The sequence below is a fragment of the Musca domestica genome, unplaced genomic scaffold (assembly GCF_030504385.1).
Source record: "Musca domestica strain aabys unplaced genomic scaffold, Musca_domestica.polishedcontigs.V.1.1 24, whole genome shotgun sequence".
Lineage (NCBI taxonomy): Eukaryota > Metazoa > Arthropoda > Insecta > Diptera > Muscidae > Musca > Musca domestica.
Window position 1 is genome coordinate 180496 of NW_026712272.1, and position 54427 is coordinate 234922.

Here is a 54427-nt window from a genome sequence, read left to right on the forward strand (position 1 = left end):
AAAGTTTCATAAATACTTCATATTAAATATTTACGGCATAGATGCTAATGTTTGAAGGAAATTTTATAAATGCAAAGTAAGACAGAATTTTATAACGTCGTTGATTTATAAAAGAAGAAATTCTGTTAAAAAGCTGTCTCATACCATTCAAAAGTCAAAACTAGAATTTAATTTCGAAAATTTCAGAAACTATTTCTTTCAATTCCATCTTTCGCTTTCAATAATTACAGGAAAAATACAGTAGATCATAAAAGTAGATCTAAGAATTGAAAACACGTGTATCGGCGCATCCTCAAAAACAGACATTAATTCAGGGAAGCATTCTAGCGCTTTGAAATTGTGTTTAGACAATAGTATTGCCCCTAGTATGTTTAGTATTAACAAGTAAAAAAAAACATTAAGTTCGGCCGGGCCAAACTTTTAATACCCTCCACCTTAGGGTAAAGGAAACATTAAAATGCCGAATATCGGGAGGTACCGTTATATGGGGGCTTACCAAATCGTGGACCTAGACATGCAAGGTTCCGCCAACGGAGCTAGAACCCATTATGACCTACACATACCAATTTTTGGACAAATACGTAAAAAAAATGTGGCAAAAATCATCAAAATACCGAATATTGGTATGGGGACTATACCAAAACGTGGACCTATACATACAATGTTTCGCCACACGAACTAGGACCCATTATGACTCAAAATACCAATTTTTAGACAAATCATTGAAAAAATGTGGCAAAAATAATCAAAATATCGAATATCGGGAGGTACCATTATATGGGGGCTATACCAAAACGTGGACCTATACATACAATGTTTTGCCACAGTACCGGGACCCGTTATGGCCTACAAATACCAATTTTCACACAAATCCGTTAAAAAAATGTGGCAAAAATAATCAAAATATCGAATATCGGGAGGTACCATTATATGGGGGCTATACCAGAACGTGGACCGATATATCTCATTTTCAATACCAACCATCCTAGACACAAACCAATTGCTCTGCTAAATTTTAGCGCTCTACGTCAAATAATGTGGGCTGTATCGTGATTTCAACAGACAGACGGACAGACAGACAGACGGACATCGTTAAATCGACTTAGAATTTTATGCTGATTAGGAATATATATACTTTATGGGGTCTACGACGAATATTTAAGGATGTTACAAACGGAATGTCAAAGTTAATATACCCTCCTTTCCAAGGTGGAGGGTATAAAAATGGGACATATCGGTCCACTTGTCAGTATGGCCCCCAATTTCAAATCCAATCATGAGTAACTAGACATTTTGAGTTCTGAGCTGATAGAATCTGTCCCTGTAAAAATTTGTGAAGATAGGTCCACTATTGACTGATATAAAACGGCAGTTCTAAATTGTGGGTTTTGTTAGAGTTTCAGACAGAGTTTTATATGCAAACTATTTTGTTTTTTTTTTTCTCAGTGAATTAAAAATTGCAAAAATTGCCAATATAGGACTTTCTGTAGAGTCTAATGGGGTTAATCCCCAAAAACAGAGATAAATACAAAGGAAGCATTGGCTACCAAATTTTCCTTCATACCTAAAAAAGACCAAAACCTTATCTCAGGAGATTTAAAAATAAGGATATGTAGGAATATATATTTTTCAATTAATTTCCTTTTTTGTGCCCTCTCTGTGCGTCGTTTTGAAAGTTTACATCGAAAACTAACCTTCTTACTACATTTTTTTTGAAAATTTCCGATTAATATTCTCTGGAATTCTTACATTTTAAGTATATAGGGACTTATAACACTTTTAACCTTCCCGGCCTTTTTTGGAAATATTGGTTAAATTATTTAGCTCTTCTCTTCGATTTTTCGTACAGTAAAACATACTTTTTCGAAAAAAATTTAAAATTTTTGAATTAATTTTAAAATATAAAAAAAAAAAAAAATTATAAATGAAAAAGGTAATGATGAGGAATTATTGTCAATATCTTTAACCGTTACCCTAAATATAAAAATCATGTCTTGCATGCACAAACGTGACTTTACATATATGTAAACTTGACTGTTCAAAATTTGGAAAAATCGGAAAAAAATTTTGAACACAATTTTGGCATCAGTGGGCCGAAATTTCTCCAATTTTTATACCCAACAACACTATGTGTTGGGGGTATTATAAGTTTGATTGGGCCAAAAATTATGTAACACCACGAAATATTGGTTTCCCACATAGGAAAGTATATATGGATCTTCCTATCTCGCCGAGCTGAGTCGATCTAGCTATGTATGTCCGTCCGTCCGTCTGTCCGTCAGACCATGTTAATTTGTAATCACTCTACAGGTCGCAATTATGGCCCGATCCTCACAAAATTGAAAATGGTGGTGGGGTCAGAATAGAACCCTATTTCTTTTGGAGATGATCGCGTAATATTTAGGGGTTGAAAAGGACCAAAAACTGAAAAATTTCCTGATTTTGCAGTTGCTCTACATGCACAGGTCACAATTATAGACCAATCGACGCGAAGTTAGCATGAAGCTAGAGCTTTGGGCTGGGCAGAAGCCTACCAATTTTGGTGGTCATCGGGTAATATTTAGTGGGTGAAATAGACCATAATATTTGTGTTAAATAATAGTCAAATTTTCCATTAAACCGCCAATATTTTTAATCCCGGCGAAATCACAAATAGATGAAAAGGTCAATTTTGACCGTTACGTAGATGCCGATAGTGATTATATCGGATATATATAGCGAAATATATACAATATAGATATACAAAGGAAGGGGATGTTAACTAGAATGCTTATATCTCAAAAATGGCTAGACCGATTTTAACAAATTTTGTCAATTCAGAATGCCCTCTTGGCATAAAAGTATGAAATCTAAAAAAAATTGCATAAAAAGATGCGAATAATGATGCTAACATACATTTTGTAGTATTTTGTGACATTTTTTTTTATTTTTTCATATTTTTTATCGCATGCGATTTTTTCAATTTGACTTAAAATATTGAAGTCTATATTTTGTAATATTTTTTCACCTTGCAACACAGTTAAAGGTTATTATACAAAGATTGGAATTGTCGCCCGATCCCCAAGAAAATGTTCATAAGGGTAAGATTAGGCTCAGAAGGACTAGGGCTTTTGTTTTCAAAGATGTCCGCAATATATTTAGGGATTGAAATGGACTCAAAATGTAAATGGACCAAAAATAAAAACATTTTCCTGATTTTGCAGTCCAGCTACATAAGTAGAGAGTTAGGGACAGGGAAGAAATCGAACATTTTGGGTGGTCATTGAATTATATTTAGCTGTAAAATGGACCACGGCCTTAGTGATTTTTTTTTCGAATACATAACAAGACAGCGGAATGCGTAAATAAGGGCAACATTTGGGTAGGGCTCTATGACATTATTTCAAAATCGAAACCCTCCAAAATGAATTGGGGCGTGAGGGGGCTTCCAACATATTGTAGTGTTGTAGGGTATCACATGGTCGGCTCCGCACGACTATAGCCTTTGCTTACTTGTTTTTAAATAATAATAACGAACATAAATCTCGGAACGAAATGAGTTAAACGGGATTCAAAATATTCTGCAAAATCTTGAGATCAAACTTGGAAAATGATACATATTGGTATTATGTGAATAAATAGAGCTAAAAACTTGAAATTTGGTGTACCAACTGTACTAAATGGTACTAAATTTGGAACAGCTTGGTTTTGAGGAACGAATGAAGCTTTAATTTTAAATTTTATATTGTGTTCGCTGTTGGTGTTGGGATTGTGATAAACAGGTTGTTTTGGAAATGTGTACTACAAGTGCACGAAAAGTACTAAATAGTACTATATTCGTTACAATTTGGTATTAGGGTCGCTGTTCACGTGTAGCCTAGACATATGGAGGTGGTTTTTGAAACATGTAGACAAATTTTACAAAAAGTACTGAGTGGTACCATTATTTGTATTGTGTGATGGGATATATATAGAAAATTCTGAAATTTAATATTTGGATAAATAATGGTATCTGGAATTAAGAAATGGAGGTGATTTCGGAAATGTGTTCGATAAATGTACGAAAAGTAAATTTGGTATTAGGTAGGGCTAGAATCCTCTAATTTGATTTTAATTTCCCTCTTGGTAACAAAATAAAGATATGGAGGTCGTTTTGGAAATATGTACTCTAATTATTCGAAAAGTACTAAATAGTACTAAATCTGGTATTGCCTGAAGGGATAGAGATAAAATTCTGAAATTTGATGTTTAGATTACTGATGGTATCTGTGTTTGAGATTTGGCGTAATTTGTACGAAAGCTAACAAATTTGGTATTCGGTGACGGTATATTGCTGGAATTCTCCGATTTGATATGAAGTTCTCGTTTGGTATTTGGAATTGAGATATGAAGGTCGTTTCGGAAATATATACTTTTATTGTACGAAAAGTACTAAATAGTTCTATATTTTGTTTTGGGTAAGGGAATTGAGCAAAACTCCTGATATAGATGTCACTGTTGGTATCTGGGATTGAGATATGGAGTTGGTTTTGGAAATGTGTAGTATAATTGTTCGAAAAGTACTAAGTGGTACCAACATGCGAATTGGGTGAAAGAATAGAGATGAAATCCTGAAAATTGGTATTTGGGATTAAGATGTGGACCTGGTTTTTGGTTTAAATTGTACTAAATTTAGTAACGTTGGAAATGAGAGAGCCGAAATCCTAAAGTTTACATACGGAGATGATGCAGCAGTTGTGGACAGAAAAATTGGATGTGGGTACATTGTGCAATAGGTATATTTATATCCTCCTCGGTTTATATGAAAAATGAAAAATTTTGAAGACTTTTTGGGGTAAAAGCTTAATATTTTCCATTACTCTTTCCAAAAATCAAAAACTCATATATTATATAAAACCTAGAAAGACTGAAAATTTAGTACGAGGTATGAAGTTTTGATTAAACAAGTAGCAAAAATCTATTGTTTACCAAAGAAGCTTGAAGATGGCACTTAGAGACGGTAATCCGAGAAGAAGAACGAGCTTCCTTCAATTACTCAGTAAGTCTGATCTAAAACAGCGGTATGCATACTGATTGGCCACTGCAGTTTTAGATATCTCACTTCAATGTGGGATAACATTGTTCCAGACTAATGTAGACTATGTGAAGATTAACAAGTAAACAAGTTAAATCGAATCAGTTGGTATTGCCGAAAGCTACATACCCTCAGCCAAAGATTATTTATTTAAATATATTTAGACTTCTGCTATGATTATTCAAATTGTTGACCCTCTATGGGGTAGGTTCCGAGGGCCAGTATTGTCAATTTCTTGTCGGACCTAAATAAATATGATACGATATTTTATAATCGTTTTGGTTATTCTAAACATTGACCTTTTGTGGGGGAGGTACAAGAAGGAATTCTTCGATCTTTACCATCTACATAATAAATTGAAATTGAATTGATAAATTGATAATATGTTGTGATGTACCAAGTCTGAATGGAATCGAATGTCAATTTCGCTCTATATTAGTTTCATGGATATTAAAAATTCGGATGCAAATAATATGATTTACAAAGTTGGAGCCAAATCGGATTATCCTTTCTCTTTCTGATCAGAATTTTTTTTTTTAATTTCGACCTTTTGTGGCAGTTTACCTGAAGGAGTTCATCGATATAGCCAATTTCCGAAATCAATATAAGTTTGATAGTAATATTACGATGTACCAAGTTTGGGCCGAATCGGGTACTACCTTCCAGAGTTATAGTGCGCACCAGCCAGCAGACAGACAGACGTACAGACGTACATCGCTAAATTGACTTCAAATGTTCTGAAACGGATTTGGTCCAAAGAGACCTAGGGTTTAAAACCGCTATTTTGATGAGGCACGTTTTGGTCGTATCAAATAATATATACTCTCTGAAGCCATGATGAGGGTATACAACTTTTGTAACCTCCACCTCGAAAAGGATGGTATATTTACTTTGTCATTACGTTTGTAACATCCTTCCCATCGTCGACCCCATGAAGTATATATATTCATGATCAGCATAAAATTCTAAGTTGATTTAACGTAGTCTGTCACTATGTTGAAATCGCGATACAGCCCACATTATTTGACGTAGAGCTTCAAAATTTGGCACAATGATTTGTATCGTGTCTTGGATGGTTGGTATTGAGATTGAGATATATCAGTCCACGGATTGGTATAGCCGCCATATAATGGTATCTCTCGATATTCGGTATTTTAATGATTTTCCTCACATTTTTTTACGGATTTGTCTAAAAATTGGTATTTGTAGGTCATAATGGGTTCTAGTTCCGGTGGCAGAACATTGAATATTTAGGTCTACATTTTCCTATAGCGCACATACAAGGATACCCATCGATATTCGGTATTTTGATAATCCCCCATATAATCGCCCCCATATACCGGAATAGCAGAATTATCCAAACGGTCTTGTTGGTATTTGTAGTTTAAAGTGGAGCGCGTTTGAATTCAGATACTTTTATACAGTATTTTTTTGCTTACCTGCACAATCAAAAATTGCACGACATCTTGTGCAGCAATGCCCAAAATGCAGGTAGCTTCATTGCATTTATCTGTACAATGAAGCAGGTATCTTTAATTTTACTTACGTGCACAAAAAGTTCAGGTATCTTTAATTTTCTATTCGTGCACAACAAAGCAGCAATCTTTATTTTACTTACGTACGTAAAATAATAGCCAGCCAAAATCAATGGGGAATCTTTTAAAGTTTATAATACATTTATTAAGTGGTTTAATTATATTAAACACAACAATTTAACATAAAATGAATAATTCATAATTCTCATGAATTGTCTTGGCAAGCAATGCTCGCCATTAGCGTCATCGAAATTTCAAACAAAAGAGTGTTCTCTTTTAGCTCATCAAAAGTAGTTAAGCAATGGATAGACAAACTCAGAGAGACAAATTCACAACATATGTATTGAGCATCAGTGGTGTTTTATCCAGCATAACCATCTTTTAGTGTGGGAGAGGAAGCGAGAATATGTTTTTAATGCATGCTCTTTTCTTGTGTTGTTATTGTTTTTGCGAATACAAAAACAAAAACGAAGTGGAAGTTTTTAATGTCTTCTTTGAGTTTGCAAAAAATTTTCTTGTGCAGATAAATACAACTTTTGTAACCAAATTATAACAAAATTACCAAATTTTCGAGGCAGGAATGTCCAATGTGCAGCTATCGATTGGGCACTTAAATACAATTCAAATAAAGGGATTCAGAAAAAAATGGCATAAAAAAAGTTTTTTGGTCTGCAAAGGCCAATGCGCAGCTAATGTTGATGCAGGTAAATAGAAACCACTGTATAAAAATGTTTCCTTTTCCCAAAGGTGGAGGGTATTAAAAGTTCGGCCCGGTTTAACGTCGCATCTTCAATAAACATAGAAAATAGTGTATTACATCCCATAGTCGAACTTGCACTACTTTATTTATTTCCCTACTTCTTGTTTGTTTTTGTTTCAACATAATTATTTAATTTGTAGTTCAAAAACTATTTTGAAATTTTTTTTTGCATAAACAAAGTTTGTTTTAAATAATTCAAATGATCCTGTTTTCTCTAACTTCATATAATAGTTAGCACGAGACTTGGCGGAAGTTAGGCAGCGACACTTAGAGTTAGCAACAGGACAAGGTTGACACAAAAATTATTTCATGTTGGACAGTAATAAGTTATTACTATTTATTAGTTTTGAAAAATTTTCAGTTTAGTTTGAAAACAATTTTCGTTACAAAAAGTTCTCTTCGCTGCTGAAACGCAACATTTACCCTCATAATGTTCAAGTTAAACAACTTTGAGGAGTTTTTCGTTTATGTGGATTTCATCTATGCCACCATTGGCATTGAATCGTGGGCTAGACGGGAACGCAGGACTCGATGCAAAAAATATCTTAAAACAATAATATTTTACATAAATATAACGAATATGAATGTGGTTATGTTGGCTGAAATATTAAATCTGTTTTTATCGACAACGGATACTGTGGACATTCCCGATTTGCTCATGTCCATGTCCTACATTGGGTTTGTAATCAACTCGAGTTGGAAAATCTATATGATATGGAAAAAGAGACCGCTAATAGAATCTCTCATTTGTGATTTTCATGACATATTTCCGACGAAATTGATACTACAACAGGACTATGGTGTCCAGGCGTACCTACGCAAGTGTCATCGAAAGTCAAAATTCATGTCACTTTTATTTGTTTTTGCCATTTGGTTTTTCAATCTGCTGGCCATATTGGAGTTCGGGATTTCGTCAAGAAATGCTCATCACTCGCGATCGCAACAGGAACTTCCCTATTTCATGTACATCCCCTGGAATTGGCAAAATCATTGGTCGTACTATCTGCTCTATATCATGGCTAGTATGGCTGGTCATACCACCGCCATGGGTAACGTTTCCAATGATTTGCTACTATATTCGCTGATTTCCCAACTTATAATGCATTTCGATTTTGTGGCAAATACGATGGAAAGCTATGAGATAGGGAGTGGTAGTAAGGGCGTTGCAAAAATGGAAGGAAGGGAGAATGGAAACGATTTGGAATTTTTGAAGATTTTCATAGAATATCACAGTCATTTGTTAGGGTAAGTATTGAATACTAATTAATCGATGCATAGTTAAAGCGAAAGGGGGTATATTTTTTATATCCTCTACCATAGATAGTATGGAGGCTATATTAAGTTCGTCATTCCGTTTGTAACTCATTCTAAAATTCTAAACGATTTAGCCCTCAAAAGGATTTAAGAAAGGAAGCTAATATTTTTCTCTGGTCAGTCTTTTGTCTCCAGGAGGGCCAAGTTCGAAGATGGGCTATATTGGTCCACAATATCATATTGCCCTCCGATATCCGGTATTTTGACTATTGTAGCCACATTTTTCAATGGAATTGTCTGAAAATCCACACAAGGAGATCCTTCTGAGTACTTTACCCCTGGAAAAGAATTGTCTCTATCGGTCCACGATATCATATATGCCCCATATAATGGTACCCCCATATTTGGTATTTTAATGATTTTAGGGACATTATTAACCGGAAGTGTTTCAAATTTCGTATTTAGAGTTCCTAATGTGTACTACAGCCTATGACAGTTGTCTATGCAGGTCCATGTTTATATATAGGATGAGATGAAAAAACTGCAACCGATTTCAGACTGCTGCCATATCTAAGCCACTCGTCCGACAGCTGTTAAAATTATTCCAGTGACAGCTCATTACTTTCTTTACAAGCGTACAAAAGCATTTTGTTGAGAATTTTCCAGAAAAAAAGTTATTCGTGATTGAATTCAAGCGTGATAGTGTGTTTTCTTATATTTGGCTGGAAAGTCACAAGTGGCTATCGTTAGAGTACTCCAGCATTTAAATGTGAATAAATCGTTTGTGTCTCGTACCATCGCTCGTTACCGTGATCGCATCGCTCGTAGCGCTGGTCGATTTCAAGGAAGTGGACGGAAGAAAACAGCAACATCAGCAGAAACGGTTCGAAAAATAAAGAAGCGACTTGATCAAAACACGCATCGCAGTGGCCGAAAGATGGCTCGTGAGCTGAACATATCGCAATATTCCATTCGGCAAATATTGAAAGATGACCTCAGGGTACAGCCATTGAAATTCCAAAAAGTGCAAGAACTTACACCCCAAGGAAGAAAATAGACTCAAAAGACCTAAAGAGTTGCTTCGCTTGGCCGAATGTGGTGAACTGCCGAATTTGGTTTTTTCCGATGAGAAAGCATTCGTTGTCCAGCTGTTTGTAAACAAACAAAATTATCGTGTTGACTTGCCAAAGAGGTCAGCTGAAAATGTGCACCTTCGGTTGGCCACCAGAACTCAAGCGCCGCCCATGGTGATGGTATGGGCCTCCACAACAGCCGATGGTCGCTCTTCGCTCGTATCGTATCGACCGTGGCATCTGAATAAATTCCGAATATTATCGCGAAAATATTCTGGAGGGTGTATCAAAGCAAGGTTGGCAATAAAAAAAAAAAAAAAAAATACCAAAATGTCGATCACCTCAAACAAGCGCTTCGCCGGGAATGGGCCAAAATACCGCCGAGAAGCGTGTGATTGGTCGTTTGAAGTCCATAATTCATGCCAAAGTTGACCAATTCGAACTAATCTAAACTTATTCTAAAATTTGATGCTATTTCCGACAGTTTTTGCTTTCATTCATAAAATTAAAATTATGGCGTTTGACTTTGTTGCAGTTTTTTAATCTCACCCCATACTACAGGCGCACGAAAGGTACTAAGTAGTACGTTGTTTAGTACATTTTGGCTTTGGGTGAACATATAGTGTTTGGAATCTGAAATTTGGCGTTAGGGTCGCTGTTCATGTATAGCCTGGACAAATGGAGGTAGTCTCGGAAATGTGTACTACAATTGTATGAAAAGTATTGAATAGTACTGTATATAGAATTGAGTGAAGGGATAGAGATAAAATTCAGAAATTTTATGTTTAGATTACTGATGGTATTTGTATTTGAGATTTGGCGTTGGTTTGGGAATGCATTCTATATTTGTACGAAAAGTACTAAATTTGGTATTGGTTGAAAGAATTGTGCTGGAATCCCGAAATTTGATATAAAGGTCTCGATTGGTATATGGGATTGAGAAATGGGAGTATATGCTACCATTGTACGAAAAGTACTAAATAGTACTATATTTGGTAAAATTTGGTAGAAGATGAATAGATGAAATCTGAAATTTAGTATTAGGATCGCAGTTCATATGTAGCCTGGTTATGTGGAAGTTCTGTTTTAAATGTGTACCACAATTGTACAAAAAGTAATGAATGGTTCTATTCATGGTAGTGATGAAGGTGTAGAGATAAAATTCAGAAAATTGATTTTTAGGTTACTGTTAGTGTCTGTATTTGGGATTTGGCGGTCGTTTGGATATGCGTCCTATATTTGTGTGAAAAGTACTAAATGGTTCTAAGTTTGGCATTGAGTTATAGGATATGGCTCTAATTTCATATATATTTCTTTAAATTGTTACCTTCCTCTTAAAAATAATACAAAACTACCATTCGATCGAATGTAAACCACCATAGGTCCTAAGGTATATTTCTGTCGCCCAACCGTCTGATTTTTCCACTTAGTATTATTTCCACTTATTATTATTTCCCCTTATATTTACAGCCTATCCGATCGCTTGAACGATATATTTGGACTACTGCTGTTCGTGCATTTTGCCTCGGCAACATTTGTGATTTGCTTGCTGGGATTTCTGATGACAATTGGAACTTCGTTTCTCAGTCTCTTCAAATTATCTTTATTTTTGTTTACCATGCTAATACAATCGGCAGAGATATGTTCCTATGGTCAAATGTTGATGGATTCGGTAAGTTAAATAACATTCCATAATAGAAATTATTAGAAACAACTTAAAAAAGAAGTAAGTTCGATCGGTCAGAATTTTGAATACCTCTACCATTTACAAGGAATTTGCAAATTAAAAAAAAAAAACAGTAAGGAAATGTCAAAAGTCCAACACCCCTATGTATATTTAGTTGAGCTCCCGAAACAAAAGAATTTATTTGGAGTAGATCATACCAACTATCAACACTTGGCTTTAGAGCAGTTATTTCAGAAGAAACAAATATATGAGAGGCATATCGAATTTTGAATCGATTTTCACTAAATTTGATCTTGTATACCAAATACAATACTATAGAATGCATGATATCACTTCGAGAAGGATTATATTAAAAATATATATATCGGAGCCGAGTTCCTCCAAATGAAAATGTATGTCCCGAAATTCATGCCATTTGGGCTGATATTAGGCATTATTTGCACAATAAACCTGAAATCAGATTAAGGATATATATGGGAACTATATCCAAATCTTAGCCGATCTCGATAAAACTTGGCAAATGTATTTTCGAGGTCTATAAGATATCTGGTACAAAATATATTACATGTGGAGTGCATATTACGAATGTGAAGGGGCTTAAACTCCCAAATCGGATGATACATATAAATGGGAGCTATAGCTATACCTGAACCGATTTTCACTAAATTTACTGTACTTGCTTCTAGACTGAATTCGGTCGGATATGCTAAAATTCAGGTCATTTAGACTGATATTGGCTATTTTGTGCACAACTAACCCGAAATTGGTTGAGGATACATATGGGAGCTATATCCAAATCTGAACCGATCTTGACAAAATTTAATACACTTATTTCAGAGCTGTATCTGATATCTGGCACCAAAAATAATTTTTGTGGAACGCATATTACACTTGTGAGGGACTTTAAACGCCAAATCGGATAAAACATATGTATGGGAGCAATAGCTTTATCTGAACCGATCTCGAAAAAAATTGATAGAGGTATTTTCGAGCAGTATTTGATGACCGGTAAAAAATATCATTTTTCTGGAGTGCATATTACGAATGTGAGGGGTTTAATCCCCCAAATAGGATGAAACATATATATGAGAGCTAAAGCTATATCTGAACCGATTTTCATCAAATTTGATGCACTTGCTTCTAGACTGAATTTGGTCGGATATACCAAGATTCAATCCATTTGGACTGATATTAACCATCTGGTGCACAATAAACATGAAAATGGTCGAAAATGTATGGGAGCTACAGCTATATCTGAACCGATTCAAAGAATCGAAAATATTCAGGTCATTTGGTGTAACATTAACCCGAAATCGGTTGAAGATATATATGGGAGCTATATCCAAATCTGAACCGACCTTGATACAATTTGGTAGAGGTATTTCTGGGCTGCATCTGATATCTGTTACCAAATATCATTCTTGTGGGGAGCATATTCCGAATGTGATGGAGTAAAACACTAAATCGGATAAAGCATTTTTGTTTGGAAAATTGCATCTCAATTATTTATGCATGGACAGATTGACTGACTTGCATATATCGTCTCAGAAAGTGATTCTATGAAGATCCTCAAACGTAACTATGGGTCTATCTCGCTTCCTTCTCCATGCTACAAACAAATGCACAAAGACATAATTAAAATTGACAGATCCTGTTGAAATCATAGAAATAGCGAATATAGGGGGTTACCACGAAAAAGTGGAACTGGATAGACAATTTTCGATCACTGGCTGTAGTACCCGTTACGAAGTTCAAATACGAAATTTGATAAAATATCGTTAAAATCATCAGAGCTCCAACTATAGGGAGCCTATACGAAGACGTGGACCTGCATATGCAATTTTCAGTCAAAGACTGTAGTACCATTGGAACTTCAAATTTCAAATTTGAAAAAATTCCGGGTGACACAATTCGTCAAAATACCGAATATCTGGAGGTACAGATATATGGGGACTATACCAACACTTAGAGCTATATTGACAGGTCTATGTAAGGATGTTTCATACATAATGGAAACTCATGCTGCCAATTTTCAGCAAATTTAAATTGTGACTAAAACACACAACAAACATAAATCTGTCGGTACAATTCTGTAGGAGGTAAGGCATAAGGTAGACCTATATCGCCCATGTTCAATCCCAAAATTTATGCAGACCTAACACACATCTGAGCAAAATGTTATTAACCTAATTAATTTCGTTTGGAAGCTAAAGTGATTTCCACAGACGAAACAGACAGATAGACGGTTATCTCTAAATCGACACCGAATTTTATTTGGGGTTTAAAATATAAATTTCGAGATATTACAAAACGGAATGACAAACTTAATATACCCTCAATACTATGGTGGAGGGTATAAAAATTAAAATAAAAATTTATATATTTTAATTATTGTTGAATAAATAATTTTTTCCTCTCCCTGTCTCTCCCTCTCTCTTTCATGTCCATAGAGTCTAAGAGTATCAACAGCAGTTTTAACTACCCAATGGCTAAAGACTGAGGTAAGATGTCAAAAAATGTTGATTCTAATGTCTAAACGTGCCCAGAGACCGGCTCAACTGAAGGCCACATATTTCATATGGATCTCTCAGGGGACAATGAATGAGGTACATCTTTTTATTAGAATTTTTATTCAATCTTTAATGAAATCTTTTATACAGCTTCTACATTTGTCCTATAAATTCTTTACATTACTAAGAACAATGTATGTTAAGAAGTAAAATTGTATAATTTTTGACATTTATATAAACAAATAAATTAAATTAAAAAAAATTAAATTAAAAATAATTAAATTAAAAATAATTAAACTAACAAATATTTATATAAACAAATAATTAGAAAGTATCTGCGGAATTTTGTAAAAAAAAAATTATGCATTTAAAAACAAATTTTATTCAAAAATGGAGAGAATACGTATAAATCTAATTTATGAAATTAATCTTATGTCTAAGTATTTGTTTTATATTTGTCAGCAGAGCAAATTAGTTTTAAAATATCGGGTCTAGTTTTCAAGTAGGAATGGAGCTGATTACATTGTTTGTTGATGTTGGTCTTAGTAATTAAAATAGCTTTTAAAACTTAACTGCGTTTTTTCACTTGTCCATATTTTATTCATTAGGGAAAAAACTCTTTCGACAGGTGCGTTACTTCCAGGCATACATAAAACATACTCAATAATTGTGCGAAAGTTTGTGCAGTTGAGAAGTGTTTAAACAGCTCCACCCAACGGTCTTCAGTAGCAACATTCTCATCGTTCCAGCTTTTGATTTTTTCAACTGTGACGTAACTGGAAATAAGCGAAAACTCATCGAACACCTCCGTATCTTGGCTACTGCTAAGAAATCTTTGTGTGATCAGCAAATCCGACACATTCTGTACGTCTTCCCAAGTAGGGACTTTTCTCAAATTTGACCATTCAAATACTGCTAGTTGTGCATTGAACTGGCACCACTGTTCCAAGTATTCTTTACTTGTCCGCTGCCGCAGTTTTCACATTCTGCTCATCAACAGCAACGTCAGTTTTTTGTAATTTTACCAGTAGATTGCGGACGGAATGAGGAAGGAAAATCGAAGACGATTAATTTCATTCGCAGACTCTATTGCGGACACGTTTTGTCCCTCGATTTTCAACATGGCTTGATGAAAAATCGCTGTCTGTGCGTGCAAAAAATATAACCACAATTCAGAGCTGGGATTTTCGAAAAACGTTTTTAAAATAGTAGGGCATTTATCTATGCGTTTTTAAAATAGTAGGGCATTTATCTATGCTCAGAAAATTGGTTTTCAAAGGCTGAAACATTTTTAAAATTCTCTCAAGCGCCGGCATTAAAGCAAGCCACCTTGTTTTACTGTAGCCCAACAGTTTCTGATACTCTGTGTCGGTGGAATCACAGAACTCTTTCAGAACTTCTACCCGAATGCTGTAGATGTAGAAGAATGAATAAATTTTCACAATGATGCATTCGAAGTCAACAGGGAGACAATCTGCGGCTGTTTTGATTTTGAGCTTGTGATTTTGTACGGGCACATCTAAATTTTTGCTCAAAACATGTTTGTATTAGATTTGAAGCACAGTCATTCGAACGAAAACTGTGGTTTTCTTGCACTGTGTGGTACGCCCACGCACCCTCCGCTGCAGCTATATCCAAGTCTTTGGAAGTCGCCGAATTTGTTCTTTTAAAAAAAGAAAGCATTGACGAGCTTGAAGCGGCAGCTTGATCAGAAAGCTTGTGTTTTTCCGATTTTAAATGCTTCTCAATATCACTGGCACCACCATGTCCAACACTAAAATCAGTACGACATTTTTCACACGTAACGTCTGATTCACCACTTCTTTGTTTTATAAATGGATACTAATTTTGCAAAGAAATGTTAAAAGTACACTTGCGTTTAGGCATGATTGTAATGTTACAATCACTAACATTGAAAATAAATTGTTTGACTTTGCTCGCCTTCTCCGACTCCGCGATGAAAAGATACCAGAACAATTTAGAGCGTCTATGCTTAGGGTACTGACAGAGTGACAGAAACTTTTTCTGTTTTTATAAGCATTTTTAATTTGGTGATTTCCCTTGTTATGCTGGAGTTAATGTCAACGCCGTCGACTACGCCGAAAAAGTTGAAACAGATTGAACATTTTCGGCGTCGAATTTCTTACGGCGTTAAGATTAACTGCTCTCATAAAATTTCATACGATTCAATTTTTTTGACATTTGACGTCGTCGACGACGTCGACATTAACTCCAGCATTAGCATTACAAAATCTTTCGAGTTAATTTTAATGTTAATGTTGCTTGAAAAAAGCTATGCAAATAAATTATATGTTCACGGGGAAAAAAATAACTCATGTATTTTTCATCAATATCAATATCCAGTATTTTCGAAAGCGGGACATTTTTGCTCTCGCTGGGGACAGCGGGACAGATAACCTCAAAGCGGGACGTGTGGTCACGTTATGTATACCCTCAGCCACTGTTCGTTTATATGTAAATTTATTTTAACTTGCGTTATGATTTTTCAAGCTGTTGAATCTTTATGGGGAAGGTTCCAAAGAAGTTGGCCAATGTTGTCTGTTTCGGATCTGACCTAGTCTTATGTAAATGTGCCAGATTTGGGCTATATCAACACCTTCATTCTCCTCTACATGAGAAATGTTGGAAAATTAAGAAATGTGATTGCGGTACCATATTTAGGTGACGGAAGTATTCCACTTCAACTAATACTGAAAAACATATTGGTTTGAGCATCTAAAATTTATTTTCGAATTTATTCGAATAATTATTGCAAATTTAAACCTTTTGTGGGGGAAGTACCAGAAGAAGTTGAACGATATATTCTATCCTCACACATGAATTATGTGTAGATAGAAATATTTGGATGTATGAATTTAGGGAAAATTGGATGCTTATTTCGCAAATTTTTGCAGATATAATTATGCAAAAAGTTGACCCCTTTGTGATCGCCAGATCATTGTTGATAGAAATATTGGGATGTGTGAAATTTGAAGGCATTCGGATGCTTACTTGGCAAATTATTAGAGATTTAACTATTCAAAGTGGACCAATATACCCCATTTTCACATCTGATTATATGTAGTTATAAATATTGGGATGTGTGAAATTTGAAGATAATCGGATTCTCAGTTCGCGTTTTATGAGCTACATAGATATCCGAAATACTGACCCTTTGTGGGAAAGTTACCGGTGGGGAAGGAGTGGACCGATATATCCCATCTGCACAGCAGATTTTGTGTTAGTAGAAATAATGGGATGTTTGAAATATAAGGAGAACCGCATGCTTATTTCGGATTATATAATCGTTTTGGTTATTAAAAACTTTGACCCTTTTTGGGGGAGGTACTACAAGGAATTGTTTGATCTCTACCATCTTTATAACAGATCATGTCTTGATAGAAATATTTAGATGTGCCAGAACTGAATGGCAGCAGATGTGTAATTTCGCGTTTTATAAGCTTCATGGATATTGAAAATGTTGACCCTTTTGTGGGGGTGGTACCCGGAGGAGTGTGCAGATATGTACCATCTTCATCCTTGGGTTAATACAATTATTGGTATGTGTTAAATTTAAAGACAATCCGACTCTTACATCACATTTTATAAGAGTTATAATTAAGCAAATGTTTGACCCTTTGTGGGGGAGGTACTTGATGGAATGCCAGGATGTTGTCCGTTTGGCACCTAGCACTGAAGCCAATATTAGGATTTGCAAAGTTGGAGCCAAATCGGATTATCTTTTCTCTTTCTGTGCAGTAAAATATTTTTTTTTTTTTAAAATTTCGACCTTTTGTGGGGGAGGTACCAGAAGGAGTGGGCCGGTATTGCCCATCTCTGAATTGGATACCTCCTTCGAGAGTTATCATGCGTAATAGCCAGCCAGACAAACAGACAGGCGGATGGACGGATGGACAGATCGACTTCAAATGTCCCGGAACGGATTTGACCTAGGGTCTAAAACAGTTATTTCGATGAGGCTTGTTTTGGCCGTATCGGTACCTATATGGCTGAGGGTATAAAACACACTGGAACCGATTTTAATATTTTTAATACCCTCCACCATAGTATGGAGGGTATATTAGGTTTGTCATTCCGTTTGTAACACCTATACATATAAATTTTAGACCCCACAAAGTATATATATTCTTGATCAGCCTAAAATTCTATGTCGATTTAGCAATGTCCGTCTGTCTGTCCGCCTGTGAAAATTACTCTATCTTCCGAACAAAATGAAGTAGGTTGATAAAATTTTACTCAAATGTGTATTATGTCTGCAGGACTTTTGGTATTAAAAATGGGCCACGTTTTGGTACAGCGCCCATATAATTGTACCTCCCTATTTTCGGTATTTTGGTGATTTAAGCGACATTATTCACCGGAAATGCTTCAAATTTGGCATTTGAAGCTCGCAATGGATACTACAGCCTATGACGGAAAATTGTCTGTGCAAGTCCACGTCTTCGTGTAGCCCCCATATAAGGGTACCTCCCGATATTCGGTATTTTTATGATTTTAGCTACAATATTTACCGGAATTATTTCAAATTTGGTATTTGAAGTTCGTAATGGATACTACAGCCTATGACAGAAAATTGTCTGTGCAGGTCTACGTCTTCGGGTAGCCCCCATATAATGGTACCTCCCGATATTCGGTATTTTGATGACTTTAGCAACATCATTCACCGAAATTGTTTTAAATTTGGTATTTGAAGTTCGTAATGGATACTACAGCCTATGACAGGAGATTGTCTGTGCATGTCTACGTCTTCGTATAGCCCCATATAACGGTACCTCCCGATATTCGGTATTTTGATGACTTTAGCAACATTATTCACTGTTTTTTTAAGTTTCGCATTAGAATATTGTAATGGCTTATGATAAAAGTTGCCGATGCAGGTCCACGCCGCCGTATAGCCCCTTATAGAACGGATAAAATTGCAAAACTCGTTCCAAATGGTAGAGGGTATTTAAAGTTCGGCCCGGTCGAACTTACAGCTATTTTACTTGTTTTAAATGTAACCGTTTCCAGCAGAGAAATTAATACATCACATATTAATGATGGTGTCCTAATGTTAATTCCCTCCCCCAAAAAATACTTAGTTAATCTTAGGTCCGACACACATTATGCCCACCATTCATTATGGAAATTATATCTTTCGACATTTTCATAACAAATCCCATTCATAAATAACGAAATTTGCTGCACAAGCATTCAGAATTTCAATACAATATCAAATATGCCAATACATTTGCATTTACACACACACACATATCAGACGAAGTGTGTTTGTCATTTGTAATGATTCGAACATAGTTTTGACATGTTTGACAATTAAATCTGTTGATGAATGCTGAATGCAAGACCAAATGAACCTTGTCCCAAGTTTGTGTAGGTATGAGTGAGTGTATGTGTGTGTGTGCATAGGTCTGATTGTTTGGACAATCAGACAATTGTTATAAGCATGTTTGGAACATATATCATGAACCATCGTCACTCTCTTCCTTTGCATCCGTATGTATTTCCTATACGTGTGGGTGTTATGTCAAGGACATAGGAAACATCCTTGGAAGATTATGAGAGGGATTTTGGCATTATTAGTTGGGTGTTGACTATGGCTTAATATGTTAATGATAGATGTTTGTTGCTTCTATTTGGTGTCAATACCGATTCATAACTCGAGATACAGAATTGACAACCTGAAGTGCTCGAGATAAAAGATATAATTTTGTGAAGTTGTATTTAATGAGGTGACGGTAGATAATTTGATCAATTGAAATTGAGAGAATTTCAGTGGGGATACGACGTTAGGGTTGTGGTGAATGGAATATAAATGTGTTCCCAGAAGCTGTGTGCACCTGTCGAACTTCAAACTATTATTATTTTTAAATAGTTCATAAAAAAACGTGGCTTAAGTCATCAAAAAACTGAACAATATCGTTAGATGCGTTTTGGATGCTCATGTTATTACGACTGGCGTAAATATGATCAGGCGGATATGGGTAGGACAACTATGAATTTTACCCTGATCAAGAATATATACATAAATTGTTATGTCTAAAATGATTATAACGATGGCAAAATTAATATGGCCCCACGTTATATAGAAGCTTATGACAAGTAAAAAAGCTGTAAGTTCGGCCGGGACGAACTCTGAATACCCTCCACCATTTGTTACAAATTTGGCAATTTTCAAAAAAAAAAAAAAAAAAAAAAATCCGTTAAAAATTCTGTTAAAATCTTAAAAATACCGAATGTAGCCGTATATTAGGGTCTGTACGTCGACGTGAACCTGCATAGGTAAAATTCCGAATATAGGGAGGAACCATAGGAGTAGTAAAACGTGGACCTGTACAGACAATTTTTTGTCATAGGCTGTAGCATCCATTACGAACTTCAAATGCGAAATGTGAAACAATTCCGGTAAATAATGTCGCCAAAATCATCAGAATACCGAATATCGGGAGGTACCGTTATATGGGGGCTACACTAAGAAGTGGAGGGGTACCGTTATATTGGGCTATATGAAGAAGTGGACCTGCATGACCCATTTTCTGTTTTATGCAGCAGTGTCTATTACGAACTTCAAATGCCAAATTTGAAACAATTCAGGTAAATGATGTCGCTAAACTCATCAGAATACCGAATATCGGGGGGTACCGTTATATGGGGGCTATACGAAGACGTGGACCTGCATGGCCCATTTTTTTGATGTAGTATCTATTACGAACTACAAATACCAAATTTGAAACAATTCCGGTAAATAATGTCGCTAAAATCACCAGAATACCGAATATCGGGGGGTACCGTTATATTGGGCTGTATGAAGAAGTGGACCTGCATGGTCCATTTTCTATTTTATGCTGCAGTGTCTATTACGAACTTCAAATACCAAATTTGAAACAATTCCGGTAAATAATGTCGCTAAAATCATCAGAATTCCGAATATCGGAGGTACCGTTATATGGGGAGTATACGAAGAGGTGGACCCACATGGACCATTTTCTGTTTTATGCTGCAGTATCTATGACGAACTTCAAATACAAAATTTGAAACAAGGCCGGTAAATAATGTCGCTAAAATCATCAAAATACTGAATATCGGGGGGTACCGTTAGAAGGGGGCTATACGAAGACGTGGCCTACATGGCCCATTTTCAATACCAAAAGTCCTGCAAACATAATACAGATTTGAGTAAAATTTTATCAACCTACTTCATTTTGTTCGGAAGCTAGAGTGATTTCCACAGCCGGACAGACGGACGGACTTTGATAAATTGACATAGAATTTAATGCTGATCAAGAATACATATACTTTGTGGAGTCTAAAATGTATATTTCGAGGTGTTACAAACGGAATGACAAACTTAATATACCCTCCATACTATGGTGGAGGGTATAAAACAGAGGGTGCGTATGAGCATACATACATAGCTCATACGCTATCCACATTCTTTGAGGAGAAGGTCGATATTCTTGATCTCAACTGAATTATAATCTAATAAATTTAAAAGTATCGGACGGTTTTGTCGACAAATGTGTACCCTCAACCTATGCCCCTTTTATGGAGGAGATACCGAAAGAATGGATCAATATTATACACTTCTCATCTGAATTAACTCTCATATATATTTTACAACGTGCCCGACTTGGTCTATATCGAAGACTTCCTTTACGAGATATGTGATATTTTTTTGGAAAATGTTGAGATATGCATGAGGTATCAGATATATTGGACCAAAAGCAGACATCTATAACCAATTTGTTGGGAATAGTTTGGTGTTTCGCACATTTTGAGAGATATAAGTATTACAAACCGTGAGCCTTTGTGGGAGAGGTACCAGAAGTGGTGGACTTATATCTAACATTTTCAATCCGGAAATTTTGTGGGTAAGAATATTGGGATACAGGAAATTTGAAGAGAATCTGATGTTTATTTTGCATTTCCTTGTGGTGGGGGTAGGAGTGGTCCTACGTATTTCATCTTCACACGTATTTTGTGTTGTTAGAAATATTGGGATATGTAAATTTTGAAGAGATTCTGATGCCCATTTCGTATTTTATAAGAGATATAATTATTCAAAATTTGAACCCACTGTGGGGAAGATGTGGGATAGGCCGATATCAAATATTTTCATGGCAGAACTTGCGTTGATAAAAATATTGAGATACAGGAAATTTGAAGAGAATTTGATGCTTATTTCACATTTTATGACAAATATAATTATTTAAAATTTTTAACTTTTGTGAGAGAGGTGTTTGATGGAGTGGTCCGACATATTTCATCTTTACAACTGGTTTTGAGTTGTTAGAAAAATAGGGATATGTGAAATTTGAAGAGAATCTGAAGCCTATTTCGTATTTTATGAGAGATATAATTATTCAATTTAATTTTAACCCGTTGTGGGGGAGGTACAAGAAGAAATACACCGATATGTCCTACATTCACACCAGATTTTGTGTTAATAAAAATATTTGGATCTGTTAAATTTGAAGAGAATCGGACTCTTATTTCACATTTTATAAAAGTTACGACTCTTCTAGATTTTCGCACCAGCAATGATGGAAATATGACGATGAGAGAGATAAGTTATTTTCTTTGAAATTTTCCGAACTCGATCTAAGTTTGACAATAATATTACAATGTACCAAGTTTGGGCCAAATCGGATACTCTGAGAGTTATCGTGCGCACCAACCAGACTAGAGAGACAAACGGGTGGACTCCAAATGTCTTGAAACGGATTTGGTCCAAAGAGGCTTAGGGCCTAAAACCGCTATTTCGATGAGGTGCGCTTTGGCCGTAAGGGCCGTAATTTCGGCTGGGCCAAACTTTGAATACCCTCAAAAAAAAAAAAAAAAAAAAAAAAAAAAATCATTTTAATCCGTTAAATTCCGTTAAATTAAATAATGTCGCTAAAATCATCAAAATACCGAATATAGGGAGGTACTGATATATGGGGCTATACGAACACCTGAACCTGCATAGACAATTTTCTGTCATAGGCTGTAGTATCCATTACGAACTCTGAATACGACAATTGAAAAAGCAATCCGGTGAATAAAGTTCCCAAATTAATTAAAATATTTAGATCTTCAAATAAGACGTTTGAAACAATTCCGGCGAATAATGTTCTTAAAATCATCCATTGAAAAATTTGGCTAAAATCACTAAAATACAGAATATGGGCTATATGATATCGTGGACCGATATAGCCCATCTTCGAGCTTTACCTGCATACAAACAAAAGACTGATCTTTGCAAAATTTTAGCTTCCTATCGTGATTCGTTTTGACTCTAGCGTGATTACAACAGACGGGCAGGCGGTCGACCGTCATAGAAATAAATATATACTTTGCTAGGTCTTAAATTATTATTTCGATAAGTGGCAAATGGAATGACGAACTAAATATAGACTTTGTACAATGTATGGTGGATGGTAAAATAATGATGAAATGATGCTAAAATCGACCACTAACGCCGCTTTCAAATTCGAAATTATCATACATAATATTCCCAACGGAAAATTTAGTTTATCCCGATTTTGCTCTTGCCCGACTTCAAATAACATGTGTAGGCATTTGTGTTCAAAAAATAGCCACAACATGTAATTTATTTTGCCTTGGTTTGCCTTGCATCGGCTGTATGTCTTAGATTTTCTTTTAATTTCATTCGTCGCTTTGTTTTTCTTTTATCGCTTCTGCATTGTTGAATACTGATTGAAATTTTAATTTATTTACCAAAAAAACATCAATTTCTTGTGTTTTTGTTCTGCCACATCAACAAAAAAAAAAAAAAACTGGCAAATACAAATAAGTTGGTTAACGGAATTCAGAGATTAATTCACAGTGGGTTGATATAAAATCATGAGAAAATCAAATTAATTACTTAATTTAATTAAATTATGTTCCCTTAACACCGAAACAGTTTACTGAGACCCGATTATATAAGTATACTAGCAAATGCCTGCTCCTTCGTCAGCGAAAAGTTTACCTTTAAATTTTAGATTTAATCAAAACTTCATACTTCGTACTTAGTTTTCAGACTTTCAAGGTGTTATACAGGGTTGCCCATATTCGCCGGACCTTTGGGCCCATTCCAATCGACGAGGCTTGTCCCCAGGCAACATTCTTTGCGTCAATTGAATTTTGTACGGGAACAAATGCAAATCAATGCGAATAATACGTTGTAAAGTGGACCGAGCCATGCCCAACTGCTGACAACGGCGTTTTTGGGATGTTCTTGGGGACCTCTCAACACTGGCTCGTACGGCAGCGATATTCTGGTCGACTTTTATATGGCCTCTTCGGATCAGAAAGAGCCTTACCAGTCGAAAATTTTTCGTATAAACGCTTAATGGTGTTCTTAGAAGGCGCACTTCTCACATTTTTTAGTGTTTTAAAAGCACATTGAGTTTTCACAATTGACTTATTCTTTTGAATGTAAATTTCAACTATTTCAGAGCGCTCGCGTGGCGTGTATTGGTTCATGGTAAAAATCTGCTTGGACTGACGCTTCAAACGCGGTATGTCATTAAGCGATGCGACATCTCTGTCAAAATTTATGGCATTGCCAGATGGGTCCGTCGAATATGGGCGACCCTGTATAGTGTTTGCTTTCTCAGAAAGAATAATAGGAAAATGTTTACCTTTTCTAAAAAAACTTCAAAATCTTCCATTTTGAACTTCACTGAGGGGGATACTAGTAAAAAGTTTGCACAAGTAGCAGTCCAAAACTATTTCAACATATCTATATGTTAACCCTGGAAACATACCCCAATAAAAATTTTCAGAAATTCAGCTCCGTCTTTTAACCTAATACCAACATAAGGAACATTTGGCTTGCATATCTAAAACAATCTACATCTCTCCGTCCTAGACACCGACAGTAATGCGAAATTAGTACCATTTAGTACTTTTCGAACAATTATAGTGCACATTTGCAAAAAGTCCACAAAATCTCAACAACTGATACAAACATATAACTTTGTATCAAATTTCGGTATTCCAGATGTATCCCTTCACTCATTACCCAATGTAGTAGCAGTTAGTACTTTTCGAACAATTATTGTACGTATTTCAAAACAATCTCCATATATCAACCTCAGATACCAACAGTGACCTTAATATCAAATTTGAGGATTTCAGTTGCATTCCTTTACCCAATACCAAATATATTACAATTCAATCTTGTTCGTACAATTTTAGTACATATTTCCGGAACCATCACTATGTGTCCAGACTACACATGAACAGCAACTCCAATATGGCCAAAATGGGTTTTGTATATAACAATATATTATAATATATTAAAATGTTGCAGGATATCACATGATCGATGGTTACTTGTTTTACACTATATTTTTAGAAACTATCAGAACCTTTTATATGGCCTCTTTGAAATAAAATTTTAGGTCTGTTTGGACGAAATCAGTTTTAGAAAAATTTGATGGCATATTTTTCCAGGGACTATCAGAGTCATTACAATCGGTTCTCTATTGGAAAGGAGGTTATATTAACTTTGTCATTCCGTTTGTAACATCCCTAAATATTCGTCGTAGACCCCATAATGTATATATATTCATAATCTGCATGAAATTCTAAGACGATTTAACTACGTCCTTCTGTCTGTCCGCCTGTCTGTTGAAATCATGATACAGGCCACATTATTTGACGTAGAGCATCAAAATTAAGAAGAATAAATTGTATTGCGTCTAGGATGGTTGGTATTGAAAATGAGATATATCGGTCCACGTTTTGGTATAGTCCCCATAAAACGGTACAACCCGATATTCAGTATTTTGATGATTTTTGCCACACTTTTTCACGGATTTGTCTGAAAATTTGTATTTGTAGGTCAAAATGAGTCCTAGTTCGTGCGGCGAAACATTGTATGTATAGGCCCACGCTTTGGTATAGCCCCCATATAACTGTACCTCTCGATATTCGGTATTTTGATGGTTTTTTTTTACATTTTTTCACGGATTTGTCTAAAAATTGGAATTTGTTGGTCATAATAGGTTCTAGTTTCGTTGGCGAAATATTGTATGTATAGGTCCACGTTTTTGTATAGCCCTATATAGCGGTACCTCCCAATATTCGGTATTTTGATGATTTTTGCCACATTTCCCACGAATATGTCTAAAAATTGGTATTGTGGGTCATAATTGGTTTCCAGTGTTTCCATTACCCTAAGGTGCAGGGTATTAAAAGTTCGGCCCGGCCGAACTTAATGTTTTTTTACTTGTTTGTTATTCCAGGAACTATCAGATCCACAAACATGTATTCTTCAATATTTTTTTAGGACTATCATGGCCGTGGAATTTTCAATACTTTTCAATGATAGTTAAATGGGAACAGTTGATTTTGATGGTGTTTTTCAAGCACTCTCAGATTCATTGCTAGAATTTTTAATATGAATTTAGCAAGGACTCTTTGGGTCACAACTATGGTTTTTTTAATCTCTTTTAGGATTAACAGACAATTTTTTAATGGTAGTTGTATAAATTTGATACGTTTCGTCTCATCTTTCCGTGTCCAGTGAATCCACTGATGCTGATTGACACCACGGGCAACCCCTCGGTAACTTCTCTTCGCGGAGACCGTAGAGTGTAGATGCCAACGGACTAATGTCAAAAAGGACTAATGTCAAAAAAAAAAAAAAAAAAAAAATAAATAAATAAATAAAATAAAAATAAAAAAATCTGCGGTAGATTATTGGTTTTATCTTCAATTATGACTGATGATCAAATTTAAGACATTGAGAGAAATTTAAGAAGGAGCAACATAATGATGATTTTTTATTTGAGATATGAAGGCTAAATTGCCAATAAAAATAAAAATATCTAGTCTTTTTGTCTTTATGTAAAGGGAGGGTTCCCAAAGGATAGATTATTTTTTCCGATTTAACCCAATTTTTTTTATTTTTTATTGACTAAGATATGAAAAATTGTAAATTGGGACGGCAGATACTTACGTTAAAGGGTGGTTCTATATTGGCAAATTTTGCAATTTTTTTTCCATTGAGAAACAAAATACCAAATAATATTTTTAAAAAAGTCTGTCTGAAATCCTAAAAACACCCAAAATTTGGAAGTACGGGCCTATATATAATAGTGGACTTATCTTCTCAAAATTTGACATTGATCAATTCTCAGAATACCTAAATGTGAAAGTACCGTTATGTACGGTCAATACATAATAATGGACATATCTTTATAAAATTTAGCAGCTAGAGAGAGGTGCTGTCAGCTCAGAATTTAAAATGTCAAGTTACTCGTAATTAATTTCGAAACTGTGGTCGAAACCTGTAAAATATTTTGGTCCAAAAACATATAAAGCCATCATCGTGATATTTTGCTTGAATTATATAGCCACAAGAAAGAGTTTCGAATAGGATTTCCAAGGCATTTTAAATATTTTGCAATAATTAAAGGAGTCATGGCCGTAAATTGTTAATGACATTTTTCAAAGATTATCAGAACCATAACTGCTGTGGACTATACGAGCTACAAATGTGGGATTAAAATAGTTTTTTAAGGGCAATTTCAGCAACAACCTTGAATTTACCTATCTTGATTTTCAATATTTTTTGAAAATAAGTTAAAACTGTAACCGTATACAGGGTTAGATAAAACAAACTGCAACAAAATCAAAGGCCATGACTTTTACTTTTTTTTTTTTTGAATGAAAGCAAAAAATTTTAGAATAAGTTTAGATTTTTCGAATTGGTCACCTTTGGCACGAATTATGGCCTTCAAACGGCCAATCAAACAATCACACGCTGCCCGAATGTTGCTCTGCGGTATTTTGGCCCATTCCCGGCGAAGCGCTTGCTTAAGGTGATCGACACTTTTGTATTTTTTAGTGCCACCCTTGCTTTCCAAAATACTCCAGACACAATAGTCCAACAGATTGGTATCCGGAGATTTTGGTGGTAATTGTGCGCTAGAAATGAAGCGAAAAACCATATTTTGTAACCATTCTTAGGTGGCGCGTGCTGAGTGCGATGGTGCTGAGTCCTGTTGAAATGTCCAAAGGCTTTAATACACCCTCCAGAATATTTTCGTGATAATATTCACTACAACGCTTGAATTCCATCACAAATAACTTTTTTCTGGAAAATTCTGACCAAAATGCTTTTGTACGCTTGTTAACAATATAATGAGCTGTCACTTGGATAATTTTAAAAGTTGTCAGACGAGTGGCTTGGAAATGACACCAGTCGGAAGTTGGTTGCGTTTTTTCATCTCACCCTGTATTATTTATAAATTTTCCAACGGCTACAGAAACTAGACATTTTTTTTTAATATTTTCCAATCCCATTGTGCACAATACACCATTCCTATTGACTAGGCTGTTTATTGTCTGAACTCACTTGAAATAATGCCGTATTGATTGTTATTTTGTAGACACACTCTTAAAACTTCTTGGCAACACCAAACAATGAAAAAAAAATCCGAGCAAGAAAAATCGATTTGGTTTTGGTTGTTTCTCCACAATTCTCTATCTCTCTCACACACACACTCTTTATTCAAGTCCTTACAAATGAGTGGTTTTTGGGAAAACATTTGTATTCAAGCCCCATCCCCTGCTGCTCCTCCTCCTCTATTGACTGCCTTTCGGTTGCGGGTGTGGTTAATTTTTATTTGCTATTTTCAATGATAATTATGCGCCACTTTAGCCACAAAAACACCAACACCAACAACCAACCATCGTTCTTCTCCGATTATATTTGAGTTGTTCATTATTCTTTTGGTAATTCTTTGTCGTATTAACTTTTCTTTCTTTGTTTTGTAGACATTTGGTGTGTTTTTCTTTTCGGCTTTTATTATTGACTGATTTTGTTTGCTGATTTTATTGCTGTGGTTGTTGTTGTAGTTTTTTTGTTTGTATGTTTATTGTAATTAAGTCAAATAGAAAAGAAAACAAAATTGATTTTAGGCTGTTATTAAGGAATTACAGATTCGGAGTAAATAAACGACAAGCATTAATGGGATGATTTGAAAATAATCGTCATCCCAAGTTTGTATTCCGGGGGTAAGGGTAGTTGGAGGAGAATAAGTGACGAGTTTACTGGATGATCTCAACGTTTAGTCTGAGAAGATAAAGTTAAGATTCGGAAATCGGACATTAGGGCCATAACTGATAAAAAAAATGTGGAAGGCAAGACCGGTCTTTCAGAGAAAATAATCAAAGGGCTAAATATTTATCGTTTGGTATTCCAAAAGGGCCATCCTTTTTTAACTAAATTTTCGAGGAGAAAGTCCAGACGAAACGGCTCAAGCTAAAATCTTAAAATTTTGAATGAAGGTCACTCTTGGTGCGAAGGTGTCAGATAATGCTGAAATTTTGGAAATTCGTACTAGAATGGTTCGAAAAATATTAAAAGGTACCAAAATTGTACCCTTTTGTAATTGAAGAATCGGTAGAACTAGAACTCTTAAATTTGGAATGAGCGTCACTGCTGGAATGTATGACAGAGGTACCGCAGTGGTTTCGGAAATTTGCACTAAAAGTGTACAAAAAGTACTAAAATGTACTACATTTGGCATAATTTTGAATCATGTGAATGTTTAGAGTTAAACACTTTAAATTTAAAACCAGTAAAGAAAGTCCTAAATCCGGGCGGGGCCGATTTTATGATACCCTACACCACTTTGCTAATTTAGTAGAGCTCCACATAACAATTAAAAGTTTTTATGGGAGAATTGAATCATACACCCTATGATTATAATTGTAATTTAAAGTTCAAAAGACTACATATGCCGAAGCATTTGTATCTTTTAAATTCGGACTTGTATTGCCCATTTGGTGCAAAATTAATGTGAAATCAGATAAAGATATATATGGGAGCTATATTCAAATCGAAACCGATCTTGATAAAATTTGGCAAAAATATTTCTGAGTTCTATTTCATATATTTCCCTGAATATCGTTGTTTCAGAGTGCATATTACGGCTGTGGGTAACAAATATAACAAATCGGATGAACAGTATATATGGGAGCTATAGCTATATCTGAACCGATCTTCAACAAATTTGGCATACTAGCTTCTAGACTCAATTCGGTTGTAAGTGCCAAATTTCATCCCAATTGGACAAATATTATACGTTTGGTGCACAATAAAGGGTAAATCGGACGAAGTTATATATGGGAGCTATATTCAAATCCGAACCGATCTCGATAAAATTTGGCAAAGATATTTCTGAGCTGTATTTGATATATTTCCCCAAAGATTGTTGTTACAGAGTGCATATTACGGTTGCGGCGGACAAAAATAACAAATCGGATGAACAATATATATGGGAGCTATAGTTATATCTGAACCGATTTCGATTAAATTTGGCATACTTATTTACAGATCCAATCTGATCTTACGTGCAAAATTCCATACTATTCGGACGGATATTACACGTTTGGTGCACAATAAAAAGCAAATCGGACGAAGATATATATGGGAGCTATATCTAAATATTTACCGAGTATCTCCAATCTCAATATGGTTCGTCCTTGGGCCAAACAAATAATTTGTACAAAATTTCATCTATGTAGGGCAATAAATGCGAACTGTACTTTGTTTACAAAAATACATGGGCAGACGGACGGACGGACATGCATAAATCGACTCAGAATATGATTCTATGCAGATCATCAAAAGGAACTATGGGTCTATCTCATTTCTTTTTGCCTGTTACAAACAAATGCACATAGACATAATACCCTGACTACCTTGTGGTGTAGGGTATAATGAGGAATTGGGTCGATGTATACGAAAAGTACTAAACGGTACTTAATTTGGTACAATTCGAATTTAGAGAAACGAATGGAGCTGAAATAATGGAATTTGAAATTAACATTACTGGCGGGATATAGGATTGGGACATTGAGGTAGTTTTTGAAATTTGTACTTATGTGCACGAAAAGTACTCAATTTGGTACAATTTCGATTTGGGTGAACCAATAGAGCTGGTATCCTGAGATTACTATTGCATTGTAGAACTGAGGTATGTAGGTAGTTCTGGAAATTCGTACTTAGTTGTACTTAATGGTACTAAATTTATAACAATTTAAATTTTGGCAGAACCAATAGATTTGGAATCCTGAAATTGGGAAATAGGGTTTCTATTGGTGTATATAATGTAGGTATTCGCCAAAATTTATACTTAAGTGTACTAAATGGTACTACATTTGATACAATTTGCATTTGGGGGAACTGGTATCCCCATATTTGGAAATAAGATTACTGTCGGAGTGTAGAAATTGGATAATGGAGGTAGTTTTCGAAATTCGTACTTATGTTCACTAAATGTTACTAATTTTGGTTCAAATTAAGTTATGGAAGAACCAATAGAGTTGGAATCCTGAAATTGGGAAATAGGATTACTATTGGATTGTCTGATAAAGGCAGTTATGGAAATTTGTACTTATGTGTACTGAATTCGGTACAATTTGGATTTAGGTGAACCGAAGAGCTGGAATCCTTAAATTTAGAATTTAGATTACTGTTGGAGAGTAAGATTGGGTTATGCAGGAAATTTTGGAAATTCGTACTTATATGTACTAAAAATTACTAAATTTAATACAAATTGGAATTGTGATGAATCGATGGAGCTGGAATTGTGATATTTGGAATGGAGTCACTAATGGAGTGCAGGATAGATGCACCAAAGGCTTATTGGAAATTCGAACTTTAAATTTAGGAAATGTTACTAAACTTCTAAAATGGTACCATTTGATATCATGTGAACGTATAAAGCTTTAAACTTGACGTTTTTATGAGAATTAGGGTTGGAAAGTAAGTTTGATATATGAAGGTTGTCTTGGAAATGTGTACTAAGTGTACGAACTGTAACAAATGGTACTCAATTTCGATTTAAGATGAACAGATGAAGCTGGAATTATAAAAATTTGTATTTAATTTTGGTGGCAGCTTTTTTTTTTGGAAATGTGTACTACAAGTGCACAAAAAGTACCAACTAGTACTATACTAATTTGGTATTGACTGAAGAGACAGAGCTTGAAATTTAAAAACTAGTATAAGGGTCGCTGTTCATTTTGATATTTGTACTAAAATTGTACGAAAAGTATTGAATAGTACTGCATTTGGTATTTGATGAAGGGATTGAAATAAATTCTGAAATTTGATAATTATATTACAGATGGTATCTATGTTTGAGATTTGGCTGTGGGTTGACTAAATTTGATATTTAATATTGACGTCTCTTTTGGTATTTGGAATAGTGTTATGGAGATGATATTAGAAATAAGTGGTATAATTGACTGGGTATTGGATGAAGGAAAAAGTCCGAAAAGTACAAAATTGTACTCCATTTGGTAATGGGTGAAGGAATAGAGAATAGAGCTGGGATATAGAGGTGTTTTTGGAAATATGTACTATAATTGTACGAAGAGTACTAAATGGTATTCAATTGGGTATTGGGCCAAGGGATAGAGATTGAATCCCGAAATTTTGCTATTGAGGTCTCCATTAGTATCAGGGATTGAGATATGGAGGTAGTTTTGGAAATGTGTACTATAATTAATCGAAGAGTGCTAAGTGGTACTTGGTTTTGGAAATGTGTACTATAATTTTACGAAAAGTACTGAATTTCGTATTGGATGAAAAGTAGTAAATGGTACTAAATTTGTATTGGGGGGGGGGGGGGGGGGGGTAGGTAGGATAGGTTTAGAATCCTCAAATTTGATATTGAGTTTTCTGTTGGTACCTGGAATTGGGATTTGGAGGTGGTTCTGGAAATATGTACCACAATTGTACGAAAAGTTCTAAATAGTACTAATTTTGGATTACTGTTGGTATCTAGGATGGAGCGATGTACATTGTTTTGGATACGAGTACTAAATGTTACTAAATTTGGTATTGGGGATAAAACTGAAATTCTGAAATTTCATATTGAGGTCAATGTTGGTTTCTAAGGTTTACTTATGGAGACGTTGAAATAATTTTTGGACAGAAAAATTGAAAGCCTCCTCGATCACCTTAAACATTTTTTTTTGAAAAATATGAATATTATATGAATAATATATAAACCTTTGAAGGCGTGAAAATTGAGAGCGGTGTATGAATTTTGATTAAAAATGTTGTAGAATTTTGCATTTCGAGTACTAACAAGAAAAAAGCAGTACAGTTCTTTTCATACCCTCCACCATCAAGGGAAAAATATTTTTTTTATATTCTATTTTCCCTAAGATGTCAATTTGAAATGGCAAATTTGAAAAATATAATCCAAGTAGATCCATTGTTACAAGATGAATGTTGCTTATTAGGACAACAACAAAATGTGTCAAGAAACCCATTAAAATGTTAATTGAGGAAAAGACAATTCCATAAAAAATCTACCAAAAATAATGAATACCTGGGGGTAATTTTATATGGGGGAAATATGCAACCCCCTGCCTGCCTGCAGGCCAAAGACTGATCTGTGCAAAATTGTAACTTCCTGTCTTAATTCCTTTCGACTCTAGCGTGATTACAACGGATGGATGGAAAGGGCTAAAAAGGCCAAATACCAACTGTTGGAACGAATCTAAAATTTGAAGGTGGTATTTTCTCTAGGTAAGTAGCGGGCACTTGTTAGTGTAAAGATAAATAAGTTGTATGTCTCTTAAACCCAATGCATTGTCGCAATTTGATGTGACTCCATATAAACATAAAAGCCTATATAAAATTTAATTGAAAAATATTTTTCAAAATTAGTTTCTTTGGTGGATTTTGCAAAGATAAACTCATATTTATTGTTGTCAATTTGATAAAAGCAAAGGAATTCCCCCCAAAAAATTGTTTCCTCCATTTTGTTAGTCTTTAATATTTTCCTGAAAAAATATTTGGTACTGAATTCATGCTCTCACACACATAAACTGTATTAAAATATATTTTCTCCTGTTTTTTTTTGTTTGCTTCATCTATTTTCAGAGTAAATTGACATTTCAGCTTACCTTCGATGCCATGGCCCCTCTCACTATAAAAAAAGAGAAAGAGAGAGAGAGAGAGAGCGAACATATGGCAACCCATTGTTTGCAGATGCAATTTTATTCAACTGAAAATATTTTCATTGCATCAAATGTTAACTAATTGAATGCAAGCGTTGTTTTTGTTGGTCCCCCCTTCCCTTTTTTTCAAGCGGAGGGGGTACTGCAAATTTTGGGTACAGTTTAAAAATGTACCATAGTTCACCACTCTTTTTCTCCACTCTAGATAAATATTTTAGTTAACCGTCAAATGTTGAAAAGCATTTCAGGTTAAAAAAAAGTACAAAAAAGAGCTTTGTAATTTTTCCAAATATTTAAACAAGGAATTTGTTAAACAAGCCATCAGACATTGCATGAAATTGCACAAAAAAATAATCCACAACGAGAAGAAACAAAATTGGTGAAGGATTTTCATTTTTGCTGGGAATAAATGAAAACCCCAATAGAATGACAAATATTTTATGGTCAGTGCAATTGTGAATATTAATATTTAAAATAATTGAAGTTTCAATGTTTTTTTATGCAATGAATTTGGTTACCAACAAATCGATGGATGGAAAATTGGGCGATTTGAAATGGCGTATCATGAGGAGTGTCAGAATTAGTGTTTTTTAAATAGTAACCAGTAAGGAACTGACAAAAATCGGGTGGGACTTTATGATACCCTACTCCGATATGGATATAAGCAGCCTTGCTCAAAACCGCGTTCTAGAACATGAGCCGAAAATAGAGATAATTTAAGAGAAAGCTAAAATTTTATTTTTCTTTATATTTAAAGACACCATTTAATTGTTTTTAAACATGAATGTTGGCCAAAATAATTTGTAAAGCAAATGGATAAAAATATTTGTATAAATAATGATAAATAATGACTTAACACTGTTTTGTTCTTGATTTAAATAAGCAAAGAGAAATTTGACTGGAAAGAGATATTTTTTTCCTTGAGCAGCGCTGATATAAGGCATTTCCACCTATAGGAAATAAACGTGTATATTGGAAATTTTTGTGAAGTAAATCATACCAACTTGAATGATTATAAAGGCTTTAGAGCTGTTAAATTTTGAAATCGGTTGGAACTAATATATAGCAGTTATAAATTGATTTTCGGTAAATTTAACGGAGGTGTTTCTTCTGATCTTTTGTGAATTTGTTATGGATACACCATTGGTTTCACTCTCTTCAAAATTATTGTCGCTCTCTCTCCCAACTTAATTGTCTTTGGCAAATGACGTGAATACATCATCAACTACGTTTTCATAGTAAGTCTTTTTATTTCATTTTACCAAGTTAAAAATTAGCTAGATTGGCTTATTCCAACAAATTTAATTAACAGTTAGCTTTTTTTTAAGGTAAGTCTATTCGAAAAAAGAAAAAGAGTGAATGTTGATTACATTTTACCAACTATGCAGACAGCAAGATTATCACGGCACAGGGAAAATAATAAAAATGCAGAAAATGTATAAAAACTCAGAATAAAAACTGGTATAGATAACCCAGCGAACAATTTGGAATATTACGACTTTCTATAGAAGGGATATGGACATAATATTCTCTTAAGAAATTTAGCAGAATACCATTGAAAACAAGTAAGCAAAGGCTATAGTCGTGCGGGGCCGACCATGTAATAACCTACAACACTACAATATGTTAGAAGCCCCATTATGTCCAAATCTTTTTTGTAGGATTTCGCTTCTGAAATCATGTCATGCAGTACTGCACAGGACATTTGCCCGACATTTACGCACTCTGTCGTGCTGTTAGTTACAGTGGTCCATTTACAGCTTCCCTGTCCTTATCTTACTTCTCATGCATAATTCCGTTTCGATTGGTTTCAATATTATGTCAGGAAAATTTTTCTGTTTTTTTTATGTTAATTTGAACCCCTAAATATTTTGCGATTTTCTCCAAAAGCGAGAAGCCCCTCTGTATCTCCAAATTCAGACTCATCTATATGATTTGCTTGTCTACGATATTTGGCTATATTCGTTAACGAAATCACCATAAAAAAGCCTGAAGTTCGCCTTTGTGTATTCTGGACTTCGTCTGCAAGTTATTTTCAGTGATTCTGTAGAATGGAAATATTGGTATTTTTTCACACAAAAGTAATGGTCCAATTTACTCGCTGTCCTAAACTCTAACTTCATGCTAGATTTCGTGTCCTTTGGTTTCTATTTGTGACCTTTATATCAGAAATCAGAAACATATTTAGTTGTTGGTCCATTTCAATCGCCAAATGTATTGCGGACATCTTTAAAAACAATATGTCTATCTCTTTTGAACCTAACCCTACCTTTATGAAAATGTTCGTGAGGACCGGACGATAGTTGCAATCCGTATATGATAACCCCAAACTATGTTGTAAGGTGAAAAAATATTAGAAAATGTACACTTCAATATTATAAGTCATTTTTGAGATATAAGCATTCTAGTTGACATCCTGTTCCTTTGTATATACACATTGCATATTGGTACTTTTCGTACCTATTCTGTCCGAATTTCCAAAAACCCACACTCGTGGAAAGCAGTTACTTTCAAATGTTCTCTGGGACATTGGCTTAAAACAATTTCTCTAAACTATGTGATGATTTATAATCCCTAGCACAAACATTGATAAGCGGCAATTTGTCTCATATGTATGTTTTTTTATTTTTTTCTTCCTCTTTGCGCAACAAACACTTCATAATTGCTTATATATGTAACACTGTCTACATACAATCAGGTCCACTATTTTTGTCTCGCTAACAATTTAAGAGGAAATAAATTTAAATTTATGTTAAGGTATTTCATTCTGCTTTGCTTGCCTGTAGAGTGGGGTGTAGACTTCGAAAGTATGGTTAATGAAATATCCAGCATCTGAAATTGTATTTTAATCATTGATGTAAAATATCTGATCTGATTTTTCTCAATCTATCTTGCAAAGGGTCTGTTTCCGTATGACGATTTGAAATTCTACATCAATTCGGATGTGTACATCGAAGTGCATAGGATTAATTGGTATTAAAATTGTTTATCATATGTGATGGAGGTCCTAGATGGTTTAAGCCAATCGTATATATCCTATTTTTCCACTTCATCTAATTTTGGCAGAATTATTAGGATATGGGAAATTTGGGATAAATCGGAAACTTTTTTTACTGAATATTATATCCCTTTGCGGAAATCGTACCACAAAGAGTAAACCTATATTGAACATTCCATGTATGTGTGATGTAAATGGTATAATATGCTAAATTTTAATTAAGTTGGGGGCTACGATACAGTTTATATGCAAATCAATGCCTTCCCTCTTAACGCAGGTCTAACGTTAGGTATTTTATGAGAGTTTTTCTAGTATTTGGAGTTTGGAAAAGTGATTCTATGACATTCATCTTTATATCTGATCTAAACCCATTTGGCTACAGAGAATATATATCATCTGATACGGCCAAAATGTGCCTCGTCGAAAAAACGGTTTTAAACCATAGGTCTCTTTGGGCCAAATCCGTTTCAGGACATTTCGAGTCGATTAATCCCGCCTACCTGTCTAGCTGGTGGCACGATTACTCTCGAAGGGAGTATCCGATTTGATCCAAACTTGGTACATCGTAATATTATTGTCAAAATTACATCGAGTTCGGAGATGGGAAATATCGGTCTACTCCATAAGGTACCTCCCCCACAAAAGTCAAAGAAAACAATTTGCTACACAGAAAGACAAAGAATAAACCGATTTTACTCCAATTTTGCACATCCTAATATTTGCATCAGTGCTACGTCAGGTACAAAAATGGACAATTTCGGTTCACTTCATAAATTACCTCCCCCACAAATCGTCAAAATTTGGAATAATTTTCACGCTTATAAAATGTGATGTAAGAGTCCGATTGCCTTCAAACTACACACATCGCAATATTGTTATTAATTCAAGGTCTAATGTTAAAATGAAATATATTGGCTCACTCCTTATGGTACCTCCCCAACAAAGGGTCAAAATGTTGAACATTCATGAAGCTCATAAAACACGATATTAACACCCGATTCCATTCAGACTTAATACATTTCAATATTTTAATCAACGCAAGATCTGTCATAAATATAGATTACCTCCCCCACAAAGGGTCAACATTTTAAATAACCAAAACGATTATAAAATCCGAAATAAGCATCGGGTTTTCTCCAAATTACACACAACACAATATTTTTATTAACCCAAGGTCTTTTGTGAAAATGGCATATATCGGTTTACTCCTTCAAGTACCTCCCCCAAAGGGGTCAAAATTTTGAATATCTATGAAACTCATAAAACGCGAAAATAACGTCCGATTCCATTCAGACTTAATGCATCTCAATATTTCCATCAACACAAGATCTGTTATAAAGATGATAGAGATCTCACCATTTCTTCTGGTACCTCCGCCACATAGGGTCCAAGATTTTGAAAAACAAAACGCTCATGAAAGCCAAATAAGCCTCCGACTCTCTTCAAATTTCACACATCCTAATATTTTGGGTAATGCAAGATCTGTTGTGTAGATGATATACATATGCCAACCCCTTCTGGTAACTCACCCACAAAGGGTCACAATTTTCAATATTTACATCACCCTACATATAATTAATAATTTTCGAAACAAGTCAGCGATTCGATTCAAACTTGGTTGATCTGTAGTGCGTTTTAGAACCGCACTTTTTGAGTTACCGTCAAAAATCGGCAAAATAAGAATTCTGTGGTAATTAGAAAAAATTTTCGTCTAGTTAGCACCAAAATAAAATAGTCACTAAGTCCCATCGATAGTGACTATTTTTTAATTTTTTTTACCCGTATTTGTCGGTAGCTAAAAAACAAATCCAACTACTACTTTCTTTAAATTTTGCACATCCCAGTAGTCTTATCAGTACCTGTTAAAGATTCAATATTTTGAACTACTATAACAGATGTCAAGGTATATGTTAATAAATAATTTAAAATATTGATTCGAAACAGCTTATTTTATGCTTCTTTGCGTAGGAGGTAGAAGAAGAAGTGGACTGATTTTTCCCATCTATTGAGTTTAATCAGACCGGATATTCTATTTAAGAGATATATGTTACCTCAGACCAAACCGCCAAAAAAACCGCTCGAAATCGAGCATGGAGTAAAACTCACCCGAAAACTCCTGGGAGTACAAAATGTAACAGATGTCACTCGAATTAGAGTATGCATGTTATAAATGGATATTTTAAAACGACGATATATGTCACGCTTTTCTTTTATAAAATCATGTTGCGCAATTACTGCTAAATTTTTAGCCTTGCGGCTTCAGATGATAGCTCCCATACATATTTTCTCTCCGATTTACATATTATGGTTCAAATGTGTAATATTAGTCCAAATGGGATGGATTTTGGCATATACGACCAAATTCATCGTAGAAATAAGTGTGTCAACTTTGGTTGACACACACACGATTTGTTATTTTTATCCCCCACAGCCGTAAGATGAACTCCGTAATAATGATATTCGTGGAAATATATTAAATGCAGCTCAGAAATACCTTTGCCAAATTATATCGAGATCGGTTCAGATTTGGATATAGGTCCCATATATATAGGTCGAATTCAGCCTGTGAAAAAAGTGTATTATATTTGAAAATCGGTTAAGATATAGGTATAAATTCCATATAAATGTTTCATCCGATTTTGTATTCAAGTCCATCACACCCGCAAAATGCTCACCACAACAACGATATTTGGCGCCAGCTACAAGATACAACAAATAAATGCCTCTGCTAAATTTTACAGAGATCGGTGCAGATTTGGATATATCTCCTATATATATCTACATCTGATTTCACGTTTAATGGGCTTAAAAAGTGTAATATCAGCTAAAAGTGCATTGACTCATATGTACAAAGTGGTGTAGGGTATCACAAGGTCGGCCCGGCCCGATTTTAAGCCTATCTTTACTGATGTGAAAATAAATCCGTGTCAGAATTTGGAGTCTAGTCAAGACCACCCGTCCGTCAGATGATTTCAGTTGACGTGGCCTAACAATATTTTTGAATTATTCTACCATTTTGAAATTATAGTCCACTGTTGTTACCACCTCACCCATAAATGGCCAAATATTTGAAAATCAAAATTTACCTATTAAGCGACCGAAGTACACGAATTATTCCAAACTTAACACATTTGTAAATTGCTAAAATGTTTTTCACTGCTTACATTTCTAAGATTTTAGATTTAGAACTATTAGATTTATGAACTACTTACAGAACTATATTGTTCCACTAATAAAAAACCTTCATTAAAAGTGTGCCGTTACATGATTACTAAAACTCTATCCTCATAATAAAATAGAGTATATTTGCAATAGCAAATCTTGCAAAACACTTTAGCACTTATTTACATTCACTCACATGCATTTCACAAGCATCGCAAGAAAGAAGGAGGATACATAAAAAAATTATGTGTGGATGTGTGTGTTATACCCATGCTACCATTTAAGTGGCACACATATACACATACATCATCTAATTATTCATTGATGGTGTAACTGATGCGATCCATTATCGGATTAATCAAAGCCAAGAGAATACATTCAGTCGCTACTTTTTTCCAGCATTGCAAATAGTCATGTTGCATATGTATTTGTGTAAGTGTACCAAATGCCATATCACGTTTGTCATAATATCTTGGAAATTATTCCAGAAAATTAAAAGCAATATTTGATATTCGTTTTGAAAGAGATGAAATTTGATTTGATGATGAGTTCGCTTTTAAAAAGGATTATATTTTTAACTAATTTTTTAGTTCCGCACACTAAATCATGATTGAGTGTGCGGTATAGGGTAATATTTTTGGGGAAAGTTATCATTAATAGAAAAGGCTTTTATTGAAAATTAGCCATGTAGGTCCACGTTTTGATATAGCCCTCATATAATGGTATCTTCTAATTTTCGGCATTTTGGTGATTTAAGCGACATTATTCTCCGGAATTGTTTCAAGTTTGGTATTTGAAGTTCGTAATGGATACCGCAGCCTACGACTGTAAATTGTCTGTGCAGGTTCACTCCTTCGTATAACCCCCATATAATGGTACTTCCCTATTTTCGGTATTTTAGTGATTTAAGAGACATTATTCTCCGGAAATTTATCAAGTTTGGTATTTGAAGTTGAAGCCTAAGACGGAAAATTGTTTGTGCAGGTCCACGTCTTTGTACAGCCCAAATGTAACGGCACCTCCCGATATTCAGTGTTTTGACAATTTTAGCGACATTATTCCCTGGAATTATTTTAAATTTGGTATTTGAAGTTTGTAATGGATACTACAGCCTATGACAGAAAATTGTCTGTGGAGGCCCAGGTTTGGTATAGCCCCCTCCATATATTCGGTATTTTGATGATTTTAGCATTTAAATATTGACAAAGATTGCCTATACACGTCCACGTCGTCGTATAGACCCTAATATTACAGATACATTCGATGTTACTTACTTACAGCTTTTTTGCTTGTTTTTGTACTCAAAACTTAGAATTTGTTCAGTTTAACAAAATTTTTGAATCAAAACTTATTAAACTAAACTACTAAATTGCCAGATTTTCAAGGTCTTAAGAATAAACCAGTAAAGAAAGTCTCAAAGTCGGGAGGGGCCCACTTTATGATACCCTTTAGCACTTTGCTAATTTAGTAGAGCTGCGCGTAACAATTAAAAGTTTTTATGGGAGAATTCAATCATACACGCTATGGTTATAATTATAATTTAAAGTTCAAAGGACTAAATATGCTGAAGCATTGGTTTCTTTTAAATTGGGACTTGCATTGCCATTTGGTGCACAATTAATTTGAAATCGGATAAAAATATATATGGGAGCTATATCCAAATCGGAACCGATCTCGATAAAATTTGGCAAAGATATTTCTGAGCTGTATTTGATATATTCCCCTGAATATCGTTGTTACATAGTGCATATTACGGCTGCGGAGGACAAATATAACAAATCGGATGAACAATATATATGGGAGCTATAGCTATATCTGAACCGATCTTCACCAAATTTGACATACTAGCTTCTAGACTCAATTGGGTCGTAAGTGCCAAATTTCATCCAATTTGGCAAATATTAGACGTTTGGTGCACAATCAAAGGTAAATTGGACAATGTTATGTGGGGGCTATATCTAAATCCGAACCGATGACGATACAATTTAGCAAATGTATTTCTGAGCTGCATTTCACATATTTCCCCAAATATTGTTGTTACAGAGTGCATATTACAGATGTATACAAATATGGGAGATATAGGTATATCTAAACCGATTTCGATCAAATTTGGCATACTTATTTTCAGGTCCAATCTGATCGTACGGACTGATATTACACGTTTGGTGCACAATAAAAGGCAAATCGGACGAAGATATATATGGGAGCTATATCTAAATTTTGACCGATTATCTCCAATTTCAATAGGGTTCGTCCTTGGGCCAAAGAAATGATTTGTACAAAATTTCATCTGGATAGGGCAATAAATGCGAACTGTACTTTGTTTACAAAAATACATGGACAAACGGACGGATGGACGGACATGCATAAATCGACTCAGAATGTGATTCTATGTAGATCATCAAAAGGAACTATGGGTCTATCTCGTTTCCTTTTGCCTGTTAGAAACAAATGCAGAAAGCCATAATACCCTGACCACCTTGTGGTGTAGGGTATAAAAAGAAAATGTTTACTTTTACAATAGCAATTTTCAATGTATTTAATTTTGAAGTTCACAGAGGAGGATATTAGTAAAACCATTGCACAATGGAACCTCATCCCATTTTTCTTTCCAAAACTATTTAAATGTCTTCATAGGTAATCTCTAGAACAAATTTCGGGATGGTAACAGTGTACCAATATCCAAAACAATCTGAAATCTCTCCATCTTAGACACCATCAGTTATCGAAATTTAGTACTATTTAGTACTTTTTGAACAATTTTGTACTCATATCCAAAACAACTCCATATCCTGTTTTCAAATACCCGCAGAGACTTCAAAATCAAATTTAAGGATTCCAGCCCTATCCCCACACCCTATACCAAATTTAGTACCATTTCGTACTTCTTTTACAAATGAAAGACGCATTTCCAAATCACCGCAAAATCTCAAACGCAGATACCATCAGTAATCTAAATATAAAAATTCAGAATTTTATCTGCAACCTTTCACTCACTGCCAAATATAGTACCATTTAGTATTTTTCGTACAATTATAGTACACTTTTCTGAAACTACAACCGAGTGCCAAGGCTATATATGAACAGCGACTTAAACATACCAAATTTAAGAGTCTAAACACTGTATGTTCACCAAAAAACACTAAATTGTACTAAATGGTACTAGTTATTAATTTTCGTACACTTGTAGTACACATTTCCAAAACCACCTACTTACCACAAACCAACCACCAACATTTCTAAATTTCACCATATCAGTTCACATAATACCAAATAGTAAAATTTTATAAGTTTATTACCATTTAACCTTTATGTTCGAATTTCTAAAAACCATTTGGTACCTCAATCCTGCACTCCATCAGAGACTATCATTTCAAATTTCTAGCTCATATTGTTTGGTTTTTAGTATTTTTCGTACAATTTTAGTACGAATTTTCAAGAACCCAACCTTATTACACTCCTATGCACCAAGACTTTCTCTCGTGCAAAATTTCCGGATTTCTTTCATCTGGGTCAGTCAGCCAATTCATTTAATGTAAATAAGTGCTAATTTCCAAACAACCCACATATGCCAATCCTACACTCAAAACTTCTGAAACTACCTCCATTCATCAAACATATAATCCCATAGAAATGATTTTTCGAAATTTCAGAATTCGTCCTTTATCGGCTCACCACAATTTCAATTTGTTCAAAGTTTAGTACCATTTAGTACTCACAATTACACATTTTCATGACAACCTGCTCCATATATATTCCAATAGAAACCTTATTTCTCAATATCAGGATTCCAGATCCAATTGGTTTCATCCCAAAAATTAGTACTATTTAATACACATAAGTACGAATTTCCAAAGCTTTTTGCAATCCACAATCCTACACACCCACAATAACGCCAACCCAAAAATCAGGATTCCATAATTGTCGGTTCGTCTAAGTAGAAATTGTACCAACTTTAGTACCATACATAAATCCTACAATCCTACACTCCCACAGCATTTTCAATTTCAAATTTGAGAATTTAAACTCTAAGGGTTCTCCCAAAATTTATATTGTACTAAATTTGGTACCATTTAGTACATATTTGTAGGAATTTCCAAAACTTCCTGCATACTACCAATTTTCAGGATATCAGCTCTATTGGCTCACACAAATCCAAATGGTACCAAATTAAGTACCATTTGTGTGAAAACAACCCTATACTCCGCCAGTAATGATAATTTCAAATTTCAGGATTCCAGCTCCATCCGTTCCTCCAAATACAATTTGTACTAAATTAAGTACCGTCTAGTACTTTTCGGGTACATGAGTGCACGTTTCCAAAACTACCGCCTTTCATCGACTGTACTCCTCAACCTTGATTTCCATTCCAAATTTCAAGTTTTTATTCCTAACTCTTCACATGATACGACATGGTAGTACATTTTAGTACTTTTACTTATAATGCGAATTTCCAAAAGCCCGTTAGTAAATCTATCATACTCTCCATCAGTGACTTTCATTTCAAATTTAGTATCTTTTAATATTTTTCGTACCGTTCCAATACGAATTTCCAAAACCCAGCTTTATCTTACCTCTTTGAACCTCAACAAAAATTTCAGGATTCTAGCATCAGCCTACTTCTATTACTTTACTGTTTTATTAATTTAGATTTATCTTAAATTATATTAAATCTGGCTGAAGCTCACCTCTTTACCCCATTAAATTCCAAATTTCGGAATTCTACACATGAACATCTGTAATATTGTCTATTTGGAATCTCTCCCTTTTTAAAATATGTTTCCCCTCTATTTTTCAATATTCCCTCTCAAGGTATCGTTTTTTAAATGTTTCCAATAAATTTTACCTTTCACTACAAAAGTTTCAACAAATTTGTCCGATTTCACTTTAGTGGCCATATCTCCATTTGAATACAAATGTAAAACATTTATTTCTAATCTCAATTGAAAAAAAAAACACAACTGTCCGACAGAAAAAAATTGAAAGACAAATTTGGCATTTTGGTATTTTATGTTGTCCGCTAAATTTCCCAGGTTGACATTTTTTTTTATTTTTTTTTTCGTACAAAATTCCCCAAAAGAACCATGGCCGATGGTCCCAAAAAAATATATTAGCGTGTGGGGGTTTAAATGGCGGCTATTAATTCCAGTTTTAGAATGACCTGGACACAAGGTCAGCGCGGATCCAAAGTGACACATGCAAAGGGGACTTTTTTTTCGAAATGGATAAACATTCACACAGACAATGTTTGCATATACATAACATCTATGTATGTGGGGGTGTGTATGTGTGAGAGACATAGTATTGTTTAGGCATGCAATTTTTCCCCTCAGTTAAGGACAAATGGGATGTCGTCCTCTGTGCAATCGTTGTTACTGTCGTTGATAAGATAATTAATGTTTTCGAATTTATTTCCTGATGATGTCTATTATTTTGTTTAGATCAAGTGTAGGAGGAGGAGGGTAGAAACGAAATTTGTTGAAAATTGATAGAAGTTCTACAATCTATAATGTTTGCTCAAGGAATTTCTATGAAGTAACACTTTTTTAGAGGATCATGGTCGATAGCAGTTTATTTTCTATGCAAGGTTGTAAATAATGTTTTTTTTATAAAAGCTGTAATTTTACAAAAAAAAAAAATCTTAGAAATTTTAAATTTTTTTTGAAAACAATTCCTGGAAAATTCATATTTTATTAAAAAATGTTTTAAAAAATATTAAGTATATATATAAAATTGCGAAATATCTTTTTAGTTTTTTTATTTTTGTAATAATAATTTTAAATATTAGATAAAAATTTTGAATAAGAATCTTAATTTAGCTACACGAATACTTTGTAAAATCCGCGATTTTGTTAAAAGTTTGAAAAATGACAATTGTGGATTTGATAGTTTTGAAAAGTATATAAAAAATACTCTATTTTTATACCCTTCACCATAGTATGGAGGGTATATTAACTTTGTCATTTCGTCTGTAACACCTCGAAATATACATTTTAGATCCCACAAAGTATATATATTCTTCATCAGCATAAAATTCTGTATCGATTTAGCAATGACCGTCCGTCTGTCCGTCTGTCGAAATCACTCTAGCTTCCGAACGAAATGAAGTAAGTTGATAATAATTTACTCAATTGTGTATTATGTCTGCAGGACTTTTGGTATTGATAATGGGATATGTTGGTCCACGTCTTCGTATAGCCCCCATATAACGGTACCTCCCGATATTCGGTATTTTGATGATTTTAGCGGCATTATTTCCGGAATTGTTTCAAATTCCGCATTTGAAGTTCGTAATGGATACTATAGATAGAGACTACAGATAGAGACAGAAAATTGTCTGTGCAGGTCCACGTTTTACAACCCCCATGGTACCTCCCTATGTTCGGTATTTTGATGATTTTAGATGCATTATAAACAGATTTTTTTGTCAAGTTTCGCATTTGAATATTGTAACAGCTTATGACAAAAATTGCCTTTATTGGTACACGTAGTCGTATAGACCCTAATATACGGCTACATTCGGTATTTTTAAGATTTTAACAGGATTTTGAAAGGATTTTATTTATTTTTATTTTTTTGAAAATTGGCAAATTTGTACCAACTGGTGGAGGGTTCGTCCCGGCCGAACTTACAGCTTTTTTACTTGTCATACCCCACAACACTATGTGTTGGGGGTATTCTGAGTTGATTGCGCCAAAACACCTCGAAATATTGGTTTCCCAATATCTGAGTCGATCTAGCTATGCATATCCATCGTCCGTCTGCCAGTCTGTCCATGTGAATTTGTAATCTCTCTACAGGTCGCAATTATGAACGATCTTCACGAAATTTAGAATGAAGCCTAAATAGAAGCCTATTTCTTTTGGAGATAATCGCATAATATTTAGGGGTTGAAATGGACCAAAAACTGAAAAATTTCCTGATTTTGCAGTTGCTCTACAGGTTGCAATTATAGACCAACCGAAGGGGCTTAGGGCTGAGCAGAAGCTTTCCAATTTTGATGGTCATCGGGTAATATTTAGTGGGTGAAATAGACCATAACATTTGTGTTAAATAAAAGTCAAATTTTTCATGAAACCGAGAATATTTTTAATCCTGGCGAAATCACAAATAGACGAACAGGTCAGTTCTGACCATTGCGTAGATGCCGATAGTAAATACATCGAATATTTACAATATATACAAAAATATACAAAAATGTATACAATGTGTATATACAAAGGAAGGGGATGCTAGCTAGAATGCTATATCTCATGAATGGCTGAACCGATTTTGATAAATTTTGTCAATTCAGAATGCCGTTCTAGCATAAAAGTATAAAATCTAAAAAAGTCGCATAAAAAGATGAATTTATCGTCCGATCCTCACTAAACTTTTCACAAGGGTAGGGTTAGGCTCAGAAAGTTTAGGACTATTGTTTTCAAAGATTTCCGCAATGTATTTAGGGGTTGAAATGGACCAACAGCTAACAATGTTCCTGATTTTGCAGGTCGCAAATAGGAACCAAAGGGTACGAAATCTCCCATGAAGTTAGAGTTTAGTACAGCAGGAAGAATGGACCACTACTTTTGTGTAAAAAAAAGAAACATTTCCATTCTACCGAAACGCTGAAAATAACTTGCAGGCGAAAAAATGTGGCAAAAATCATCAAAATACCGAATATCGGGAGATATCGTTATATGGAGGCTATACCAAAGCGTGGACCTATGTATACAATATTTCGCCAACGGATATAGAATTTATTATGACCAACAAATTCCAATTTTGAGACAAATCCGTGATAAAATCTGACAAAAACCATCAAAATACCGAATATCGGGATGTACCGTTATATGGGGATTATACCAAAACGTGAACTGATTTATCTCATTTTCAATACAAACCATCCTAGGCAAGATAAAAACTATTCTGCTTAATTTTGACACTCTACGTCAAATAATGTGGGCTGTATCGTGATTTCAACAGACAGACGGACAGACAGACGGACATCGTTAAATCGTCTTAGAATTTTATGCTGCTTATGAATGTATATACATTATGGGGTCTACGACGAATATTTAGGGATGTTAGAAACGGAATGACAAAGTTAATATACCCTCCTTTTCAAGGCGGAGGGTATACAAATCGGAATCTTCCAAAATGTATTTGGACATAAGGGGACTTCTACCATATTGTAGTGTTGCAGGGTATCACATGGTCAGCCCCGCCATGACTCTAGTCTTTGCTTACTTGTTATACCCTACACCACAAGGTGGTCAGGGTATTATATCTCTGTGCATTTGTTTGTAACAGGCAAAAGGAAACGAGATAGACCCCTAGCTCCTTTTGATGATCTGCATATAATCACATTCTGAGTCGATTTATGCATGTCCGTCCGTCAGTCCATGTATTTTTGTAAACAAAGTACATGTCGCATTTAGTGCCCGATCCAGATGAAATTTTACACAGATCATTTGTTTGGCCCAAGGACGAACCCTATTGTAATTGGATATAATCGGTCAACATTTAGATATAGCTCCCTTATATATCTTCGTCCGATTTGCCTTTTAATGTTCACCAAACGTGTAATATCAGCCCAAATAGTATGGAATTTTGCACATACAACCAAATTAGGACTGAAAATAAGTATGCCAAATTTGATTGAAATCGGTTCAGATATAGCTATAGCTCCCATATATATTGTTCATCCGATTTGTTATTTTTGTCCTCCGCAGCCGTAATATGCACTCTGTAACAACAATATTTGGGGAAATATATCAAATGCAGGTCAGAAATACCTTTGCTAAATTTTATCGAGATCGGTTCAGATTTGAATACAGCTCCCATATATAACTTCGTCCGACTTACTTTTTATTGTGCACCAAACATCTAATATTTGCCCAAATGAGATGGAATTTGGCACATACGACCGAATAGAGTCTAGAAGCTAGTATGTCAAATTTGGTGAAGATCAGTACATGTATAGCTATAGCTCCCATATATATTGATCATCCGATTTGTTGTAATTGTTACTCTACTAAATTAGCAAAGTGGTGTAGGGTATCATAAAGTCGCCCTCGCCCGACTGTAAGACTTTCTTTACTGGTTCTATTTATATAAGACCTATTGTAGCTCATCCGTCAATATATCCACAAAAAAAATTACACTTCAACATCAATGAGCATAAAAAATGTTTGCTTCAATTTAACATATCATTGCAACGACAAAGCTCGTAGGACAAGAAATGCCAAACTATGTATTTTAGCGACAAAAAACCGACATTAAAGAAAATAGCAAAAAAAGAAAAAGAGAGAACTAATAACACCAACAATGATAATAAGAAAAGTTTTTGTATTATTATATTTTTCCACGTAGTACTTAAATTTATTATTGTGACAAAAGCAGCAAATGATATTCCATGAATGGTGGTGGAGAGCGTCCGCCTCTGTTCTCTGTTGTCGTGTCCTGCCATTCCGACATGTACTAACATCCATTTCATTGGAAGTCTTGAATTAAAAGTTGGCAAAGAAAACACAATGTCATGAATGGGAACACACAACGATGGACAAGTTGTAATGGTGCGGGGGGTGGGCGCTGTGGTGGTGATGATGGAACGGGAAATGCACAGATTTACAAATGCATTGATGGACAGGAGGACATGGCTAAAATGGGGAGGCAAAAAAGTGGGAATTGTTCATTGATGTATAAAATAACAAAAAATGCAATAAATTACAGAAAAAGGTAAGCAGTTTCCTTAAATTTTAAATTTCCTCCACATATAGGTTCCACTGTAACTGAAATTCCCAAGTTCTAAATGAAAAGCTACTAGTTTTGTGGTACAGCGTGAAGTCAGTCAAAAGCGAAGACACAAATAAATATTCAAAACATAAGAAAAACAAAACATGGATATTTATGATTGTTTGTCATCATAGACGAGTTGTTGAATTTACGATGCAGCTCATTTCCTGTTTTCCTCTCTCCCTCACACGCACGCACACACGCAATCTCCTTCACCCACATTCACACACACACACACACACATATATACACATCGTTACAATCAGCGAGAAAATTTTCTTAGACAAGGCCTGTAAAAATAATGTCAACAATAATAACAATAATAAGGAGGAAACGAAAAATAGGGCGAACTGTGGGGGAATGAGATAGAATTTTTGATCTCCCTATTTTCGACATATCGGTGACTTAAGCGTCATTATTCACCGGAATTGTTTCAAATTTGATATCTTAAGTTCGTAATGGATACTACAGCCTAAGATAAAAATTGTCTGTGTGGGTCCATGACTTCGTATAGCCCCCATATAATGGTACCTTCCGATCTTTGGCATTTTGCTGATTTAAGCAACATTATTCACCGGAATTGTGTCAAATTTGGCATATGAAGTTCGTAATGGATACTACAGCCTAAAACAAAAATGCCTATGTAGCTAAAATCATCAAATACCGAATATCGGAAGGCATCGCTATAGCCCCCATATACGAAGACATGGACCTAGTCTTCGTATATGGGGGCTATAGCGATGCCTTCCGATATTCGGTAATTGATGATTTTAGCTACATTATTCACCGATTTTTTTTTTTTCAAGTCTCGGCTAATGACAAAGGTTGTCTGTACATTCGGTATTTTTATACCTCCACCATAGTATGGAGGGTATATTAAGTTTGTCATTCCATTTGTAACACCTCGAAATATACATTTTAGACCCCACAAAGTATATATATTCTTGATCAGCATACAATTCTATGTCGATTTATCTATGTCCGTCAGTCTGTTCGTCTGTGGAAATCACTCTAGCTTCCGAACGAATGAAATAGGTTGATGAAATTTTACTCAAATGTGTATTATGCCTGCAGGACTTTTGGTCTTGAAAATGGGCCATGTAGGTCCACTTCTTCGTATAGCCCCCATATAACGGTACCGCCCCCCCCCCCTCGGTATTCCGTATTTTGATGATTTTAGTGACATTATTTACCGGAATTGTTTCAATTTTGGTGTTTGAAGTTCGTAATGGAGACCACATCCAAGGACAGATAATAAACCATGTAGGTCCACGTCTTCGTATAGCCCCCATATAACGGTAACTCCCGATATTGGCTATTCTGATGATTTTAGAGACATTTTTACCGGAACTATTTCAAATTTTGTGTTTGAAGTTCGTAATGAATACTACAGCCTATTACAAAAAATTGTCTGTGTAAGTCCACGTCTTCCTATAGCCCCCATATAACGATGCCTTCCGATATTCGATAATTTTATTTAAGCTACATTATTCACCGATTATATTTTCAGGTTTCGCATTTGAATATTGTAACGGCTTATGACAAAAGTTGCCTATGCAGGTCTTTTTCGGTATTTTTAAGATTTAACAGAATTTTTAGTGGATTTTATTTTTTGAAAATTGCCAAATACGTCCCAAATGGTGGAGGATATTCAAAGTTCGGCCCGGTCAAATTTACAGGTGTTTTACTTGGTTTTTTTTGTTAGGAATATTCGTGTATATAAATAAAAGAGTAGTGAAATACCTGAATGACTAATCAACGTAAAGTCGAAACGGCTGAAGCTACAATTTTGAAAGTTTAGCCGAAATGTTGCACGAGACCCCGTCTAGGTGCCTGGGTGTGTGATAAGGCTGGGTTTTTATAAATTTGTACTAAAAGGGTACGAAAAGTACTAAAATGTACTGAAATATATAATCTGTATAAATAAGAGAGTAAATCAAATGACTGACTGACTGACTGACTTAATGGCTCATCAACGCCCAGACGAAGCGGCTGAAGCTAGAATCTTGAAATTTTTGCGTGAGGGTCACTCTTGGTCCGAAGGGCTCAGATAAGGCTGGGTTTTTGGAAATTCGTACGAAAAAGTATTAAAGGGTACTAAATATGGTACACTTTGTATTTGAGAAAGCAGTAAAGCCAGAACTCTTAAATTTGAAATGATTGTAACCGATGGAGTGTATGATAGATTTAGCAAAGGGTTTTTGGAAATTCGCACAATAAGTGTACGAAAATTACTAAAATTTACTACATTTAGTACCATTTCGTATTCTGTTAACGATTAGAGCTAAGAAAATTAGAATGGGCATCACGGTTGAGGAGTAGAGTAGAGTCGATGTGAGGTAGTAGTTTTGGAAATGTGTACTCGTGTATACAAAAGGTACTGATTGGTACTAAATTTAGTACAATTTAAATTTGGAAGAACAGATGGAGCTGGAATCCTGAAATTTGAAATTAACATTACTGGTGGAGTCTAGGATTGGGATATGGGGGAAGTTTTCGAAACTTGTACTTATGTGTACGAAAAGTACTAAATGGTACAAAATTTAATACAATTTGGATTCGGGTGAACTGATAGAGCTGGGATTCTTAAATTTAGAAATAAAATTGCTATTGCATTCTATGTCTGAGGAATGTAGCAAATTTTGGAAATTCGTACTTAATGGTACTTAATTTGGTACAAATTGGAATTGTGATAAACCGATGGATCTGAATTTCTGAAATTTGGAATGAGAGTCCCTGATGGAGTGCAGGATAGATCCACCAAAGGTTTTTGGAGATTCGAAATTTAATGCTACGAAAAGTTCTAAAACTGTACTATTAGGTATTATTTGAATGTATGAAGATATAAACTTGACATTTTGTATTAGAATATAAGTTTAGAAAGTGTGTACTAAGCGGGCGAACTTTACTAAATGGTACTAACTTTGGAACACTTTGGTTTAGGGCGAACGTATGAAGGTGGAATTTTGAAATTTTGTAACGTGGTCCGTGTTAGTGGTTTGTGAAACGAGGTGCTTACAAGTGCACGAAAAGTGCTAAATAATATTACATTTGGTACAATTTGGTATTGGTTCAACAGATAGTGCTTAAAATATGAAATTTGTTATTAGGGTCTCTGTTCATGTTTAGCCTGGACACATGAAGTTGGCTTCCCAAAATGTGTACTATAACTGTACGAATAGTACCAAAGGGTACTAAATGTGGTATTGGATAAAGTAATAGGGCTGAAATTCTTAAATTTGATATAGAGATCTCTGTTGGTGTTGTTTTGGAAATGTGTACCAAAAAAATTGTACCAAAAGTACTAAATGGTACTAAAGTTGGTATTGGGCGAAGGGTTAGTGGTAAAATTCTGAAAATTTATATTTAGATTACTGATGGTGTCTGTTTGTGATTGGACATTGACTTGAAAATGTTTCCTATATTTGTACGAAAAGTACTAGGTAGTACTTAATTTGGTATTGGGTGCAGGGATAGACCTGAAATCCCGAAATTTGATATTTAAATCTCTGTTACTCGACGAGTACTAAATAGTACTCATTTGGAACAATTTGCTATTGGTTGGACGGATAGTATTTGAAAACCGTTTGTATCCTATAATTGTTCAAAGAGTACTAAATTGTACTAAATATTGTGTTGGGTGAAGCTATAGAGCTGGAATCCATAAATTTGATGTTACTGTTGGTGTCTGTGATTGGGTTATTGAGGTGGTTTTTTATTTTTCTTTTTTTTTGATTTTTTTGGTTTTAATTTTTTGAATGTGCTAGAAGTATTTGAAAAGTATTAAGTGGTACTTAATTGGGTATTGGGTGAAAGGTTAGGGTTAGAATCCTCAAATATCTGTTGATATCTGGAATTGGGATATGGAGGTATTTTTGAAAATGTGTACTATAATTATACGAAAAGTACTAAATGTGATACTGGGAAAAGGGATAGGGCTGAAATCCTACACTTTGATATTGAGATCTCTGTTGGTATCTGAAATTGAGATATGGAGGAAGTTTTTGAAATGTACAGAATTTGGTATAGAGTGAAGAATTGGAGCTGGAATCCTGAAATTTTATATTGAGGTTTCTGTTAGTACCTGGGATTGTGATATGGAAGTGGTTTTGGGAATGTGTACTATAATTGTACGAAAAGTACTTAATAGTACTTAATTTGGTGGTGGGTGAAGTGATAGGGTTGAAGTCCTGAAAGTTGATAAAGATGTCACCGTTGGTGTCTGTGGTTATGATATGGAGAGGGCGTTGGAAAGGTGTACTATAATTGTACGAAAAGTACTAGAATTGATATTGGGTTAGGGAATATAACTAAAATCCTGAAAATTGATGTAGATGCCACCGTAGGTTAAGATGTGAAGGTGGTTTTGAGATGTGTACTATAATTGTTTGAAAGGTACGAAGTGGTACAAAATTTGGTATTGAATGAAGGGATGGAGCTGGAATCCCGAAATTTGATATTGAGTTCTCTGTTGGTATCTGGAACAGAGATATGGAAGTCGTTTTGAGAATGTGTACTATAATTGTACAAAAGTACTAGGTTGTACTAAATTTGGTATTGGGTGAAGAAATAAATCTGAAATCCTAGAATTGTACTTAGATGTCACTCTTG

At 34.8% G+C, this 54427-nt stretch overlaps 1 protein-coding gene across 1 annotated transcript; it reads left to right on the top strand.

Moving 5' to 3' along the window:
- Positions 1-7778: 7778 nt before the first annotated feature.
- On the top strand, positions 7779-14082 carry LOC131802785 (odorant receptor 85c-like). Its single transcript, XM_059123398.1, has 4 exons — positions 7779-8593; positions 11146-11347; positions 13813-13968; positions 14023-14082. The coding sequence occupies exons 1-4, from the start codon at positions 7779-7781 to the stop codon at positions 14080-14082; spliced, it is 1233 nt and encodes a 410-aa protein (XP_058979381.1).
- The last annotated feature ends 40345 nt before the right edge of the window (positions 14083-54427 follow it).

Coding starts and splice junctions, on each gene's coding strand:
- LOC131802785 (XM_059123398.1), top strand. CDS start 7,779: ATGTTCAAGTTAAACAACTTTGAGGAGTTTTTCGTTTATGTGGATTTC. Junction 11,348..13,812: donor GTCAAATGTTGATGGATTCG/GTAAGTTAAATA, acceptor TCATGTCCATAG/AGTCTAAGAGTATCAACAGC. Junction 13,969..14,022: donor CTCAGGGGACAATGAATGAG/GTACATCTTTTT, acceptor TCTTTTATACAG/CTTCTACATTTGTCCTATAA.